This window comes from Solanum verrucosum, unplaced genomic scaffold (genome assembly GCF_900185275.1).
Source record: "Solanum verrucosum unplaced genomic scaffold, falcon-dt-bn FXZP01000187.1, whole genome shotgun sequence".
NCBI classification, from domain to species: Eukaryota; Viridiplantae; Streptophyta; class Magnoliopsida; order Solanales; family Solanaceae; genus Solanum; species Solanum verrucosum.
In genome coordinates, this window is record NW_026020413.1 from 398,775 (window position 1) to 470,863 (window position 72,089).

At 36.6% G+C, this 72,089-nt stretch overlaps 3 protein-coding genes across 3 annotated transcripts; 1 reads left to right on the plus strand and 2 right to left on the minus strand.

The window, feature by feature from the left end:
- Positions 1–1,970: 1,970 nt before the first annotated feature.
- Positions 1,971–3,028, minus strand: LOC125840771 (uncharacterized). Its single transcript, XM_049519742.1, has 2 exons — positions 2,951–3,028; positions 1,971–2,281 (listed from the first exon to the last, which is right to left on the minus strand). Exons 1-2 carry the CDS (start codon positions 3,006–3,008, stop codon positions 1,971–1,973), a joined length of 369 nt encoding a protein of 122 aa, XP_049375699.1. The 5' UTR covers positions 3,009–3,028.
- Positions 3,029–30,634: 27,606 nt separating this feature from the next.
- Positions 30,635–31,066, plus strand: LOC125840756 (zinc finger CCCH domain-containing protein 15-like). The gene has a single exon (XM_049519730.1). The coding sequence runs from the start codon at positions 30,635–30,637 to the stop codon at positions 31,064–31,066; it is 432 nt and encodes a 143-aa protein (XP_049375687.1).
- Positions 31,067–31,910: 844 nt separating this feature from the next.
- On the minus strand, positions 31,911–32,550 carry LOC125840770 (histone H2B.7-like). Its single transcript, XM_049519741.1, has one exon. It carries the CDS (start codon positions 32,521–32,523, stop codon positions 32,080–32,082), a length of 444 nt encoding a protein of 147 aa, XP_049375698.1. The 5' UTR covers positions 32,524–32,550; the 3' UTR covers positions 31,911–32,079.
- Between the last annotated feature and the right edge of the window lie 39,539 nt (positions 32,551–72,089).

Consider the following 72,089-nt stretch of genomic DNA (forward strand, 5'->3'; position numbering starts at 1 on the left):
CAGACTTTTCTGGCCGCTATTGCCCTTTAGAGACTAGAATTAGACTTTTAGAGACCACTTTTCCCTTCGTTATTGGACTATTTTCTTGTAGTGATTGCACATCTGGGGTTGGGTCTCAAGTCAGGTATCGGGATGGGGTTTCGAGTCGAGTGTCGGAGTTAGGTTTTGAATTGAGGTTGGATGTTAGGTCAGGTGTCAGGTTTGGATCCTAAATCGGTAGTCGAGTGTTAGGATTGATCTCGACTTGAAAGTAAGGTCTCATATTGAATGTAGGGGTCGAATCCCAGTTCAAAAGTAGGATCTCAGATCAAGATTCAAGTTCGTGTTTTGATTTGGGAGTCAGATCTTGGGTCAGAAGTCAGGATCGGGTGTCGGGGTCAGATGTCGAGGTCGAGGTCGAGGTCCAGTTCATAAGTAAGCTCAAACATCGGGTGTCAGTCGAGTCCTAGATTAGTCATCGGGGTCAGGTGTTGGAGTTATCATCTTGCCTAGTTCAAATATTGGGTTTCAGGTTGAGTGTTGTGGTCTAGTCCTAAATTGGGTGTAAGGATCGAAATTTGGATCGATCATCGAGGTTATGTCCAAGTTCAAGTGTTGGGGTCGGGGTTGGTTCCTAGTTCGAATGTTGGATCCTGGATCTGGAGTTGGGGTCATGTCCTGGTCGGATTTCGTGGTCGAATCCCTAAGCGATTATTGGGGTCGATATGTTCCAATTCGAATGTCGAGTTTGGAGTCGAGTCTCAGTTTGAAATTCATCAAGTCCTAGGTCATGAGTCGGGATCATATCTCAAGTTAGGTGTTAGGAAAATATTTTCTACTCTCTAATAAAAAATAAAAGATATTTTCTGCAAAATATTTTTTTATTCACCAATCAAATTCTAGAAAATATTTTCCACTCACCAACAAATATGAGAAAATAAGTTGGAAACCAACTTATTTTTCAAAAAAAATATTTCCTAAATAAATATTTCCGATGAAAAACATTTCCTTCATAACAAACACACTTGCAAAAAAAAGGTATAACATGGTTGGCTGGATCAAATAGTCATTAATTTTTCAAATTCGATCTCAAATTTACACCTACTTTTTAGTTACATGAATAACAATGTAAGAATTCTTATTAGACAAACCAATGGATCAAAAAATTACAATTCAACTGCAATGTCAAAAAAATGCATTTTGTTATCCCTTAGAATAGCACCTAAATTATTTATCTCTTCAAATTTTATATTGTTTAGAATTGTAAAATACAATGGAAAAAGAACTGATAGTAACATCCTAAACGGGGAAAGACATAAAACTGCCTAACAAACTGATAGTAGCATTAATTATTTTTTTCTATATTAATTAATCCCTTGCAATTAATTCTTTTTGAAAGTGTTTTACATTTGTTTGTAAAATTCTCAAGAAGTAAAATTATTTTCTTATCTATGATTTCTTAAATATCGTGCAAAACAAAAAGTTATCAACTAATATGGGACGAAATGAATATATTTTTATATTCAAATATATAATTTTCTAAAAGTCCTTTTATAAATGTAAATTTGAATTGAATTATACATTGTATGTATGAGTAATTGTTGGGAATAACTTGATAAATGATTCGTTCAATAAGAATTTAAAGGATCGATTATTGGTCACACAATCACTTATTTTGGGGCGTATAGTATATTTGTCCTATCATTTTAGATGTATTTTTTAAAAGGAAAAAGACATAAGTTTTCTCTTTGAATTTGCCCCGAAAACTCAATACAAACTTAAATATCATGATGATCAATTACACATATTTACTATTTAAAAGCAAATTTATTACAATCCTGCAATGTACAAAACAAGTCAATTTTATGTTAAAATGAACCATTTGAAACGTAAAATTCAACATGTTTACTCCATTTAAAACTAACAAAGACAAAACAAAAAGCAACTTTATTAAATTGTAGAAATTCTTTGTATTCCTCTTTCATATATGTTCATGAACATGCCTCCGTAAGGTCAGTTAGTGTTACATCGAGATTATTTCCAGCATAAATAAAAAATACACTTGTTTGTGGATAAATTGGAAGACCACCATTAACGTCGTAGATATCATTGTGCGACTTGGAGACGATAGTAGTGTTAATTTTAGTGACAGAATCAAAATTGGGAATGCTCAATTTCACTTGAAGTAGAGTACATGTACATGTATTTGAGAGAGTTGCATTCCATACTTGTTGTCCTTGACTCATTCCTAATTTTGCTTGGCTAATTTCAATACCAGGATTGCACATTGAACTCTCTATGCCTGAAAATGAAAGAAAACAAGATTTTATATTAGTTATTCTTGTAAATCTTGGAATTAAGGTGATTTGAAGTCGAAGTGTATATATATAGGATTGTTCAAGACATCACTTTTTACTTGAGGAACAATACAAGTTCATTTCATTCCACTTTTAGTAAAATAGTGAAGGATATTCATTAGTAATAAATAAAAAGAAGGGTGGAGGGGATCTATATATGTTGTTCAGATCGATTAGAATATGCAAAATTAACTAGAACTGAATGCGGAAAGTATAACAAAACATCTCATAATGTATTTAACCAGAAAATAGATTATGCTCCTACAAAAGTATCAACCATTATAGAATCTCATATGCCAAAAGTGTGAATTTTATATAGCACAAAAGGGGGGGGGGGGGGGGGTATGTATCAGATCCTAAATGTACGAAATATAGTAAATATCATAAAGACAAATGTAGTTGGGGTTGCAAAACAGACAATACACAACTTAGTTTTGAAAGATATGACCCCATATATATACGGATATACCCAAACATAATCTAATTAGTAAAACAAATATAGTGTAAAGAAATGAGAATTTTATTTTTTATTTTTTGCTTTGAGTATTGGGGATATAGAGAGAACAAACAAAAGGAAAAGAAGAATTAGAAAAACGAGTGAGGTTAATTAGCACCTTCATACATAAGAGCAAGACAAAGCACTAAACAAAGAACTTTGATGAATGTTGTCATTGAAAATTTTGTGTTAGCAATCCTTAAGTGAAATATTGCTTTTATCTAAATTATGTTATTATTTGCCTAACAACTTTTTAATTTATAGATAGTTCATGGGAGGATGATTTAGGTAAATTACTGAAAGGGAGGTTCTATTATAGGTAAGTTTTAATTTATTTTCCTAAAAAGATGAATAGTAATAGAATGAGTAATTACTTTCCCAATTCTGCAAATTAATGGTTTTTTTTCTAAAATAGCACAAAGAGAAAGATTTGGTCAAACTAGATTGGAAAAAATATCAAGAGATTCTTATCATTAATATAATTACTTTTTTTTTTTTTGCATCAAAATGAAAAAAACATAATAAGAAGTTGTATTCATGAGTATTTGTCTGATGTCTGTCAAATTATGCTCAATCTAGCATTCATATCGTGGAATTGTACTACTCAAATGCTATGCATACAGAGTATTGAGAAGAGGAAGAGAGAATTCATTTTATTGATCCTTACAATCTGTAATACAATGCATACAAATCGACTATATATAACTGTCAATTAGCTAACTCTTAACAGACTCAACTATGACCACTTAATGACAGCTCACCAACTCCACTAACAAACATTCTAACTAACTAACTAAAATTAGTTAGTTTTAATACTCCCTTCAAGCTGGAGGGTGAAATATATCAAGAACTCCCAGCTAGCTTGGATAATAAGAAACTACGTTGAGCAACTCCAAATCTTTTTGTCAATAAGTCTGCAAGCTGGAACTTGGTTGACACATGAACTGGGTGTATAAGGCCTTCTTTCAGCTTCTCCCTAACAAAATGAAAATCAATCTCGATGTGTTTTGTGCGTTCATGAAATATGGGATTTGCAGTAATCTACATAGGGTTTTTGCTATCACAATAGAGTTGTATAAGAGTTGACACTTCCACACATAAGTCCTATAGCAATCCAACCATCCAAATGACTTTAGCAACTGCAGCAGCCATGCTGCGATATTCTTCTTCTGCTGAGCTGCGACTTACTGTTTGTTGCTTCTTGGACTTCCAAGAAATCAATGAAGTCCCTAATTGCAAGACAAAACATGTGACTGATCTTCTTGTATTAGGACAAGCAGCCCAATCTGAATCACAATGCACCACCAAGTTATCTATAAGACCTTTTCTTAGAAATATTCCTAATCCTGGTGACCCTTTTACATATCTCACCACCCTCTATGCAGCCATGCAATGTGATTGCTTAGGATGCTGCATAAACATGCTTAGCAACTGAACAACAAAACAAATGTATGGCATAGTAATTATTACGTAAATCAACTTCCCAATAAGCTTTTGATATCTGCTCATGTCTTCAAACAATGGATCATCCTGCACTCTTGTACATTTATCATGCTCCACTGAGGTAAGCTTATTATTAGGCTCTAATGGTGTGTGCACAGGTTTGGATCCTGCTAGTCCTACATCTAATATAACCTCCAATGCATACTTTCTCTGATTCATCAAAATCCTATGTTGAGACCTCAAAACATCAATCCATAGGAAGTACTTCAACTCCCCTAGGTCCTTGACCTTGAACTGACTGTACAAGTACTGTTTTGCATAATTAATAAGTCTGTGACTGCTCCTTGTAAGTAGTATATCATCCACATAAATCAGTAGCACCACAATATCTTCACTACAATGCTTAGTGAATAGATAATAGTCGTGTGAGCTCTACTTATAGCCCGTATCAAGCAAGTCAGTGGTCAATTTAATGTTCCACTGTCTTGAGGCTTGCTTGAGTCCATATAGTGATTTCAACAATTTACACACTCTAGTTTCTCCCTTAATATGAAACCCTTGAGGCAAAGACATATATACTTCCTCATAAAGGTCTTCTTGTAAGAATGCATTACTCACATCCATCTGAAAAAGGCTCCAATCCTTAGAAGCTGCTACACTTATAACTGTTCTAACTGTCCCCATCTTTGCCACTGGGGAGAAAGGTTTCATGGTAGTCTAAGCCTTCCTTTTGAGTATACTCTTTTGCAACCAATCTAGCCTTGTATTTGTCAAGTTCTCCATTAGCCTTGAGTTTGACTTTATACACCCATTTGGACCCTATGGGCTGCTTATACCAGATGGCAAGGGCACCAACTCCCATGTCTGATTTTCCTCCAAGGCATTAATTTATTGCTGCATTGCATATACCCATTCTGGATGTTGTGATGTTTCTTCAAATCTTCTTGGTTCCTGAATAGCTGAAAAAGAGCTTAAGTAGGCCTGATACTTGTTAGATAAGTGTGAGTATCCAATATAGTTGGCAATATGATATGTACAATTTGTTGCAGACTTGGCAGGGGTAACATAATCCTTGAGCTAAATAGGAGGTTTGACATTTCCAGGGGGTCTTCCTTGAATCCCAGAAGGTGTATCTATTTGTTCCTCATGATGCCCAGCTGCATGAAAAGCTTCACTGTTCTCTATAGGTGACTCTGATTGATCTTTATTGTCATTTTTATCTGCATGTTCCTATCTCCTTGAACTTTAGCTGCAATATCTTGTGTGGCTATATTAGGGACTATATCAGGGACTTAAATATTCTCTTGAGCATAATTATTTCCAGTAACTAACTCATTAGAAGTGCAAAGTGGGATGACAGTGAACATATCTTCAGTATCACAATGTGGTCCTTCCTTAAAAGGAAATATTATCTCCTTAAATATCACATCTCTATTGACAAACAAAATTCCAGTTTTATACTCATACAACCTGTACCCCTTTTGATTCTCACAAATACCTATCATGACAGCCTTTCTAGCTCTCTCTAGAAATTTGTCACCTCTAGGAAGCACACTAGCAAAGCAAAGACATCCAAATACTCTTAGATGATCAATCTTTGGTTGCTTCCCAAACAACATTTCATATGGTGATTTGCCATTCAATACCAATGAGGGGGGTTTGTTTATGAGATATACAACAGTTCTCACACATTCCCCCAGAATCTGATGGGCATACCACTTTGAAACTTCAATGTTCTAGCCAACTCTAAAATATGTTTCTGCTTTCTTTCCACAATCCCATTTTGTTGAGGAGTGTAGGCACAACTGGTTTGATGAATGATACCTTCAGACTTAAACAAATTATTACATTGAGAGTTAACAAACTCTCTACCATTATCAGATCTAAACATTTTAACAAACACACCTAACTGGTTCTTTATTAATGAAAAAAAAGTTTTCAATACATGAAACACTTCAGTTTTGGATTGAATCAGGCAAACCCAAGTATACATTCTATGATCATCTACCAAAGTAACAAATGAATGCTTCATGTCATATGTAGACTTCTTATAGGGTCCCAGTATCACGACCCAAACCGTCGTGATTGGTACCCACGCTCGCACACGTATACCCTCACAAACCAACTCGCTCACTTCGACCCTCGCCCCGACACTAACCCTCCGATGGGAGAACCACTACTACAACCCAAACCAAGCAACTAAACCAAAATTAAAACATTTAAGTTACGGAAGCAAGTTAAATACTAAGGAAAGAAATAGGGAGTTCTCATAAACTACAGCAAAAGTCTAAAAACGAACTAAACAATGCGGAAAAAATAACCTAGAACCTGAAAGTCAATGTACCAAAACATCTAACAATGAACCAAGTCTAAACAAGAAGGGATACAACCCCAACTAATGTACTAATAACTAATAGAACTGTCTAAGTTAGAAATGTGGACATAGACGAAAGGAGAACTCATGGCAGCCCGGAAGAATTGGCTCACCCTTGAATTTGAAAGACGATCATTGATCTCCTAAGCGAGGTCTGTCAGTAGCCGCTTGAAGATGTCTTGTACTCAACAAAAATAAAAGCAAGTGCAATATCAGTACACAACCATCGTGTACTGGTAGGATCACGTGGTTATCCCACTAAGTGTAACATAAGCAAGTCAATACAACATTATAAACATGCAAAATACCGAACATATACCATATCGATTATCACATGCTCAAATAATAGACACAATTATGACAAGTCATTGGTCCTCTCATGGAACCCAAACCCAGACAGTTAGCATACCAGAACGTGGTACCCGATCCAATGTTTATGCCAGAACGTGGCAGTCGATCCAAGTTAGTTATGCCGGAACGTGACAACTGATCCATTCAACACACCACAATCACAATCACAAGTATATCCTCAAGATCATACATTTAAGTCATGATTTCATGGCAATCGTCATTCATCTATCTCATTTACAACAAGTGTGATCAACAATGCAACATTCACGTACATACAAGTATCATAATGAAGCAAAAACAAACATACATCACACAATCATAGAATCACAACTATCACCTACCTCGAAACAAACTTGAAACCCTAAGAAACTTGATCCTTCCCTTTTCGGATTCGTTCCGCTTGTTCTTGGTCTACGTACAATCAATATAATACGGGAATCAATAATCAATCACTAATTACCCGAATTACTAACAATTATATGAACCCTAGATCAAATCCATGATCCCAATTTTCCAAATTAGGGTTGTTTCCACCATATAATCTATAACAAAACCCTTCCCCATCAATATTCACCCATTTTATTACGTTCTACGAATCGAAAAACGGATTCAGGGAGTGAAAAACTTACCTTTAGCCTAAAAAATGGTAAAAAATGAGTAGGAGTCGCCTGGAGTTAGTTCCTTAGTTCTAAAGATCGAAAAGTGCCAAATAAGGTCATTTCGAGATTTATTTACGACTTTAAGTCGCGTTTGGCCAGCCATAACGGCCACCACCCCGCTACAACAGCCCTGCCAAAGCGACCAAAATCCCTGCCAAGGCGGGTTGCACGAAACAGAGAGCTATTTAAAGAATTCCAAAATCCCCATTTCACAACAGACCTCTAACCTACAACGCTCAGAAAATACCCTTTACACTAAGATCGATTCCGGGAGTTCTACTCACCCGAATTCAATTCCGTAAAGTCGTACGGGTTCTTTAATGAGTTATCTAACTACTCATGTAATCAAAATCAAAATTAACTCATCCGATTGTTACCAGATTTCCCTACACCTTAAAGACTTTGATTTTGCCCAAATCTGGACTAGGTTGGTAAAATCCAAATACTGTGAAAAAGTTGGCCCCAAATTTGCTCCCTTGGCATTTCTATAAGACGGGAACATGTCATTACAATAGATACCAATTTATCTATCATTCGTCCCCGAGTGACAAAACTTAGGAAAATAGGCTAAGGAAGGAAGGAATGAAGTAGTACCTGGATCGACGAACAATTGGGAATACTTCTCTCGCATGTCCCTCTTGGATTCCCTGAACTGGACGATGCTTCCATTGAACTTTCACGGACTTAATCTCCTTGGTCCTCAACTTACGCACATCATGATTAAGAATTGCAATCGGTTCCTCCTCATATTGGAGGTCTTTGTCTAACACAATTGAGTCTCACTTAATGATATAATCCCCGTCACCATGATACCTCTGCAACATGGACATATGAAATACCGAATGAACACCCGATAGATTAGGAGGTAACACCAATCTATACGCTACCGGCCCCACACATTCAAGAACCTCAAATGTACTAATGTATCACGGACTTAGCTTGCCATTCTTGCGAAATCTCATCACCCCTTTCATGGGTGATACCTTAAGAAGAACATTCTCATCAATTTGAAACGCCATGTCTTTTACCTTATGATCTGCATACTTCTTTTGTTTGCTCTTGGCTGCTAAAAGCTTAGCTTGAATACTCTTCATCTTATCTTGAGCATCCTTCACTAAATCAACCCCCAAAGGTTTCACATCCCCAGCCTCGAACCATCATATGGGTGATCTACATCCCCTCCCATAGAGTGCCTCAAATGGTGCCATATCTATGCTGGAGTGATAACTATTATTATAGGAGAATTTACACAAAGGTAGGAACTTGTCCCAATGCCCTCCAAAGTCAATCACATATGCCCTCAACATGTCTTCTAACACTTGAATAGTCCTCTCTGACTATCCGTCTGTCTGTGGATGGAAGGTTGTGCTAAAGGTGAGTTGTGTGCCCAATTCATCATGCAATTTCCTCCAAAACTTGGATGTGAGTTGGGTACCACGGTCTGAGATGATAGAAAGGGGCACCCCATGCAACCTCACTATCTCTTTCACATAAACTTTAGTCAATTGTTCAGCATTATAATCTATTCTTACCGAAATAAAATGGGCTGACTTAGTCAATCTATCAACCACTACCCAAATAGAATCAAACTTCCCCAAAGTCTTGGGAAGACTAACCACAAAATCCATGACTATCCTTTCCCACTTCCATTCCGGAATTGGCATTCTTTAAAGTAAACATGCAGGCCTTTGATGTTCATACTTCACTTGTTGACAATTTTGACACTTCGCCACAAACTTCGCTATGTCCTTCTTCATGCCCAACCACTAATAAATTCGCTTCAAATCACGGTACATCTTGGTCACAGCCGGATGAATAGAATATCGCGATCCATGAAACTCTGCCAATAATTTATCAATCAAGTCATCTACTCTAAGAACACATATTCTCCCTTTAAAATTGAGCACATCATCCGCATCAAGAGTGGTTTCTTGTGCCTTACCATTCGCAGTCTTCTTCCTAAGTTCCTCCAAATACTCATCTTCAAATTGTTTGGCCTTGATTTCATCAATGAATGTGGCCCTCACATCAAAACTAGCTAACACCCCACCTCTTTCTGAGATGCCCAACTGCATGAACTTAGACTCTAAGGTCTGAATTTCCTTAGCTAAAGGCCGCTTGGTTACACTCAAGCAAGCTAAACTACCCATACTCACAGCTTTCTGACTCAAAGCGTCAGCCACTATATTAGCCTTACCCGAATGGTATTGAATTATCACATCATAATCCTTAAGTAACTCCATCCACCTTCGTTGTCTCAAATTCAAATCCTTTGAGTGAACACATGCTGCAAACTACAATGATCAGGAAACACTTCACATTTAACAACATAGAAGTAATGTCGTCATATCTTAAGAGAAAACACTACCGCTTCCAACTCTAAATCATGCGTTGGATAATTCCTCTCATGCACCTTTAATTGACGCGAGGCATAAGCTATAACATTCTTATCTTGCATCAACACCACACCCAACCCAGAATGAGAAACATCACAATAAATTATAAAATCCTTACGTTCCACCGATAATGCTAGAATAGGTGCGGTGGTCAAGAGAGTATTGAGCTTTTGGAAGCTATCCTCACATTTTTCAGTCCATTCAAATGGTATCTCCCTTTTGGTCAAATTAGTCAAGTGAGTGGCAATAGAAGCAAAGTTCTTCACAAATTGACGATAATAGCTAGCAAGCCCCACAAAACTCCTAACTTTCGTCATGGAGCTAGGTCATACCCAATTCATAACCGCTTCAATCTTTTGAGGATCTACCATTACCCCTTCTTTTGAAACTACATGTCCCAAAAATGCCACAGAAGTCAACTTAAATTCACACTTAGAAAATTTTGCATATAGCTTTTGCTTCCCAAGAATACCCAAAACAATACGAAGATGGTCGGCATGCTCCTTCTCACTTTTCGAATAGACCAAAATATCATCAATAAAGACTATGACGAAAGAATCAAGAAATGGCTTGAACACCTCATTCATTAAACTCATAAAAGTTGCAGGCGCATTGGTCAAACCAAAAGACAACCAAAAACTCATAGTGCTTATAGCGAGTTCTAACGCCTTCTTAGGCACATCTTCATGCCTAATTTTTAACTGATGGTTTGCCCAAACTTAGATCAATCTTAGAGAAAATTGATACACCTTGCAATTAGTCAAAAATTTCATCTATTTGAGGTAAAGGGTACTTGTTTCGAATAGCGACCCTATTCAATGGCCGGTGATCTATACACATTCTCATACTACCATCATTTTTCTTAACAAACAAAACTGGAGCACCCCATCGGGAAGCACTAGGATGAATAAATCCTTTATCAAGAAGTTCTTGGATTTGAGCCTTAAGCTCTCTTAATTCTGTCGAAGCCATGCGATATGGAGGGATAGAAATGGGACGCGTACTAGACTCTAAATCAATGCAAAAATCTATATCTCTATCTAGAGGCATACCAAACAAATCATTAGGAAACACTTCTATAAATTTCGACATCACAGGAATAGACTCAATGAATGGAGCTTCAATCTCAACATCCCTAATATGAGCCAAATAAGTCAAACAACCTTGCCCTATCAATTTCTCAGCCCGAATGGAGGATATGATCTTAGTTTGCTTAGGCTTGTACACCCCTTCCCACTCTAATTTTTCCCTTCCCAGAATTTCTAAAGTTATAGACTTGGTATTACAATTAAGCACAACGTAATAGGGGGACAACCAAGTCATACCTAAGATTATGTCAAAGTCAGTCATATCCAAAATCACCAAATCAGCCCAAGTATGAAAAACCATAAACAAAATAGGACAAGCACGATAAACATGGGTAACTATGACTGACTCTCCAACTAGGGTAGAAACATGTATAGGGGCATCAAGTATATCACAAATCATATCAAACTTTGAGGCAAAACGCACAGATACATAAGAATATATAGAACCCGGATCAAATAACACATTAGACATCCGTTCATAAACAAGAATAGTACATGTGATCACCGCGTCAGACGCCTCTGCCTCATTCTTACTCGGAAACGCATAACACTGAGCCATATCATCTTGACGAACTACTTCCCTGCCTGGTTGCGCATTACCCCTGCCTGTATTACCATTTTATCTACCTATACGGCCTCCCTGATTACCTCCTCGCCCACCTTGTGGATGCCTTCTACCATTATTACCATTTCCCGCGGGTACCACTGCTCTAGTCTGCTGCTGCGCGAACTCAAACACACGTGGGTGGGGACAATCTCTCCTCATATGCCTAGGTTCTCCACAGTTGTAGCAAGTACGATCAAAAGATGGTCTGCCGCCCGTCGAAGGTGCGACTCTCTGGCTATCCTAAAAATTATGAGATGGAGTTTCCGAGTAACTACCTGCAGAAGCGGGCATAACAGACTGAATTGGCTTGGCTGCAAGCGTTGGCCTTCCAGACCCCTTGGAATAAAAACCTTAAAAGTTACTCGAATTCTTGGCCCTTTTTGCCCATGCCTTAGCTCGCCCGTCTCACCTCACCTCCTCCACTTTCTTAACATAGTATGTCACCTCATTAAAGCTCCTCCCTGCAAAAGTCATATGAACAGATAATACTTGTAACTCAGAATTTAATCCCCTAATAAATAATCAGATTCTCTCTTCCTCAGTAGTCACCAATTGAGTAGCATATCTAGACAAAGCATGGAAATTGGGTCCAAGTGAGTGGAGGTAAAGTATAAGATCTGCATTCCATATAAGCTCTCCACCACTACTTAGCCTCACCTTGAAGTTGAAAGGACACAAACTCAACCCCATGTTGATGGACAATTCCCAACTTATGAAGCCTCTCATAGCAATCTAAGATGAACTCATAAGAATCCTCATTCTCAAAACCAAGAAACACATGAGACTTTAGCTTCATAAACTTAGTCAACATTTCATGCTCATTACTAGTCATAACAGAACCCAATAAATGACGAAAGAAAGAATCATTACCTCCCGTTCCACTCGTCTTGGGTGCAGTGCTAGCAATAGGGGGATTAGCGGGAGCTTGAGTTGCTTGAACAGAAGAAAGCACTCCAGGACCAACCAACCCTTTCAAGAATGACATGATCTGTCGAGCTAACACTGGGTCTATGGGGGTAACATCTGTAGTCTCAGCCTGCACCTCTTCCTCTTGTCCTACATCCTCAACATTCTCAACATCAACATTCTCCTCTTCAAACTCTTCATGATGTGCAAGAGGGTTCTCATTCACAGGAGCATTCTCAACAGGAGCTCCATTTCCAGTAGGCGCTACTCTTCAACGTCCTCTACCCCTGCCTCGATCGCGACCTCTCACTGCAGATTCCTCACCTGGAGCATTGACGAGAGCTACGGGCCTAATGCCGTTGTATCTAGTATTAATCATCTGCGGACAGAAGAGTGAAGGAGGTTAAATATCAATCTGAATCGCCAGATACCAATTTGAATCAAGTTATAGCACGAAAGGAGACAAGAGAAAACAGAGAGATTTCCTAAAGTCCTATAGCTTCTCAAAGAAAAGTAAATGCGTCTCCGTACCATTCCGCGAAACTCTACTAAACTCGTTTCGATACATCGAGATCAATGAACGTATGCTCTGATACCAACTTTTTCATGACCTAGACTATCAAAATTGGTACCCACACTAACCCTCCAGTGGGAGAACCACTACTATAACCCAAACCAAACAACTAAACCAAAACTAAGGCATTTAAGTTACACGAAGCAAGTTAAATACTAAGGAAATAAATAGGGAGTTCCCATAAACTCCAACAAAAGTTTAACAATGAACTAAACAATGCGGAAGAAATAACCTAGAACCTGAAAGTCAATGTACCAAAACATCTAACAATGAACCAAGTCTAAACAAGAAGGGATACAACCCCAACTAATGTACTAATAACAAATAGAACTGTCTAAGTAAAAAATGTGGACATAGATGAAAGGAGAACTCATGGCAGCCCAGAAGAATTGGCTCACCCTTGAATTCGAAAGACGATCACTGATCTCCTAAGCGAGATCTGTCAGTAGCCGCTTAAAGATGTCTTGTACTCAACCAAAATAAAAGCAAGTGCATTATTAGTACACAACCACCGTGTACTGGTAGGATCACGTGGCTATCCCACTAAGTGTAACATAAGCAAGTCAATACAACATTATAAACATGCAAAATACCGAACATATACCATATCGATTATCACATGCTCAAATAATATACACAATTATGACAAGTCATTGGTCCTCTCATGGAACCCAAACCTAGACAGTTAGCATACCAGAACGTGGTACCCGATCCAATGTTTATGTCGAAACGTGGCAATCGATCCAAGTTAGTTATGCCGGAACGTGGCAACCGAGCCAAGTTAGTTATGCCAGAACATGACAACCGATCCATTCAACAAACCACAATCACAATCACAAGCATATCTTTAAGATCATTTATTTAAGTCATCATTTCATGGAAATCATCATTCATCTATCTCATTTACAACAAGTGTGATCAACAATGCAACATTCGCGTACATGCAAGTATCATAATGAAGCAAGAACAAACATATATCACACAATCATAGAATCACAACCATAACCTACCTCGAAACAAGCTTGAAACTTTAAGAAACTTGATCCTTTCTTTTTCGGATTCATTTCGCTTGTTCTTGGTCTACAAACAATCAATATAATACGAGAATCAATAACCAATTACTAATTACCCGAATTACTAACAATTCTATGAACCCTAAATCAAACTCATGATCCCAATTATCCAAATTAGGGTTGTTTCCACCATAAAATCTATAACAAAACCCTTCCCCATCAATATTCACCCATTCTATTATGTTCTACGGATCAAAAAATATATTCGAGGAGTGAAAAACTTACCTTTAGCCTCAAGAATAGTGAAAAATGAGTAGGAGTCACCTGGGGTTCATTCCACTGCTCTAAAAATTGAAACGTGCCAAATAAGGTCGTTTAGGAGTTTATTTACGACTTTAAGTCGCGTCTGGCCCCCACAGCGGCCACCACCCCGCTATAGCACCCTCGCCAAAGCGTCCAAAATCCCCGCCAAGGCGAGTTGCACGAAATAGAAAGCTATTTAAAAAATTCCAAAATCTCCATTTCTCAACACACCTCTAACCCACGACACTCAGAAAATACCCTCTACACTAAGATCGATTCTGGGAGTTCTACTTACTCGAATTCAATTCCCTAAAGTCGTACGGGTTTCTTAATTATTTATCTAACTACTCATGTAATCAAAATCAAAATTAACTCATCCGATTGTTACCAGATTTCCCTACACCTTAAAAACTCCTATTTCTCCCAAATCTGGACTAGGTTGGGAAAATCCAAATAATACGAAAATGTTTTTCAGCCCCAAATTTTCTCCCGTTGACATTTCTATAACGACGAAAATAGGTTGTTACACCCAGATATCTAGGTGAACTAAATCAAAGGAGGCTATAGCCTTGGTAGAATGGACATGAAATTTAAGTCTATGTTGTTTTGCTAATGGGCAAATATCAAACTAGTCATGATCATAAGGGTGTATTTTCTTAGGAAATGATTCAATATGCTGCATGGATGCACCAGAGGGATGTCCTAGCCTAGAGTGTATTTTTCACTGCTAGTGATCTTATTTGAAATGTTTGTTGATGTATTAACTGTGCTTGGTATGCAATCCTTCAGTATGTATAAACCTTTTCTTTCCCTACCAATCCCCATGACCTTGCCATTGGACAGTGCCTGAAAGATGCAAAAATCAGGGAGAAAAATAACATCAAAAAACAATTCTCTACTTATTTTGGAAACTGAGAGTAAATTGAATTTAAACTCAGGAACATGCAACACATTGTGTATAGCTTGATCTCCCATAATTAGTGTCTCTCATTCACTGCTGATTTGGGATTTATCACCTGTTGGAACTTGAACTTTGCAATCATCTTGTAAGCTTTTAGGTGATGTAAGAAGTTCCTTAAATGGAGTGATGTGGTGTGTAGCACTTGTATCAATTTATCCACTAATGTTCTAATGCAGTAGATAATAAAGCAGTAATACCTGGTAGATTTGATGAGTATTCAGGTGTGCCTTTCTTCCCTAGCATTTGCAGCATTTCATCATATTGTTGGTCATTGAAGAAATGACCCTTAGATGATTATGGCTCTGATGTGTGAGAAGTATTGGCTTGAGGCCTAATTCTTGATGAATTTCCCCTTGCAACAGGTATAGGAGGTCTATAGCCACCTGAATTGTGTTGAACTTGACCCTGGGGCCTATATCAAGTGGTATGATTCTGATTGTTTCCAAATGAGTTGGATCCATCACCTTGAATGCCTCTATTAGGTCTAAAATGTCATGTTCCATCGTTGTTATTGTCCCTCTTTTTATTCTGAAAACCAGGAGGATAACCAACCAATTGATAGTAGTTGTCTTTTTTATGGTTTCTATATCCACAATACTCACAAAACAAATCAAATCTCTGAGGACTATTTGAAGTATCCAATTCTTTCCTTGAACCTACAAGACTATGACTTCCCTGCTAGTAGTGTTAGTACCTCCTTGTAATCAACAACACCTAAAGTCCTTTGGCTCTCCTCTTGTGCTACTATTGTATAGGCTTCATTTACTAAAACAATTGGGTTCCTAGCTAGGATGCTACTTCGAATTTGACTATAACTTTCATTCAATCCCATAAGAAACTGTAGTAATCGTTGAGATCTTAAATGCTCCAGGTAAGGTCGTGATTCCCCACAATCACAGTGAGGTAATGGTGCCATGATGTCTAATTCATGCCATGCATCTTTCAATTTTGAATAGTAAGTAATTACATGATCCATACCTTGCCTTAAGGTCGCAATTTCAGTCCAAAGATGATAAATTCGTGTCAAATTCGATCGATCAAAACGCTCCTTGAACTCGATCCAAACTTGCTTAGCATGTGATGCATATATGATGGTTGGCATTAACTCAGCTACTACTGTACAACCAATCCATGAAAGCACAATTGCATTGCACTTTTCCCATAATTCAGCCAACACTCCCCTGTATTGATGTTTTACACATGTTCCATCGACGAACCCTAGCTTGCCTTTTCCTCGAAGAGCAAGCTTCATCGATCGACTCCACAGTGTGTAATTCTCTGGTCCTGTAAGTTTGATTGAAATTATGACTGCGCCTGGTGTATTCGAAGCTTGAAGAAACAACAAATGATGATGATCCACCGCAACAACAAGTGCTTCTGTAGATCCAGTTTCTTTAGAAACTGCCATGGTGATTCTCGAAACAAATAAAAAATTCTTAGTAAAACTACAATGAAAACGATGATCGACGCTCTGATACCATGTCAAATTATGCTCAATCTAACATTCATATCGCGAAAATTGTACTACTCAGATGATATGCATACAGAGTATTGAGAAGAAGAAGAGATAATTCATTTTATTGATCCTTACAATCTGTAATATAATACATACAAGTCGACTATATATAGCTGTCAATTAGCTAACCCTTAACAGACTCAACTAGTACCACTTAATGACAGCTCATCAACTCCACTAACAAACATTCTAACTAACTAACTAAAATTAGTTAGTTTTAATAATGTCATTGAAGTTTAAAATTTGTAAATAATGATTTATTCATTGATTTGTAAATACTAAACTTCATTATTTAAAATACTAGGAAATATTGAGAAACATATTTAAGAAATATTTTCAAATAATTATTCACTCACGAAATCTTACTAACATTTTTTTTCAAGTGAAATTAATTATGTCATAATAATATAAGTGCATGCAATATCCAAATACTTTTTTTACATCTTCAAATTTAAATATACTTTTTTTGTTATACCTTCAACCAAATATTGGCCAAACGCTCGATAACATATTATAAGTTAGAAAATTAATCGAATTAGAACGAACTTAAGGGGTCTTTTTTATACCATATAATGTTAATATTTTGCAGAATAAAATTTTTCTGATAAATATATAAGAGTGTATATTATATATTATATTACTATGTGTCACCCTAACTAATTAGAAAGGAAATATGTTTTTCCCTTAAAGGTAAATATTTTAGTCATTATTATTTATTGGTGTAACGCCTTGTTCATCCGTATTAATTAAGGGTTGTATCATTGGAAATGAGTAATTTAATTTAATTCAAATTTGGATGAATAATGTGTATTTATAAGAATATATGGTATTAATTGTAAGCAAATTATTTATTTCAAAAAAAATATTTTGATGTGTATTTGTGAAGCCTTTTAATGGTGTGTTTAAGAAGTCCCATTTCTTGGAGAAATGACAACTTCAAACACTTGGCAGTAACATTTCTTTTACTTGACACTTTTCAAGAAGAAGACAACACCTTTTGGCCTATAAATAGGCATTAACTTTTAATCTAAAATACACAATTCACATATGCATGTTTGCTGTTTCTCTCACACTCTCGTTCTCTTCTCCATTCTTTATCCTCTTCTAATTTAATTATTGACTTCTTATTATCCCCTAATAACTTTCTAATGATAATTAATTTGATGATTCATGTATCCTCTATTTAAGATAGGGAAGGCTTGTTTATCCTGGTGAAACATTTTATACCGTTGCAATAGTTTCTTAGAACAGTGTCCAACACGACTCAAACATTAATTTTATGCACTATTATTATATATAATCATATTTATTTTTATCTATTTTCAGGACTATTTTTTCTTAAATAATAAGTTATATTATTATTGTGAAATTTTAATTATTTCCCCAACAATCTAAGAAACTAGGGCTTATAATATGTGTCCTGAACTATTGATGATACTGATGTTGGTGCTACCCTGACTGGTACTGTTCAAGTCAATCTATCGGACTCTTACGGTAATTAAAATTACAGGTATGTAAATATACATGGTTACAAGTTCAATGCTAATAATAAAACCTTCATGGAAAATACACCTCAGTGCAAAAGAATATTGAAAAGAAATGGATCCCATTAAGCTAAAAATAAATTTGGTTGAAACGGATGATATGATTATTGCGGTCATTTCAGAAATAAATGTTGTGGCCTATGTGAGAAATTGGGTGATAGATTTTGGTGCTACAAGGCACATTTGTATAAATAAAAATGATTTTGTATCATACACCCAAGTTGAAAAAGGAGAAGAAATTATTTATTTTGGTGACTCAAGTACAACTAAAGTTCTTGATAAAGAAAAAGTTCTTCTCAAACTCACATCTGATAAAACTTTGACATTGAGTGATTATTGTATGTTCATGTATTCGAATTAATTTGATTTTTGTGGTATTATTAGGAAAATATGCAATGAAGGTTTCTTTTGAAAATAATAAGGTCATATTGACTAAAATTAATATATTTTTTGTTGGCAAATTTTTTTTTGCAACTATGGCTTATTTGTACTTATTATTTGTAATGATTACATTAAAGATGTATCTGATTTTGCTTATATGATTGAACATATTTATTTATGGCATGCTAGATTATGACATGTTAAATGTCTCATATATAATGAATATGCAGTCTCTTGGTTTAATAACTGATTTAGACTCAAATAATTTTGATAGATATGAAATATTTAAAAGTGTGGGGGTGCCTGATTAAATGTTTTTTCTGAACCTAAAAAGAGAAAATGTTTTAAAACTGTTGATTGCATGCTTATTGAATATGCTGAACATAGTGTTACATATAGATTTATTATCTTAAATAGTGACATGAAAATTAGATCAAGTCTTACTGAGAGACAATTTTTCTTCTGTTGAAGTGGATAAATGTGTTTATGCAAAAATAGTAGACAATAATTATGTGATAATATATATGTTGATGACATGCTTATATTTGGTACGTGTTTAAATATTGTGAAAAGTACCAAATTATTTTTGTCTACTAATTTTAATTTGAATGTTATATGGAGTGAAGATGGTATAGTATTGTCACAAGAAAATTATGTGAAAACACATCTTAAATTATTTTGAATGTTTTGATGTGACATTTGTAGTCACTCCTTATGATGCTAACTCTTAATTGGAAAAAAATATTATAGTGACCTAATTGCTCAGTCTAAATATGCTCAAATAATTGAAAGTCTATTGCATTTAATGAATTTTACTAGGACTGATATTACCTATGTTGTGTGTAAATTGAGTAGATATACTCAAAATCCCAATAATGAGCACTGCTTTGCATTGAATAGACCAATGAAATATTTGAGAGGAACCATGAATTATGGTATCATGTATAGTGAATTTCATACTACTTTAGAAGGGTATTGTGATGCAACCTGGATCTCTGGTTTAGATGAGACAAAATTCACTAGTGGATATGTGTTTACCTTAAGTGGTGGTGCAATATCCTGAAAATTAGCTAAACAGATGATCATTGCTAGATCGACTATGGAGTCAGAGTTTGTAGCTCTGGAGCTAGCTGGTTCTAAGGTTGAATGACTAAGAATTTTTTTAGCGAATATCCCTTTAATAAAGGATGAATTGTTGATCCCTTCGATAAAAGATGAATTGTTGATCCCTTTGATAAAGGATGAATTGTTGATCTCTTTAACAAAGGATGAATTACTAGTTGATTCCTTTAATAAAGGATGAATTGTCGATCTCTTTGATAAAGAATGGATTGTTGATCCCTTTAATAAATGATGAATTATAAGCTGATTCCTTTGATAAGGATGAATTATCGCATGTGTTTATACACTGTGATTGTGAGCCGCAAATGCTATTGCAAAGAATAAATTTTATAATTGTAAGAGCAGACACATGAAATTGAGGCATGATGTCGTTAAACAGCTGTTGAGAGATGAAATAATTGCAATTGATAATGTGAAGTCAGAATTGAATTCGGCCGATTCACTGACTAAACCCGTTGGAAGAAAATTAATTCTTCAGACCTCAATAGAAATGGGTTTAAGGTCAATTAATTGTCAATAGATATGGTAAACTAATCTATGTGATTAGAGATCCTATGAAGTAGGTTCGGGTAATAACAAGTCAATATTGACTCTGCGCATTAACTGAGAGTGCTTGAGTTGCTACTAAAAATGAGAGATGAGTCATTAACTCTTAATGAATTCATAGTCCTTAATTAAGGATGATGTATTTAAAGCAGTATACACTTGATGAATTCACCTATATGAGAAGTGGAGTGTGGCCGCTCCTATGAGACTTTGGCCTAGTCTCTAGAGCTCTCAGGAATACCAGGCACGTGCATGACCTTTTGGCGCAAAATTGCGTTGACCAACAAAATTACTGTGGTCAAAATGTGATTGGTAAAATCTCTGATTTACGATAAGAATTATTGATATATAAAAATATTATATTTCACCGGTAATTCTATAAATTAAATTTTATCAATCTAAGTTTTGTTCATAATCCGAAAGACACCAAATCTATTGCATTTTGACCTGAAAATCCAGCAAGTTGTATTTTTATAAAATCTTTTGAAATAAGTAGGGGATTGTAAGCAAATTATTTATTTCACAAGAATTATTTTGATGTGTATTTGAGAAGCCTTTTAATGGTGTGTTTAAGAAGTTCCATTTCTTGGAGAAATGGCAACTTCAGGGCATCTCCACCCCAATCCTCTATTTTACTCTCCAAATATAGAGTTATCTATTTTTTTAGACAACCAACTCCAACCCAATTCTCTATTTTACTCTCTAAAAAGGAATCTTTCTCTCTCTCCGCAATATTATATTATTATTTCTATTTCATTCTTATTTTCATATTTCATGATATAAATCCTTTATTTCTTTTTTCCCAAATAATTACTTTATATAATTTTTAATGTGATATGAAATTATATTTTATTCTAAAATTTTAAATAACATAAATTGCAAGAAAATATAATATAATACATAAATTAGGGGACAAATTCAAATAAAAGTGATATACAATTACATAAACACTCAATTTTTAAAATTATTACGTTGCTCCCATAAATGCTCTATTAATGCATTACGGAGTTCAAAATGAGCATTTTTTGTCCTTAATTTTTTTATGTCTAGCTAAAAATTGTTCAAACCGGAGATTTTCATCTACCACCATTTCTATAGTTGGAGTTGGAGCCTCTACGACATCTTGAATTAGTGCATTGAGATCACGCTCATCCTCAATTATCATGTTGTGCAATATAATACATGTAGTCATTATATCATGTAGTGTGTGTCGTGATCTTTAATGCCAACATTCTAAACACAACGGTAATTTTTTGCAAAGTAGATAATCCAAATCTACCCAGCGCATCAATGCGTTGTTCAAAGTACGTATCGTGATCTTTAATTGCATCAACGATACGAAGAAACAAATTGCGAGACATTCGATAACGATGGCGAAATATTGCATCATTAAAGCTTGGTGTGGCTGAAAAATAATCACGAAATAAATTATCATCAGCTGCCTCATAATCACGATTGATTACCACATGACCTGGAATGGAGCCACCTATGAAAACTTCATTAGTATGATTTTGTAGAACTTGTTGGAACATGTAGTTGTTCATACGTAGCTGATTTATTAAATTATCATGATGTTTTGTACTAGGAAAGAATTTCAAGTCTAACGAAGATGATGACGAACAAGAAAATCTTCATCATTATTATTAGAACAATCTGCAAGATTGAAATTCGTTTTCAAAGGACAAACCAAATTACTTGAATATGTTTTGAAATGAAATGAATGTGCAGACTTCAAGTGGTAAATGGTGTTCATTATATAATATGTAATGTTTTATCTAAAAAATATTAAATGTACTGATGAGAATCTCATCCAACCATTTATAATAAGATGAAATCCATCTAATGGTGAATATGAAGATTACATTTTTAAATTATTGTTGTGATCAATTATGTATTGTATTTTATCTTGTATTTAAATTATTATGTTATTTATTATATTGTATTGTTATCTTGTATTTAAATTATTGTGTTATGTATTTTATTGCTATCTTGTATTTAAATTATTATGTTATGTATTGTATTGTTATTGTATTTAAATTATCATATCATGTATTGTATTTTTAAATTAATTTTTTTCATCTTGCCATTTTAATTTTGCGTATTCTTTATGATTAAAATTAATAATAAAATAAAATTTTACTATTCACGAAAATTAGAAAAATAAATAAAATACTATTAATTTGAAATTAAAATAGTATATATTAAATAATATTTTTAAAAATATTATACATTTAAAAAGAATTTTGAATATTAGATATTTAATTAATGGAATTATATGTAAAATAATATGTTAATTAGAAAGTAAATAAAAATAATAATAAAATAATGAAAAAGTGAAATAGAGAGTGTGAATAGTAGTTCTCCAATTTGAAGAATAGAGGGTGATTTGGAGGTGGGTTGGAGTGCCCATTCTCTATTTTACTCTCCAAATATAGAGAATGGAGAGTAAAATAGAGGTGGGTTGGAGATGATCTCAAACACTTGGCAGTAACATTTCTTTTACTTGACACTTGTCAAGAAGAAGACAACATCTTTTGGCCTATAAATAGGCATTAACTTTTACTCTAAAATACACAATTCACATATGCATGTTTTGCTGTTTCTCTCACACTCTCGTTCTCTCCTCTATTCTTTATCCTCTTCTAATTTAATTATTGACTTCTTATTATCCCCTAATAACTTGTTGATGATAATTAATTTGTTGATTCATGTATCCTCTATTTAAGATAGGGAAGGCTTGTTTAATCCTGTAGAAACATTTCACATCGTTGAAATAGTTTCTTAGGACAGTGTCCAGAACGACTCAAGTATTAATTTTATGCGCTATTATTGTATATCATCATAGTTATTTTTATCTATTTTCAGAACTATTTTTTCTTAAATAATAAGTTATATTATTATTGTGAAATTTCAATTATTTTCCCAACATTAATTATAGATAGTTTATGGGGAGGATGATTAAGGTAAATTACTGAGTGGAAGGTTCTATTATAGGTAAGCTTAGATTTAATTTCCTAAAGAGATGAATAATAGAATTGAGTATTTTACCATATCAATTTTACAATAATGTTTTATTAAAGAATTTTTACCACTAACATAATTGTTTTTTTTTTTTTTTTGCATCACGATGAAAACGAAAAAGTAATGGGTTCTTTTTCTTCTTTTTATGTTTTATAGTTTTTAATTAGAAAAATAATTACATGACTTATATATTAACAATTTACATTTTGTGATCCATTAGAATAGCACCTATATTGTTTATTCCTTCAAATTTATATTTATTTAGAATTGTAATATATAATGAAAAAGAACAAGCAGTAACAACCAAAAGGGAAAATAAAAGAAATAGAATTGCTTCACAAATTTAAAGATGTAACATAATTATCAATTAAATAATCCAATAAAGTACATATAAATTGAAGATTATATTAGATGTTTTAGTGTGCTATAATTTGTATTCAAATATATTTAAACGTCCTAAAATATTTACAATTTATAATGATAATTTGAAAATTTTCCTTTGAGGCAGTCTGAGTTCATTTCCTTTGATACTTAAGGAGTTAAGCTCATGAATATTTGTCTGCCATTGAAGTTTACAATTTATAAATAATGATTAAGCCATTGATTGATATTTGTAAATATTAAACTTCATTATTTGAAATACTGGTGAAATTATTTTTAAAAATATTTAAGAAATAAGTTCAAATAATTATTTTTCACTCACAAAATTTTATCAACACTTTTTTCAAGAGAAATTTACTACTATGTCATTATATAAGTGCATGCAATATTGAAATACTTATTTACATCTTCAAATTTAAATATACCTTTTCCTTTTACCTTCAACCAAATATTGGTCAAGCGCTTGATAACATTTATTAGTTAAAAAATTAATTGAATTAAAAATATGTGAGCAAGTGATAGATTTACGTAAGGTGTTAAAAATGAGCTCAAATATAATTAATTTGTTCAACTCGTCCATAATTTTAAGGGTTTGGGCTTAAGATAATTTGAATTAGGTTCAATCTCAACTCATTCAAGTTTTAACCCATTTTAAGATAATTGTCCCCAATTTAATCTCCAATTTCAACTCGTTTTAAGACTCTTTATTTGCATTGGTATAATGTATGTTCCTATATTAAAGGTATGAATTACTCTTTATTTTATTTTTTTAAAAAATTTCTTGAGTTGAAATTCACATTGTGCTTATAAAAATTAAATAACTTGTTAAAATTATTAAGATTAAGTGGGTCACGACCCAATCCGAATTTTAGCCCATTTGGGCTCAAAGTAAACATGAATGAGTCACGATCCAATTCAATTTCTATTTCAACACATTTTACTATCTCCAATTTTATCTCAACCCATCCATTTAATACCTCTAGATTTACACGATTCAATAGAAGACTATGATTTTTGTACTTTTTTTTTATTAAGATTCCACCATTCTATTTTAATTAGAACTTTCTGAGGGACGTACAAGATATTGCATATTATTCATACCATCGCTAATGTGGAGATTTTCTCAACGGCGAGTGTTGATATACAGAATGACACGTTAAATCTATGATACGCAAGAGAATTTATATATATATATATTAATTTTTTCCACTAAATTTACGATTTATAAGAGAATTATTTTTTTCTAGAGAAGGAAGAGCTTATTAAGTAGAACGAAGAGAACTCCTATATTCATAGGAAAAATAGCTTGGTCCGAAAGTTAAGTTTCTAGTTTTTCTCCAAAGAAACATACAAAATAGACATTCACTATAATACAAATATATTTATAACAAACTTATTATAATTTCTATTGTTTTTTCGTTAATCTTAGCACAACAACTCAATAATTATTTGATATTTTGAATAGTGAAATAAGAATTTGAATTAGACGAATTAATCTTTCATGTATACATTACTTATACAACTGCGTGCACTTGCGTGTGCTTGGACACAACACTCGTGAAGATTGACCCTTGTGGTCTAAGATTATCAAACATTAGGCATCTTTGCAAGTTGAAATCCTATTAAAGCATGTGTGATTTCTCTCCCTCTCCAATTACACCAACAAAATGTAAATTGGTGCCATCCTTGATCCTCTTAATGGAATTCTCAAACTCTTTTACTGAAATTCTCCACTGGTTCTTCTAAAATGGATAACAGACAGAAACCAGCAACTGATGTTGAAGTTTTGAGTTCCCGTGTCAATTTCCATGGCCACTTTTCATGTGTTGCCCTCTCTGCATTGTCTAATAGTGCGGTAATCTTATCAAATGGAAGATAGCTCAGGAAACTCCTCCTGTAAAAATACTGTGTCCTGACCAAATGTATTGCCAATTCCCTACTTTGAGGCAAGTGTTGAGACTTGAAATCTTCTCATACCTTTGGTTATGTACTTCCACATGGAGAAATGAGATGTTTGCCCACCTGCATGGCTTTGTTTCCCATATTTTGCTCCAATAATCAGTCTCCAGTACATGCTTCACTTACATGATGATTACTGAATCGCCAGATTCCTTATCCCCGGGGTTCCCTTGCTATTGATCAACTTAGCCTTCGCACTTCCGAGTTCTGTCAACCTGCTTCAAGATCTTGCTAGGAAATTGGAGAGAATGACATCTGATATGTAGGAATATTGTAAATGTTAATAATGTCAACCAACCATCCATATACATATTGCTCCGCCGGGTACCTAGCCTTTCTTTTCATTCTACTATTCCTTGCCACACTTGAGTTGTTTTATATCTAGCTCCCAGTGCCAATCCCAGATAAGTTTCGGAAATGATGTCAGTTTTTCACACTAGAAGCACATCCACTTCTTCAAAGTTTTGCAGATTAGTTACTGGTACTTTCCGCATGTCTAATATGCAACCTACTGCCCTTCAAATGATGGGAGGAGTCACTTCTGTATTAGTGTCTTCCTATTTAGTGGACCAATCAATAGTCTCATTCATCATCCTCTCACAAGTCTAATGTTTTTCAGAACTAGCCACATGTAGATCAGCAGAAACTGCAGGCAAAAATGAATCCAATCCAGACTTCTTTACCATATGATTCCGCAATCTTATTCTCCCTCCTTGGGTGTGTAGAAAAATCCCGGTAAGCCATTTAAAACAATACAAACTACAGAATGAGACACAGCAGAGATAGTGCCACTCCCACTTTTGTCATCAAAAGAACCATCCATCCAAACCATGGCACGGATAAGTAAGGACCATGCCCTAGACCATCCAATATGTGAAAGGGACCATAGTTACAAACATGACTGCTCTGACTTGTGAAGCCAATGCTCTAGTTGTTGAGACTAAACCTGTAGGGAGAACTCATACTTCTCCACTGCTCAACGTTACCATGAACCTGAAAAAACATAAATATGAGCAAGATAAAAACACAAAGAAGTGATCCTCCATTTTGTCTGCACTATGCTGTTAGGTGAGTTAGATCATGATGAACAATGCCAGAGAAACTGGTGGACACAACTCAAATGAAACATCTCCAGGGTAGTCATAAATTTGGCAGATACCTTCACATATTACCCTGTTGGTAAAAGGCATTAGACACTTATTCACAGAGTAGCATTCAAAATCTTTCCTTAGCAACAAAACTTCATGGATCATACTAAATCAGCTAACCAATTGAAATTACTAACACCTTGAACTAACAATAGCACCATAATTAAAAAGTTTATCTCAAAAAGATTAAAAAGTAAAAAATTAAGTCAGATAAAAAGATCAAGCTACTCTGAAGACTTATCATAAAGAGCATAAATAAACACAAATGAAGCTACTGTCCATTAGTCTTTCACCCTTGAGCAGCACTTAACCTTCACTACTCTTCTGCCGTTCCATAGAAATCATTTACTTTTGACAAGAAATCTGCTACAAGAGCCAGTTATTTCAAATACGAAAGAACACACATCTACTCTTCCTTGCCAAAAAGCCAGAGCAGAAAAAATTGACAGGAAAAAAACATCAGCTACAGCCTACAGGTCATCCCTACCAAGGAGGCTTACCGGTACTTAAACAGAGCTTCTATATTTACCTGTTCCTAACTTCTCTCTCTCTTATTAGTCCTGTCACAAGTTCTTTCCTCTTCCACAAGAGGGAGACGAAAGAAAGAAAAATTGCAGCTATTTCTTACTAACTTATAATTATTCAATATCCCTAATCAAATCTGACACTAATACCTTTTAAAACTTCTTTCCTACAAGCCCAGTTAGATATTTCTATTGCTCAAAAATCAGGGAACTCCAGCTTTCATACATGCTTGCATTTGCAGCAAAACACACCGCACAATATCTTCCTCTCCTTTCTATGGTTGGAAGGTCAAAATAAGATTCGGAAAACTCTGCAATATGATAATGGGAGAGGTCATTCAGAACTTTTTTGATTAGCTTCAGTAATAAAAGCTCCTACGCACATCAGCATAAGTTTGTTGCAGGGACAAAAAAATTGCAGAATTCAAAACAAAAAGAGAAGCCGTATTCCAAAATAAGTTATCCAATGAATTGGATTTGATCAGTATTGTCATAAATGTTGGAGGATGTAACAAACACAGTTACTGGGATTATAAGGAAGATGAAACTTGGGCTGACTTGTTGCAATGATCAAGCTGAAGAAGGATGAATCTTGTACTGAAAGATCAATACTGTATCTCAATTTGGAAGTCAAAGGTAGAAAATTCACAAAGAGATGAGAATGAATGACTCTCGAAAGAAACCTAAAGGAATACCAAGAGGTAGAAAATAAGCAGAATATGCAGCTGAGACAGAGTGCACACTAACAGCAGTTTATTTTAGTCTATAAATCATTGTCAACAGAACTGGATTTGTGTAGTAATCGGCCTTGGCAGCAATCAATTCATTTTCTGGAATTCATCTTTATCCGGTCATTTTTTTGAAAAACAACTTCAATACTTAAAAAGAAGAGAGCATATTTAGATAAGAAAACAGAATTTATCATTGTGTATATATATGATTGAACAAATTATTGTGAGAATGGAAAGGATGAGAATATAATACGTAGAATAACCAACATAACAAAGTGACATATAGGAAATACTTCTGCAGAGTTCCCTAACTAAGAATGTACTTGCACCATGACTGGAGTTGAAAAGGCACTGATAAGAAGTCGGAAAATTTGGAATATACAAGTTAATACCATGAATACAATTACAATACAAGGGGAACATGACAAGTTCCCACTAACAAACGGAGTCTTTCACCACATCAGTTGATTAAGAAAACTAAAACTGGAAGCGAGACAAAAGTCCTATCAGCAAATGCACGAGTCTCATGATAAATTGAGATGAATCAGAAAGAGAAATCTTGCACTCTTAAGAAAATATCCACCCAAGACTAGAGACACAAATCAGCAATACCAATGCTCAAAACACAAATTGAAAAAAAAAAACTCCGACAATAATAGAACACCAAAGAATACTGGAAATTCGTTCAGTCTGGCAATAATAACCATTAGCCAATATGCAACAGTCCTGCCAAAAAACAAAAGCTAGACTCGATTCACATTCAGAGGTCAATTGTCTACACGATTGTTCACCTTATAGCTTCAAAAGGTTATAGTTGGAACACATAAAATAGTTAGAAGTGCAGAACACCCAGAATTAGCATATTAGGAGCAGTGGGAATCACGTGAACATATATGAGAGTCATGATTTTTTAAGTACCTTAAAACAGTTTCCTCAAGGCACCTTTACCAATCAGAAGAGGAAACAGAAGACAAGTGGAGCGAAGCTTGGATTGTAGCAGAAGATAATTCCAGATAAAATTCCTAATGTAGATGCAGCTTCAAGAAAAAGTTAGCTCCTCTTCTTACAAAAAGGACCACTGGCTCTAAGTAAGCACTCTGGATACAAATCTGATGACAACCATATGCAGTAGTTTTCACAGGATGATATAATTTTGTTAGTAATACACAATCACAAAGCTCAAGAAATAATAATTATGCTCCATATTGCAGATGGCAAGTCTAACAGACACGGACACAAAACATTTACATATACGAACAAACTAACATACAATTCCAATCTAGATTCCTCAGCCAGACCTCCTGAGTACTCAAAATTCACCAACTTTTTTCTTTTGATAGCCTTGGGTCCAGACCAGCTTGCCCACACCTAGACTAATTCCACGGGATACTTGCCTCCTCCCACCAGCAACAAGTACCAAATAACTTTGTCCACCAATGCTAGAACAAATGCAAAGAAAGCATAAGGTGTTATTGTCTCAAAAAATCACCAACATATAGCAACATGTATCCACAAGCTAGAACAGATACAAAGAAACCACCTAGTGTTTTTGTCTCAAAAATTCACCAACATATAATATAGGCGTCAACAATTATTAGAGACATTACTCCACAAAACAACACAGAACAAATAATTCATCACTCTTAAAGATGAATTAGTTAAGTTCTCACTTCAATGATTTTGTGGTGCATATTGTAGGCTTAGTTCCGCAAGTTACTATGTTTTAATGCTCGACAAAAATTTATACAATTCAAGTTTAACCAGGCTTGGTTCAACATAAAGCGAGAATTTCAGTTAATCAAATTGTCTTTTGATAGATATAATTCCGCACCACTACAAATATTAAACCCTCACGTTATTAATTCCACATCTACTACGTAATGTTAATCCATACACAACATGCATTGATTAACAATAAGTAACTTATTAGATAGCATTTGCAATCAAGGAAATATCCATCCTTGACAATTATTAGAGAGAGAAGATCATAAACTACCACGTAACAGCATGACAAACCCGATTTTATTTTTATTTCATAGAACAAGACCAAATGGACATGTATAAATAACAATCTACTAAAGCACCATCATGAAATATGTAAATAGAGGATTTAACTTACAAAAGCCAGTCTTCACTTTATCCTTTCTATCTCAGGCTTGTTATAAAGTGAATTCAAAACAAGAGCCTACCTTGAAATGTGTTGTTTTTCCTTTTTCTTCAATTATATTACGACAGCTACACACACTAGAAATAAATGTGCAGAAAGCAGAGCACCCACCAAATAAAAGGGCCTAACACATATTTTGGTGTTGATGCATCAAGGGTGTATGTGAAAGGAGGTACCAGGAAGGAAGAGCAACCACTTGAAGTAGAGGTGTACAATCAGGGCATGTTCAAGGTGGAGCTATGCAACAAATGCAAAGAAACAGGGGCACATCCATATGGAGAAGCCTGCCACCAATTTTCTCATGGCATTGAGGATCTTCTTCCTGTCATTCGCCACCCGCTCTACAAGACAGAGGTATGCCGCATAGTCCTCAATGGTGATCCCTGTTCTTCCGGCTATCATTGCCACTTCTGCCACACATCCACTGACCAGGAGAAAGTCATGAGATCACTCAACAGTACTACCAGGTCTCTGTCTCTCCAGCGGTCAATCCTTCATTTGACAAACACTTCAAAATGATCAAACTAATAGGAAAGACTGTTTAGAACCCAGTAAAATAATTGGAACAATTGTGGAAAAAAAAAGTACACAAATTGAGAAATGTCTTTGTAACAACAACATACCCAATGAAACCCCACTAGGTGGGGTCTATGGAGACCTTACCACTACCTCATGGAGGTGATGAGGCTGTTTCCGAATCATTGCAAGTGCATCAAACGCAAGTAAAAGAAGAAGAAAACACTCACAATTGCATCACAAGTCAAGAGGATGGTGTTGTGATAAAGAGACTGGCTTGATTGCATAGTAGGTGAATAGTGTGTTATGAACACTGTGCCATCCTTTAGCGAGCTGGATTTGAATACTCATCATTGTTCTTCTCTTCTTTCTTTTTTTGAGACAGTTCCTCAGTGTTCTTTTATTTCTGTTTATGTTAACGGCACATTTGTTGATACATAATGACACTTCTATATAGAAGTGTTCGTTTGTTTTGTCTCTTCCAAAGCTAGAGAAAGCCACTCCTTTGGTGATGATTAATTCCAACCATATTTCTTTCTTTTATATACAAGTTAAAATCATGCTCAAGTTGAAGCATAGTAACATCATGCACAGATAACTTCACCGAATCAAGAAATCCACTACACTTCAATACCAAACTAATTGAGGCAGACTATTCAAAAGAATTTATCAAAAACAAATGCAGCAAAATGGTTCTATATTAACATAATCAGTTAAACACAGGTAACAGTGAATAATTGCAGGACAAATGCCCAACCAGTGGGAACTATTTGTTTTAACACCCACAAATGGCCAATACTATAATGTGTAATGCCAGCAATCCACAAGGAGGGACCAAATTACAATATAATAAAGGTAGATTTCATTGATTAGGAACAGCATTGTATTTTACATCATCCCATCAAAACTAGAATATAAGAAATAAAAAATTTTAAACAAACAAATCTTTTTATCGACTCTAATCAATTGAATGACAACCAAACCCTAATAACCAAATTCTCAAAAATAACAAATTTTTAAGAGCTTGTAAACTTGGTAACAGCTTTAGTCCCTTCAGAAACAGCATGCTTAGCCAATTCACCAGGCAATACCAATCTAACAGCAGTTTGAATTTCCCTAGACGTAATGGTAGGTTTCTTATTGTACCTCGCAAGTTTAGATGATTCCTGAGCCAATTTCTCAAATATATCATTAATAAAACTGTTCATTATCCCCATCGCTTTGCTTGAAATTCCAATATCAGGATGCACTTGTTTCAGCACTTTGAATATATAGATCTTATACGTCTCGGAACTCTTCTTAACCTTCTTCTTCTTCTTTTCTCCGATACCAACACCAACATCCTTCGTCGGAAGCTTCTTCCCGGCTTTTGGCTTCTTCTCCGCCGGAGCTTTGTCGTCGGAAGGCTTTTCCGAAGCCGGATTCTTCTCGGCGGGCTTCTTTTCTGCCTTAGGAGCCATGGAATAGTTTAGAAATTTAGCGAAGGATGAAATTTTTGTATGACGGGGAAGAAAGGGCGTGGGTTTGTTATTTATAGGTAATGGAAGTTGGTTCTGATTGGATAAGGGAGAGTGATGAGGATCGATGACGTGGATTGATCATGACCGTTGGATTTGGTTTGAAGATCAACGGCTAGTGGAGCTGTGCACGTGTAGATCATTTGCTACGGAAATAATGGCGTCTAAAGAGGAGGAGGAATGAGTAAAAACAACTAGCTTTTTGGGTTGTTATAGTACAAAGAATTTGGTTTAAAGTTTTTTCTTCCAATTTAGAAAAAATAAAAAAATTACATAATTATTTTTCTAATTTAACTTTATCGAATGTTGGACAAATATAGAGTCTATTTGGGGTAGATGAATTTAGATAACTTTTGTTTTTTAAGTAATAAGGAATTGTGTTGGTAGTTGATTGGAGTTATGCAACATTTAGTTAGGCGTATTGAGAGATTACAATATATTAGTGAGCTAATTTTTATTTCTTAATTTCAAAAATGTTTAGTGACCTAATAAATATTATACCCATTAAAACAAATAATTATATAAATACTACAACAAAATTAAAATAAATACTAATAAATTAAATAACAAATAATTAAAAATACATTAATACATGTATTGATAGTGTGTTGCATGGAAACTAAGCAAAGAAATTAATTTAATTAACAATAAAATAATTAACCATGGTCTTGCCGCCAGAGAAAATAGTTAACAAGAAATTAAGAAAATAAATTAAGCAATTAACAAGACAAAAAGTTTGAAGAAAAAAATTGATAATGCTTTTTTTGCATGTATTAAATATTTGATTTGTTGTAAATTTATATAGATTTAAAAGTAAATTGATAAGGGTAAATGTGTAATATATTATTTTACTACATGTATAACTAATACCCACGTAACTTATTGTAACACCTCAGAATTTGAAATAGCTAAATATAGAAAGAACTACATTGGAAATGGTAAAATCTGAAATTTTGCAAGTTAAGCTTAAGATAGGAGTTTTGGGTCAACTTCATGGTCATAGGATGAGTTAGGCTTGGAATCCTCTTTCCAACGCCACCGAGTTTGCTAATTTTTGAGCTCGTATGAGGGAGATATAACTGTTTGAAGTTGGGCTGTCCATTTAAGGAAAGTCACCCGGATTTAAGAGGAGTATTTTGGTCTTTTCCTTACCCTATCAGATTTATTTCATTTTTAGTAAATAATTAGGGGTCTAAACTGATTTGGTTCAGTTTACACAATCATAAATTACGCTAGGGTTTTAGAAAAGATCTCAAGAGGAGAAATGAGGAGAAAAGGGTCAAGATCATGTCAAGTTCTTGAAGGTTTCGTTGCGGATTTCGCCAAGGGTTTGATCCCTAAGAGGTATGTGAGTTCACATAGCGTTGAGTTCGTTCACCCACGCGTCAATCATGTTAATTTTAGCGTAAAGTTCGTTCTAGAAAATTGAAGGTTTGATGTTCTTGATTGGTGTTCTTGAATTTGCTTTCATTCTTAAATTAGAATGGGATTGATAAGTTTTTGAGATAATCATATCGATTTTAAGAGTTGTTTTTGAGTAGATTCTTGTGTACATGTATTGTGTAACTGAATCTAAAGAGAAATTGAGAAAAAGAATCGAATCTAATCGAATTAAGAACAGAAAACGAGTTGAAAATTTCGTCGGAACCACCTGAGAAGGACTGGCGCGGCACGCCCCAAACACGCCAGATGGGTTTGGGGTGGCGCGCCAGCAGTGCGCCAGAATCCAGTCTCCCCCACCCATTTTTCATCGTTTATCCCGTCTGAGTCCTTCTAAAGTGTACTATCACTCCCTATTGATTCTAACTACTCTAAACAACTTCTAAACATCTACAAATCATTCATAAACATGAATCATAACCCTTGAATCCATAATTCAAATTCAAGGTAGATTTGAGAGTCAAGTCTTGAGAGTTCTTCGAGTCATTTTAAGAGGTCGTTTGCAATTGTTTTACAACTTGTTTTAAATGACTTGAACACAGAGTTGAAAAGAGTAGAGTGAGTTCATTTTCTTTAAAATGATATATGGAAACTAAGTATTGCCAAGAGCAAATGTTTTTACATTAAAGATTAGAGAAAACACCGTTTTTCAAAAGAGTTTTCATGAGTAGTTTTAGTACCATCTCTTTTAAGAGAAAGATTTTGAGTAATAATCTCAAACTAGAGAAAATTTATGTTTTTAACCATATGAGCTAGTTACATTTTGGGAGTAGTATTGAGCACCGATATGGGGACGAATTCAGATAGCTTAAGTCTCCATAAACCATGTAGCCAACGTGGGTAGAAAGGGTCATACTTTTTAGATGATTCCTTAATGCTTTTAGCATAGACTAGCGGATCCACTTAATAGTAGGTTCTATACCCCGACAAAGTATAGGACGATCCAGGCAGCGTGAGGCAAGACGTTGTATCATCACATAACTCATAGTGATGATTGTCGATTAGAGAATCTCTATCAGAGTTACTTGTATTTTCATATACAAAAACTAAGTTACTATTGTGTTTTTCAATACACTGAGTTGTTATCTACATGTTTTAAAGCTTTTCTTTATACTGCATATTTATTACTGCTTTATATTGAAAATAATTGAGTTGAGTTGAGACGAGGTAAGTTCCTTCAGTTCCATTTCAAGCTTATATCTTGTTTAAGAATTCCCCTCACATGCTCGTACATTCCATGTACTGACGCCATTTGGCCTGCATCTTTTATAATGTAGATACAGGTAACTAGGATCAACATCCAGGGCTTCGTTGATCCAGTTCAGCTTCAAAGTTGTTGGTGAACCTCATTGCTTTCGGAGGATTCCTTTTATTTTCTTTAACATTCTAGTTTTGTTAGGATGTCGTGGGTCTTGTCCCGATGTCCATCTCAGTTATTAGAGGCTTCATAGATAGATAGAAAGACACTAGTTCATGAGTCTTTTCATTTTCATTCGGTTGAGTTGCCGCTTTGGCTAGTCGAATGCTTATTTATAAAAAAATATAAGTTATCACTTGAGTTACAGTTTACTTTTTACAGTGATTTTATTATGAGTAAGTCTTTCACTAAGAGTTTAGCCAGGCCAAGGGTTCCCTTGGGGCCAACGATGGTTCTCGAATGCCAGTCCCGCCTAGTGTGTAGGCTTGGAGCATGACAAACTTGGTATCAGAGCACTGAGTTCAAGAGTCCTAGGGTGTCTATGAAGCCGTGTCTTTAGAGTCCTAGTTATCGGTGTGAAGCGCACCACATCTATAATTAGGAGGCTGCAACATTTAGGAACTATCTCACTTCTTTCATACTCATTTTGTGCGATAGAGTTTATCTCTATAAAAGTTTCCTTCTAATTCGTGCTTGCGCATATCTTTCAGATCATGTCTCCACGAAGAGCTGTCCGAGGTCATCCGAGAAGCTATCCGGATATTGAGTCAAGCTGTGACCAACCAAGTTGGGCAACATAGAGGGGTTCGATAGGAAGGGGCTGATACGTCTAGGATCCGCGAGTTCTTAAGGATGAATCCTCCAGACTTCATTGGTTCAAGTTTCACTAAGGATCCGAAAAACTTTGTGGATGAGCTTCAGAAGGTTTTTGAGATTATGCACATTGGTGATGCTGAGAGGGTGGAACTAGCTACATACCAAAGTTGCATACCAATTGAAGGGTGTCACTAGAATCTGGTTTGATCAATGGAGAAAGAATAGAGCTGAAGGTGCACCACTTGTGAGTTGGGCTTTGTTTGAGGAGGACTTCTTAGGGCGTTTCTTTCCCCGTGAACTGAGAGAAGAAAAGGTACGAGAATTCCTCACTCTTAAGCAGGAATCTAGGAATGTTCATGAGTATCGTATCAAGTTCACCCAATGTTCCCGCTATGCTCCGGAGATGGTTGTTGACATGAAAAACATGATGAGTTTGTTCGTTGTTGGGTTGTCTCATCTGTCAAGTAAGAAAGGCAAGACATCTATGCTCATAGGAGATATGGACATAGCAAGGCTGATGATCCATGTGCAACAGGTTAGGGAGGACAAGCTGATGGATAGAGAAGAGTTTAGAAACAAGAAGGCTAAGACATCACATAATGAGTTCGGGCAGCAAAAAAGTAATGTGAATCGGTCTTCTTTCCAACATAAGCAAAACAGACCTGCTCCATCATCTGCTAGTGCACCTGCACCAAGAAATAGAGGTGAGTTCAACAATCAGAATTTGCAAAATTTCAGAGCTAGACCTACGCAGTCTCAAGGTAGTGTGGCACAAGGAGGTAATGGGACTGCTGGATGTGTTAAGTGTGGTAGGAGCCACTCAGGAGTTTGTCGTGATGGCTCTACTGGTTGCTTCAAGTGTGATCAAAATAGTCACTTTAGGCAGAGGAGCAAAAGAACTATCTATATGCTATCACTAGTCGCCAAGTGCAAAAGAACTCCCCAGATGTTGTCACTAGTATGATCAAAGTCTTTAATTATGATGTTTATGCTTTGCTAGATCTAAGAGCGAGTCTATCTTTTGTGACTCCTTACATTACCATGAATTTTGATGTTCTTCCTGAGAAAATTTTTGAGCCCTTCAGTGTTTCTATACCTGTTGGTGAGTCTATTCTAGCTGAGAGAGTCTATCGTGATTGTACAGTTTCTATCAATCACAAGAATACCATGGATGACTAAGTAGTTAGATATGGTAGATTTTGATGTCATTCTAGGTGTGGATAGGCTTCATGCTTGTTATGCCTCAGTCGATTGTAGAACTCGAGTTGTCATGTTCCAGTTTCCTAATGAGCCAGTTATAGAGTGGAAGAGTAGTTCAGGAATGCCTAAGGGTCATTTTATTTCGTACCTTAAGGTGAGAAAGTTATTTTTCAAGGGGTGTGTCTATCACTTAGTCTCAGTTAATGACTCTAGTGTTGAGACACCTTCTATTCAGTCAGTTCCAGTAGTAAAAGAGTTTCCAGAAGTTTTTCTAAATGATCTTCTCGGAGTCCCTCCTGAGAGAGAAATATACTTCGGTATAGATATTCTTCATGATACTCGTCTTATCTCTATTCCACCATATAGAATGGCACCAACAGAGTTGAAAGAGTTAAAAGAGCAGTTGAAAGATCTTCTTGAAAATGGTTTTATTCGACCAAGTGTCTCACCTTGGGGCACTCCGGTCTTATTTGTGAGGAAGAAAGATGGTTCTCTCAGAATGTGCATAGATTACAGTCAGTTGAACATGGTTACTATCAAGAATAAGTATCCTCTTCCGAGAATTGATGATATTTTTGATCAACTTGAGGGTGCCACTTTTTTTTTCTAAGATAGACCTCAGATCAGGCTATCATCAATTGAGGGTAAGAGAAATTGATATCCCTAAGACAACATTCAGGACCCGTTATGGTCATTATGAGTTTCTGGTCATGTCATTTGGTTTGACTAATGCTGCTGCATCATTCATGGACCTTATGAATAGAGTATTCAAGACTTATTTAAATATGTTTGTTATCGTATTCATTGATGACATTTTAATCTATTCAAGGAATGAGGAAGATCATGCTAATCATCTCAGAATAGTTCTCCAAACTATAAAGGATAAAGAGTTGTCTGCTAAATTCTCTAAGTGTGAGTTTTAGCTCGAGTCTGTGGCATTCTTGGGCCACATTATTTCCGGTGATGGAATTAGAGTTGACACTCAGAAAATAGAGATAGTGCAGTATTGGCCTAGACCTATATCTCCAATTGATATTAGGAGTTTCTTGGGGTTGGCAATATATTATAGAAGGTTCGTCGAAGGGTTCTCATCTATTTCATCCCCTTTGACTAAGTTGACTAAGAAAACAATGAAGTTTCAATGGTCTGAAGCTTGTGAGTAAAGCTTTCAAGAATTGAAAACTAGGTTGACTACTTCCCATTATTGACCTTACCAGAAGGTACACAAGGTTTTGTGGTATAGTATGATGAGTCCAGAGTTGAACTAGGTTGTGTATTGATGCAGAATGGCAAGGTTATAACTTATGCTTCCAAACAACTTAAGGTTCACGAAAAGAACTACCCAACCCATGATCTAGAGTTGGCTGCTGTAGTGTTTGCTTTGAAGATCTGGCGTCACTATCTTTATGGTGTTCATATCACAAGAGTCTTCAGTATGTGTTCAGTCAAAATGAGCTTAATCTTAGATAGATGAGGTGGTTATAGTTACTCAAAGATTATGACATGAGTATTCTATATCACCCAGGTAAGGCTAATGTTGTTGCTGATGCCTTGAGCAGGTTGTCTATGGGTAGTATCGCCCAGGGGAAGAAAAAGATTGAACTACCCCTCTTTAAAAGCTATCAAAAACTTTCCACAGGACTATCTACAGTTTGTGGTCCAACCTATGGACCATAGATCCCATACATGGAATTGATATTGAATTTTTAAGGCTCAAAAGTCCATTTACTGGTCCAAACGACGACCCGTAAGTGGACTTACGTCTTGTCGATTGGATCCGTTGGATTTGGGTCCCAAAAGTTTACTCCAGTATTCTACCAATGACTTGACAGGATGGGTCACCGTTCATCCTACGGCCCATTGGTTGGGGTCATCATTCACAGACTCAATAAACTCTAGTATAGCAGTCTTTGGTAAAACGGTCATAACTTTTTACTCCGTAGATGAAATGAGGCAAACTTGGTGGGGTTGGAAAGAGGACTCAAAGACCTTTAATTTTCTTCCAATTCATGCAATTTAGGGTTCATAGTGAAAATCATAGATCATGCATGGGTTCAAATGGGATTAGTTTAAAAGCATGTAATTGAGTCCAAATCATCAAAATAAGATCTTAATCAATCAATTGAATCCGTACAAATAGAACTCAAGAGGAATTAGATGAAAACGTAACCAATTTTGGGAAATTGAATTGAAGAATTGAAGAAACTTTGAGAACTCAACGGGTGAATGGAACCTATTGATGAACTCCCTAAATACCTTGATCTTAAAACCATAAGCAATTGATGAACAAAAGAGACTTGAACTTGAAGAAACTGGCTTCTTCTTCATTGATCTAGAGAGAAGATTTTGGAGAGGATTTGGGGATTTGAGGGAATGAAAGAGTTGGAGGAATTTATAAGGGTGAATGGTAGATATAGGGCTTAGAATTAGGGTCAAAACGAGATAGTATAGGAATAAGAAGTATAGGAAGACTCAAATACCCTTAAAATAAGTGTCGGGTGGTTCTTACAATTATGATCTACGGTTCGTAGGAATTTCTACGAACCATACTGGTCAACCGTAGATTAAATACTGGTGCATAAAATCTCATCCAAATTTGATGAGTCCTTTCTACGCTCTTTCAAACTTCTTACGGCTCATAGACTCAAATCGTACAACTCAACTTACACTCCAAAATTTCACTAAGTCCAAAACCTTTCTACGGAACCATCATACGGTCTGTAGAAACAATGTTGACCTGTCAAACCCTTCCATAGACTTGAGGTCCTACATCAAATCTCTAAATCAATCCTACGACCCGTCAAACTCTCTACCGTTCGTTCTATCAAGTCATAGGTCCAATATTCAGAAACTTAATTTCCAAGACTCATCTTTGGTCTATGACTTCCTTCCTACTGCCCGTAGGAATTCCTACGATTCATTGGTTGGACTCGTAGAAACTTGATTTAGTCCATTTTTCTTTTCTTTTGGACTTTCCAACTTCCAGGGTTTTAAAGAAAAAGACCCAAATACCCTTTAAAATAACTGTCTAGCAGACCTACGATTGCAACCTATGGCTTGTAAGAATTCTTATGGACCATACTGGTCAACTGTAGTTTGATTGACTAGTGCCTAAAATTCATCTAACTTCAACAAGACCTTCTGACGGTACGTATACCCAAACCGCAAAATTCCACTTTTACCTCAAAATTTCACCAAGTATGGATTGCTTCTACGGAACCCATCTATGGTCCGTAGAACATCCCACGACATGTTCTAGTCAAAGGTTGATCAAGTTATTAGGACTTGAATTTCCTAAAACATGACCCACTTCATACGGATGAACTTTACGGTTTGTAGAAGCATTTATGACCCGTAGAATGGATTCATAGAACACATCTAGTAGCTAACAAGTGAAATCTTTCATTTTCCAAATTCCGAGGTGTTACATTTATTTATTTATAATATTGATTGAAAAATGAATATGTAAATTTTAATCAAAATATTTGTAATATTTAAAATAGTGTCTCTCTATAAAATAATCTTAGTATTAAAAGTACATTGATACTTACCATTTTTCATAATTTGACAAAAGATTAGTCAAACACAATTTTCTTATCAACAACATTTTTCAAATGAATTAGCCAAACACAAATTACTTTTTTTTCAAAAGCATTTTTTTTAAAAGTCTTTTTTAAAAAGTATTTCTAGAAATAAGCAGTTCTTAGCAACAACGCCAAATAGGCTCTAACAACATAATATCATTTATATTCTATTATCAATTAATTACATGGATTTATTAGCTTTATTTCAACATATCATAAGCTTATTTGTATTTTATGACAAGTAATATTTTATGAGCAGTAATTTAAAGATATAGATTTACTAGCCTTATTTGAATGAGTACCATAAATTCATTTATATCTTTTATAAAGTAATTTAAAAATTAAAGATTTATTAAGATTATACGAATTAATATCACAATTTCATATCTTCCTTCAGCCCCTATATAAGGTTCCTAAATGGCATCGACAATTCATACTTTCATGGCATACAAAAGTTCAATGGTGAAAAAAACCATGAAGAGTTTCACTATGCTTTTTTTTTTCTCTATGACAATATTTTTCACTTTATTTGACAATTCACTAGGTATGATATTTTATTCAATGCATATGAAATTATTTTATCTATAAGTATGTGTTTAGATATATGTTTTAATTATTCATTTTTTTTAATCATGTTGATTTATTTGTAATCTTCTCATTATTTTGTATCAAGTGATGATACTAAATTTTGCCCAGGAACTTTTACGACTAATGATGTATGTACTAATATTAGTTGTGGAAATCTAGCTCTATTTCACTAGCCAGCAAGTTCGATGCCTCATGATTGTGTTTGTGCTGCAGTAGGAAGTAATCAAAGTCTTTGTACCTGTCAAATTCGTTGTTAAGCAAAATTATGCAATAAAACTGGTTATTATTGATGTAAATTGAGTAATCATACATGTCCATTGAATGATTGGGAATAATAAAAACAAATAGAAATCACAAGTTGAACAATATTTTTTATAAGTGAAAAAGCTTAAACTTTAAAAGGTTAGAGATCAAAATAGCAATTAAAAGTTGAACAATATTTTTTTTCCTTCAAACAAGCGTCATTAATAGAGTAATTTTGTAATTTTATCAAACCAATGTAACATATAAAATGACACATGTCAAAACAATGTAACAGTAAATTATATAAATCATTATTGTCACATATATTTACTTGCCTTTTGCATCTTCAAAATTAAAATGGATAGATGAAGTTGATTGTTCAAGAAAGTCATTAGGTACCTACTTAAATGACCAATAAATTATATCATTTTGGAGAGTAAATTATCAACTTAGAATTTTAGATCAATATACTATCTATAGGTATAATCATTGCGAAATTTATTTAACAACTTTGAGAGATAAATTTTGTTATTTAATTGCATAATCTTTTTTTATTGCTAACACAATTAAAGTTACAATTTTAAAAGGTAAGTTCATTTTCTTGTTTTTATCTACTAAAAATAGAAATTAGTGGCGAATAAATTATGTAGTTCAACAACAAAATTCATATCTCATATTTATCGAATAAATAATAAGTTATTATTAGTCACAAGATATTTAGTGATAGATTAGCGTTGAAGTTTGTAACTAATTTCATTCTATTTTTCTATTAGTATTAATATCTAATATAGTGGTAGGTGGAAAGTAATTCTCACCCTTGAATAAAAGTTTGGGGTTCGGGCTTTGAGGATTAAATAACATCTGGTAGGGGAGTTTACCCCCAAAATGATACTTTCCAACTTAAATCTACATTAGTTGGCTGGAAAACTGGGTATCAAACACCGTGTGAAAAAAAAAAAAAAAAACTTCCTATGATTATCCACAAAATTATATTTATTTATTTATTAAATGTTCGATTAAATGACATCTATTAATAATAATTCAACCCGATTATGAATTTTAGATTTAAGATTCTTTTTTGTTATCCATGAATATGTAGAAGTTATTGTAACACCCCAGAAATTTTTTGAGCTAAGACTCGAACCGTTCTTTGTAGTGAGTAAGATTTTTGCAAGTAATTTAAATTTTTTTGACTATTAAGGTTACTAGACGTAGCACCCTGAGTTCCAAAAAGAATCGAATTGGAAATAGCAAAATCTGAAATTTTGCAAGTTAAGCTAAGTATGAATTTTGGATCGACTTCAAACGACCATAATTGCTATATCAGGATGATTTAGGTGTGCTACCAGATACCTTAGGAAAGGTCTTCGAATTATCTTTCCAACGCCACCGAGTTTTCTCAATTCCGAGCTCTGAGTAAAAAGTTATGACGGATTTACTAACATCGCGCAAACTTGGCAGCAGCTCCACGACGCGGAGCCAACACGGACCTCATTGCCAGGTGAAAACTTATTCCGACTCCCAACTCGTTTTAATTATTTCTTTAGGGGTATTTTATTCCTAAAAACCCTTAGGAGGCCATCTAAATTGCCCTAAATGAGTAGAAAATCAGTTTTTCATCAATCTAACCCTCTCATTCACTCCAAAGATTCTACGCTCAAGAAATTCAAGAAACGCTAAGGCTAGAGTTTATCTTTCAAGGGTTTTCCTTCAAGTTGCTTCAAGAGGATAATTCTTTCAGGTATGTAAGCTTCCATAGTGTTGGGTTTGTTCACCCACACGCCAATCATGTAAATTTCAGCGTTAAGTTCGTTCTAGAAAGTTGAAAATATGATGTTATTGATATGTGTTCTTGAATTTACTTTCATTCTTGAATTGGGCTGAGCTTTAGGAGTTCTTGAGATTATTGTTTCGATTTATAGAGTAGTTTGAGTTAGATTCTTGTGTACATGTCATGGTTATATGAATCTAAAGAAAAGTTAAGCAAAAGAAATTAATTTAGGCGATTTGGGGTTAGAAAACGAAGAAGAGAAAAGTTGGGCGAATCTGGCACTTGGCTCCACGTCATTGACCTGCCTCCCCATTTCATAAAGTTGTCTTCGCGTCGCGGAGAGGTTACGGACCTCTCTGCCTCAAAAGTTATTTCGCGACCAATTATTTTAATGCGTCTCCGTGTCACGGACTAGTTTCCAAGCAGTGAATTTTGATCTTTTCTCATGTTTAGCTATCTAAAATCAATCCTAAACATCATGAGATCTTTCCTATCACAAACCACAACCTTGAATCCATAATTCAAGTTCAAGGTACAATTAAGAGTTAAGTTTTTGAGAATTCTTTCGAACATTCTAAGAAAGTCCTTTTGATGAGTCTTCTACAATTTCTAATAACTTGTTTCAAGACTCGAGCAAGTGAGTACGAGTGAGGAGAATGTATTCATGAGTCTACTTTATCATTACAAGATCCTTCATACCATGAAGCATAACTCTTGAATTCATAATTCACATTCAAGAGAGAGTTAAGAGTAAAGTTCAAGAAAGCCTTTGAGTTCAATTGTGAATCCTTTGAGGTCAACTATCGATTTGAACTAAGTTTTGAGGAAGTAAGTCAGAGAATAAGAAGAGTCGTATACATGAGTTCCCTATAGTTATGTAGACCATCGAGTCGAGTTGTTTCATGTCCATAATTTCTCATGAACTTCGTAAGTTGAGCATTTTTCAGAAAAGTGGTATCTTCAAGTTCTAAGCCTTTAAGTGTTGAGTTCCTAATCCTTTTTGAGAAGTATCTTTGAGTCCTTGATTTGAATATTTCGTGCTCATAATTCCGCATGAATATTATAAGTCGAACAATCTTGAGATGAGAAGTATCTTTGAGTCATTGAGTTGAGTAGTCCATGCTCATAATTCCTCATGAACTCTGAGTTGAGCATTCTTGAAATTAGTAGTATCATTGAAGTTCTTGAGTTCCAAGTATTGAGTTCTATCTATGGTTATTGAAAACCTTGCATTGAGTCATTCATGTCCATCATTTGACATGAACCATATTTTAAGAAGTCTTTTACAAATGTTTAAACTTTGTTTTAAGACTTAAGCTTTGAAGTTGAGTAAAGAGTAAGAGTAAAGTTGAAGTTCATTTCTTCAAAAGTATATGGGGACTATGTATTTCCAAAAGAGTTTAAAATGTTTTCACATTTAAATAAGAACGAAAAACTGAGATTTTCAAAAGAGTCTTTGAGCTAGTTTTTCAGTAAAGAGCCTTTGGGCTAGTTTTCAGTTAAAGAGTAAATGCTTTCACAATAAAGCAAGATAGGAAACCTTGATTTCCAAGATAGACTTTGAGCACTAATCTCAAATCACAGAAAGAAGTATGTTTTTTAAACGTAAAGAGCTAGTATATTTTGGGAGTAGTATTGAGCACCGATATGGGAGAGAGTTCAGATAACTCATAGCCCCCATAAACCATGTAGCCATCATGGGTAGAAAAGGGTCATACTTTTTAGATGAATCCTTTTCGCATAGACTAGTGGATCCACTTAGTAGTTCAGGTCTTATACCTGTGGCAAGGTATAGGATGCGCTGGCAGCGTGAGGGAGATCGTTGTATCATCACAATAACTCTTATGTGACGGTTGTCGGTTAGAGAAACTCCCACAACAATACTTGTATTTTTATATACATCAGTTTATTTGTATTTTTACATACATCCTAGAGTTATTTGTATCTTACATACACAAAGAGTTGACATCATGTTTTAAATAACTTTTCTTTATATTGCTCTTATTTTAAAATGACTTTATATTGAAATGAGTTCAGTTATGTAGAGTTGAGTATCCAGAGTTTGAGTATCAAGAGTCGACTATCTTATTATTGAGTTGAATATTTTATCTCTGAGTTGAGTATCTTATCCTTGAATACTTCAGAGTTGAGTAAGTTGAGTAGTTTTGAGTATCCTTGAGTTGAGTAAGTTTGAGAAGAGGTAATATGTTTCCTTTGTATCAAGTTTCAAGCTTATGTTCTGCTTTATAATTCTTCTTACATGCTCGTACATTCCATGTACTGAGCCATTTGGCCTGCATCTTTTCATGATGCAGACACAGGTATTCAGGATCATCAACAAGAGATTCGTTGATACATCCGAGAGTTCGAGTTAGCTATGGTGAGCCTTCTTGTTTCCGGAGGATTTCATTTACTTTTTAGTTTAGTCAGGATGTCGTGGGTCTTGTCCCGACTTCCATCTTTATCAGTTAGAGGCTTCATAGATAGTCAGTAGTTGAGAAGTCTGTATTATTTATTTATTTTATTAAATATTTTAAAGACTTAAGTTCCCTATTTTATGGCGAGTTGAATAATTTATTTTATTCAGAGTTTTCTTTTGAGTTAAACATTTGTATTTAAGTTTCCTGAATTTTATTCATTTTAAGCTTTGTATGCTTGAGTTAGTCTTCCGCTTGTAGTCAGCCAGGCTGAGGGTTCGCTTGGGGACCAACAATGGTTCTTAAGTGCCGGCCACGTCCAGGGTGTAGACTCGGATCGTGACAGTTATATTTACAATTTAGGACTTATTTGAGAGGTTTAAGTTGGGACCCAAAGGGAAGAGTGTGTTTTGAACCAAACAAAAAACATTCTGGATAACATCAGATTTTGTTTTTCTTCATGTTGGTACAACCTTTGTCTTTATAATAGAATAAGTCGTAATCACATATGAGGAAAAAATATGACATCGTGGTCTAATAAGGATCCTCGCGATCTGTAACACCACAGAATTTTTTTGAGCTAAGGCTCGAACCATCCTTTGTTTAAAGTAGGATTTTACCGAGGAATTTAAAATTTTCTTAAGTGTTAAGGTCACTAGACGTAGAACCTTGAGTTCCAAAAAAAGAAAAGAACTAAAGAGAGTTCATTTAAGTCATTCCTAAGTTCCTTTAAGTTTTGGGTCAACTTCAAACGACCATAACTTTTAGCACATAATGAGTTAGGTGGCCCATAAGATATCAAATGAAAGGTTTTTGAATTATCTTTCCAACGCCACTAAGTTTGCTAATTTTTAAGCTCGTATGAGGGTGATATGCCCTTTTGAAGTCAGACTATCCAATTAAGGAAAGTTACCCAAAAATAGTGAGGGGTATTTTGTTCTTTTCCTTACCCAATCATATTTAATTCATTTTTAGTAAGGTTTTTGGGGTCTAATCTGATTTGGTTCAGTTTTATAATCCTAATATACGCCTAGAGTATTAGTTGAGAGTTCAAGAAGAGAAAAGAGTAGAAAAAAGGAGATGGATCAAGGTGTTCGTCAAGGTTCTTGAGTTTTGTTGCGGATTTTCGCCATGAGTTTGATCTCTAAGAGGTATGTAAATTTCCATAGTGTTGGGTTCGTTCACCCACACGCCAATCATGTTATTTTCAGCGTAATTTCATTCAAAAGTTGAAGGAATTGAGTTCTTGATCAGTCTTCTTGAAGTACATTCTAAATTTTGTTTTCTTGGGGTTTTGATGAACTCTTGAGATGAAAGTTAGTGATTTGAGTGTTTTTGTTAGTAGACTAGTGTGTACTTAGGTTGGGTAATTTAATCTAAGGAAAACTTGAGAAAAGGAATCGATTAGAAGTGATTTAGGATCAGAAAACGAGAGACAAAATTTGTCAAAATTTGCCTGGGAAGGGGTTGGGGCGGTGATATACCGTGAGTTTACCGTATTTTTGATGTGTTTCACTTGAATTTTGTGTGCGTCTTGAGCTATTTTGTAATTAGATATAATGTTTTTATGTAATCTTTTGCAGGAAATTGGTTCGGAAGCGGATTGACAGAAAAATGGATTGAAGTAACAGCAACTATAACCAACAAAGCCATTGACGGACCGTAGGTCCAATGACGGTGTAACATCCCGCTATCCGAAAGAACTAGAATTAGAAAGAACCATTTTTGGAAATAATGAAAATCCGAAATTTGGCAAGTTATGTTAAGTATAAGTTTTGGGTCAACTTCAAACGACCATAACTCTCAGCAGAGGATTAGTTAGGTGGGCTACAAGATATCAAATAAAAGGTTTTGGAATTATCCTTCCAACGCCACCAAGTTTGCTAATTTTCGAGCTCATATGAGGGAGATATGCCCATTCGAAGTTGGGCTGTCTAGATAAGGAAAGTTTATCGGATTTTAAAGGGGTATTTTGGACTTTTCCATACCCAATTAATTTATTTCATTTTTAATAATTAAGTAGGGGTGTAAGCATAATAGGCTCAGTTTACACACTCAAAATTACGCTAGGGTTTTAGTGAAAAGAACTCAAGAGGAGAAAAGAAGAGAAAGGTCAAGATTCGTCGACTTCTTGAGGAATTGATTGTGGATTTCACCAAGGATTCGATCCTACGAGGTAAGTGATTTTACACAGTATTAGGTTCATTCACCCATGCATCAACACATGTTTATTTCAGTGTGAATTCATCCTAAAAAGTTGAAAGTTTGAATGTTCTTGATGTGTGTTCTTGAATTACTTTCGTTCTTGAATCGGGATGAGATTGAGGAGTTTCTTGAGATTATAGTTTTGATTATTAGAGTTGTTTAAGTTAGATTCTTGTGTACATGTTTTGGGTATTTGAATCTAAAGAAAAATTGAGGAAAAGGACCAAATTTAATCGAATTAAGATCAGAAAATGAGTTGAAAAGTTCATCGAATTTGCATGGGAGAAGCTGCCGCGGCTCCCCCATAATGCGCCATGGAGGCTGGGGTGGCGCGCCAGCAGTGTGCCCGGGTCGTCCACCCCACCCATTTTTCTCCGTTTAACCCGTTTGAGTCCTTCTAAAGTGTACTAACACTTCCTATCGATTTTAACTACTCTAAATGACTTCTGAACATCTAGAAACCATCCAGAAACATGAATCATAACCTTGAATCCATAAATTCAAATTCAAGAAAAGTTAAGAGCCAAGTCTAGAGAGTTCTTAGAGTCTTTTCAAAAAGTCTTTTACAAATGCTTTAAACTTGTTTTAAGATTTGAGCTTTGAGTTGAGTAAGAGCATAAAGTGAAGTTCATTTTCTTCAAAAGAGTATATGGGAACTAAGTATTCCCAAAGAGTAAATATTTTCACATTTAAGCAAGAAAGGAAACACCGATTTCCAAGAGAGCCTTTGAGCTAGTTTTTGAGTAATTATCTCAAACCACATAAAGAGTTATGTTTTTAAACATATGAGCTAGTTATATTTTGGGAGTATAATTGAGCACCGATTTGGGTATAAGTTGAGTTCAGATAATTCATGGTCTCCATAAACTGTGTAGCCAACATGGGTAGAAAAGGGTCATACTTTTTAGATGATTTGTTAGTGTTTTTAGCATAGACTAGTGGATCCACTTGTTAGTTAGGTTCTATACCCCCCGGCAAGGTATAAGATGGCCCTGACAGCGTGAGGCAAAACGTTGTACCATTACATAGCTCATAGTGATGGTTGTCTGTTAGAGAAACTCCCACAAAGATATTTTATATTCTTATATACACAGAGTTAATTGTATTTTCATATACAAACAGAGTTTATATTGTATCCTTGCATACAAACTGAGTTACTATTGTATTTTTTAATATAGAGAGTTGTTAGCCACATGTTTTTAAAGCTTTTCTTTATATTGCATTCATATTATTGCCTTATATTGAAATGAGTTGAGTTGTGTTGAGTTAAGACCAGGTATCTTGTTTTAGAATTCCCCTCGCATGCTCGTACATTCAATGTACTGATGCCATTTAGCCTGCATCTTTTATGATGCAGATTCAGGTAACCATGATCATCATCCAGCGCATCGTTGATCTAGTTGAGCTTCAAAGTTGTTGGTGAGCCTCCTTGCTTCCGGAGGATCCCCTTTTTATTGTTTTTCATTATTCTAGTTCATTAGGATGTCGTGGGTATTGTATCGACGTCCCTCTCAGTTGTTAGAGGCTTCATAGACAGTTAGTAATTGTTAGTTCACGAGTCTTTCCATTTCCATTCAGTTATGTTGAGACTTGAGTTGCCACTTTGACTAGTGAATGTTTATTTATAAAACATTCTAAGTTATTTATTGAGCTTTCAGTTTAATTTTTAAAGTACTTTTATCATGAGTAAGTCTTTCGCTGAGTAGTAAGCCAGGCCAAGGGTTCACTTGGGGCCAACAATGGTTCTCAAGTGCCAATCCCACCCAGGGTGTAGGCTCGGGGCGTGATAGATGGCTCATAGGTGATGCAATAGAAGTGGAGCTCAGGGAATTCTGACTAAGTGTTAAACCACGCAAGCCACCTACGATTCGTAGGTCGAGTGACAGATCGTCCTGCACATCCATCGATGGGATCAGTAAGTATCAAGTTCCAGTACCTGAACCACAGAGGCGACCCACAAATCGTAGTTCGATCCACGGTCAGTAGGTCTTGCCTTTAGTCAAGTTCGAATCCGGCCCAGTTTTCTCTTATTTTGTTTACTACTTGGTTTAGGATTTATGTACTATAAATATTAGTTGTTATTTCCGTTTTTAAGGGTTAGACATTATTGTAAGGTCTTAGTTTTGGTCTTTTGGTATTAATTTGCAAACATTTAGCAATTTAATTTCCGGAAGTTGGTTTATACAATTTTTACTTTGAATTTCAATTCAAGATTTCGGGTTTCATCTACTCTAACGGTAAGTTCATGAATTCTTTTAACCTAATTATGAAATGTGAACTCTCAAGCATGATTAGCTAAATTCACAACTAGGGTTGTGGGAACCATGAGCAATTAACAATGTATGAATGATAATTAAGTAATTCTTGAAAAGTGTTTATGCATGTATTGTTAATCCTTTCGTTTAGAAGTCTTTCTAGAGGTGTGCAACGTTAGAAATCACCTCGTTCCTACTTGCTGGACCAATGAGGTAATGAATGAGAAAAGGATTAAACAATAGAGATTTAGTTGATGCTATATAATAGTCCAATTTCAATTGAAGTGAGGGTGAAAACTAAACTAAATCGATATGATGACTAATTAGGGTTAAACGTAAGGGTTAGTAAATCATACACCCATAGATGGACAAAGTTGCATGGTGAAATTCCCTACTTGGAGGACCAATCACTTAAGGATACTTAGCTTACCAACCTTGCATGCCAAACACTAGGATAAAATTACTATTATTAGAATTATTGCGTTAAGTGCTTGTGAGGAACACATATACCCTAGTTTCCATCTTATACTGATAACTCAATTCGTGAATTTTGTTTATTTGTTATTTAAATAACAATATGTTACTTATTTACAACAACCCCCCCCCCCCCCTCCCCCATTTGCTTTTCTCAGAAATAGTTTGACTAAAAAGATATAATTGTGAGTTAAGTCTAAGTCTGAACCATATTCTTCGTGGGATCAACCCCAACCTACAAGTTGGGTTCTTTATTTAACAACAATTGCTTATACTTCTTTAAGGAGGTGTAATTTGAGAATATCAGGAAGTGCACCCCAACAATGTGCCACAATCATGTTTATGAAGTTTGGAGATGGCGCCCCGCGCCAAGAATGCGCTAGGGTCGCCTGGCCTACTCTTTTTTCATCGATTGACCCGTTTGAGTACCTTTTTAGTGTACCTTCACTCCTTTTGATTCTAATCACTCTAAACTACTTCTAAACACCTAGGAATAATTCATAACATGAATCATACCCTTGAATTCATAATTCAAATTCAAGTTAGAGTTAAGAGTTATGTTTTGAGGGTTCTTCCGAACATTTTGAGAAAGTCCCTTTGAGTCTTTTTGAGGAGTCTTCTACAAATTTTAAAAACTTGTTTCAAGACTCAAGCAAGTGAGTATGAGAATGAGGAGAATGTATTCATGAGTCTACTTTATCATCACAAGATCTTTCATATCATGAACCATAACTCTTGAATTCATAATTCATATTCAAGAGTGAGTTAAAAGTAGAGTTTAAGAAAGCTTTTGAGTTCAATTGTGAATCCTTTGAGATCAACTATCGATTTGAACTAAGTTTTGAGGAAGTAAGTATGAGAATGAGAAGAGTCGTATACATGAGTTCCATATTGTTATTTAGACCCTTGAGTCGAGTCGTTCATGCCCATAAATTCCGCATGAACTCCATCATTTGAGTATTTTTGAGAAGAGTAGTATCTTCAAGTTCTAAGTCTTGAGTATTAAGTTCCTAATAATTTTGGGATTATATTCCTAATCATGGGACTACTACATGTTACCCGTGAAGGTCCTTGAGTTGAGTAGTTCATTTCCATAATTTCGCATGAACCCTATGAGTTGAGCAGTCTTGAGATGAGAGGTATCATTGAGTCCTTGAGTTGAGTAGTTTATGCCCATAATTTCGCATGAACCCTCCGAGTCGAGCATTCTTGAGATGAGTATTATCATTAGCTCCTTGAGTTTTGGAGTTGTTGAGTTCCAAGTATTGAGTTCTATGCATGGTTATTGAACACCTTGAATTGAGTCGTTCACGTCCATAATTCAACATGAACACTATTTTAAGAAGTCATTTTACAAATTGTAAAACTTGTTTTAAAGGCTTGAGTACTGAGTTGAGGAAGAGTAGAGTTGAGTTCACTTTCTTTAAAATGATATATGAGAACTAAGTATTCCCAAGAGTAAATGTTTTTATATTTAAGATGAGAGGAAACTGAGATTTCCAAAAGAATTTTGAGCAGTTTGAGTGCCATCTCTTTTAAGAGAAAGATTTTTGAGTAATAATCTCAAAACACAGAAAGAGTTATGTTTTTAAACATATGAGCTATTATATTTTTGGACTAGTATTAAGCACTGATATGGGGGAGAGTTCATACAACTCACATGCCCCATAAACTATGTAGCCAACGTGGGTAGAAAGGGTCATACTTTTTAGATGATTCCTTAATGTTTTTTAGCATAGACTAGTGGATCCACTTAGTAGTAGGTTCTATACCCCGACAAAGTATAGGACGGCCTTGGCAGCGTGAGGCAAGACGTTGTATCATCACATAACTCATAGTGTTGGTTGTCGGTTAGAGAAACTCCCTCTGAGATATTTTGTATTCTTATATACACATAGTTTACTTTGTATTTTTATATACAAATAGAGTTTATCTGGTATCCTTGCATACAAACTGAGTTTCTTTCTATTATTTTAAAAGCTTTCCATAAATTGCATATGTATTGTTGCTTTATATTGAGTTGAGTGTCCAGAGTTGAGTATCTAGAGTTGAGTACTTAGAGTCGAGTACCTTATTATTGAGTTGAGCCTTATTTCACTGAGTTTAATATCTTATCATTAAGTTGAGCCTTATTTCACTGAGCTGAATATCTTATCATTGAGTTGAATTATGTTTGTTTGAGTTGAGAAGAGGTAAGTAAGTTTCTTTTCCACCAGTTCAAGCTTATTTTATGCTTTAGATTTCCCCTTACATGCTCGTACATTCCATGTACTGAGTCATTTGGCCTGCATCGTTTCATGATACATATATATGTATTCAAGGTCATCAACATGAGCTTCGTTGATACCACATGGAGTTCGAGTTAGCTATGGTGAGTTTCTTTGCTTCTGGAGGATTTTATTTACTTTTCAGTTTTGTCAGGATGTCGTGGGTCTTGTCCTGACTTCCATCTTTGTCATTTAGAGGCTTCATAGATAGATAGTAGAGTTTGAGAAGTTTGTTTCATTTATCTTGTTAAATGTTTAAAAGACTTGAGTTGCCTAGTTTTGGCTAGTTGAATATACGATCATATTCTGAGTTAATTATTTGAGTTTTAATGAATTTTATTATGTTTTAAGCTTTGTATGCTTGAGTTAGTCTTTCGCTTGTAGTCAGCCAAGATGAGGGTTCACTTGGGGACCAACAATGGTTCTCGAGTGCCAGCCACGTTGATATACCGTGAGTTTACGGTATTTCTAATACATTTCACTTACAAGTTGTGTGTGTCTAGGGCCTTTTTGTATTGGTTTTTATGTATTTTTATCATATTTTGCAGGAAAGATGTTCAGGCGCGGAAGGGTAGAGACAGCTGAAGGAAATGCAGAAAAAGGGCATTCACGGAGATGATCTATGGATCGTAGGTCCATTGACGGTTCGTAGGTGATGACCGTAAATCATCAGGCAAGGTATGAAAGACAAATCAGGGAAATCTGACCAATGGTGGAACCACGGTGGCCATTGACGATCCTTAGATTGATTATGAACCGTACTGCTGATCCGTAGATTGATACTGCGAGGGTTCCAGTACCTGATTTTTGAAGATTCTAAGTGTGGAGCTACGGAGGGGATTGACGGACCGTAGATCGATCTACGGTCTGTACTGCAAGTCCGTTGTTTGATTCAGAGAAACTGAATTTTGGAAGCCAAAATATTTTCTAAGTCCTGGCTGACGGAAGGGACTTACGGACCGTAGATCCATTGACGGTACGTAAGTCAGTCTCGTGGAATGAAGACGCATGCCTGAACAAACTTTCCTTAATTTGTTTCCCTTTTAATTTAAGATTTGTTTTCTATAAATAGGGCATGTAAACCTCATTTTTGGGGGTTAGACATTATTATTCTAGTTTTACTTTGTGACTTGGGAGATTAATTCGAAAACCTAGCAATTATTGATTTCCTAAGTTCATTTTGAAGATTTTGGGTTTTGCAATTCAAGTTGAATTTCTGGGTTTATTATTCTCTTTACGTAAGTTCATGATTTCTTCATCTAAAACTATGAATTGTGTTCTTGCAAATATGAGTAACTAAATCCACAACTAGGGTTGTGGGAACCATGAACAATTTACAAAGTATGAATAGTAAATAAGAAAATCTTGAATAGTGTTTTGCATGCATTGATAATTCTTTCATTTAGAAGTCTTTTTAATGGTGGCCATCGTTAGAACTCACCTTGTTACTACTTGCCGGACCAAGGAGGTAATTAACGAGAAAAGAATTATCAACATAGATTTAGTGTGATACTATCTAATAGGCTAGTGTCGATTGGTGCGAAGTAATAACTAAGCAAAACATCGATTATGATGTCTACTATGAGGTAGAGATAAGGGTTACTAAATTTTACACACGTAGCCAGACCAAGATGCCGAACCAAGGATTGAGAGATACCTAACTTATAACTTTGCATGTATTACACTAGGAAATGATTGCTATTACTAGGATTACTGCGTTATGAGCTTGTGGGGAACACGTATACCCTAGTTATTTCTCTCATCTTGATAACAACCAAAAATTGAGTTTTGATCAGTGAGTACTTATTAAATTCTTACCATTTGTTTCACACAAACAAAACCCCCCTTTTAATTACCTGTTTCTGGAAGTAATTTGACTAATTGAATATAATTGTTGGTTAAAGTAAAGTCTAAACCATTTTCCTTTGGGATCGATCCCAACCTACAAGTTGGGTTCTTTACTTGATAATGATCGCTTATACTTCTGTAGGGAGGTGTAATTTGAGCGTATCAAATTTTGGTGCCGCTGCCGGGGAATTTGGCTTTTAGATTTATTTTAACTACATTATTGAATGTTAGTCAAATATTTCCTAATTTTACCTTTTTTCTTTGTTTTTATCTCTCTCAGGTTCTGACTCTAGTGTATGCCAAGTACACGGAGCCAGGGTGAACCACTTACTCCTTACGATCCAGAGTTGAATCGCACTTTGCGAAGAATGAACAATCCAAGAGATCTAATTGATCCTATCGGAGGAAATCTAGGTGATGCAGTTGAGTTACAATAGCAGAGGGTAGTTGGTGAGGACAACCGGGTTCCAGCTGAAAATCGACTGGGAGATTCGTTGAGGGTGCAAGATCCACTAGGCCCACGATAACACGACAACTATCACGGCAACATATATATAACAGACTCTGATGGACCTATTGTCCTACCCTTTCTACCTCTAGGGCACACATTTGTGGTGACTAGTAGTTTGATGCAGATGCTTACAGCAAGAGGCCTATTCTCAGGATCGCCATCGGAGGATCCACATGCTCACTTAGCCAAGCTAAGGGTGGTTTGCAAAAGTTGTGTAGGTAGATTTGACTTGGATATGAATGTCATTGGATTACGAGTGTTTCCTCTGTCACTGACAGGCGATGCTGCAGTATGGTTCACTGAGCTTCTTTATAACTCAATATTTACATGGGACCAAGTGGCAGAGGTGTTCCGAGTGAAGTACTATCCAGTGTCCAAGAAGCTCAATCACAAAGATGGGTCAACAATTTTGTAGTATTACCTGAAGAGTCTGTGAGTAACTCTTGGGACAGATCACTTCATTCCTAAGAGGTGTTCCAAATCACCGTATTGATGATGAGTCGCTGAAGAAATATTTCTATCGAGGAGAGGATGATAACAATAAAGCAGTACTTGACACTATTGCTGGAGGGTCGTATGGTGATTGTACATATGCATAGATTGCCGAGACACTGGAGAGGATCTCTCGCAACAATAAAGCATGGAGCACTAGGAGGTCAGATACTGGGAGAAACACATTTGCTGTTCATGATACAAATATCAATTATGCAGATGATATTCGTGAAGAGATGGACCAGATGAGGACCGAGTTGGGGTTGGTGTTGAAGCATGTGAGCGGAGGAGCAGAAAAGGTAAATGCTGTGAACTACTTAACAAGAACTCCACCACCAGTTGAAGAGTGTTACTTTGAAGAAGATGCTTATGCTGTGAATGATCAGACGGGGAGTTTTCGACCAAATGCCCAAGGATCCAACACGGAAAATTGGTGCCAAGGTAAAGGGAACCAAGGTCGGAACTATGGAAATTACAATCGAGAGGGTCACTATGTCCGGGATGGGAACTTCAATCGCGACAACAACTACAACAGGAACAACTATGGCAACAGAAACGATTGGGTTAGACCTTATGTTCCCCCTCAAAGTCGAGAATCTGGTGCTAGGAAAGCTGGAGGCAACATGGCATGGATTAAATATATGATGCAGAAGATGATAAGAAGGTTTGATGTAACTGATGAGAATGTGAAGGAGATGAGAAACGACTTGTCTGGTATTGGTCAAAAGGTTGATGCCCATGCAGTGTCAATAAAGCACCTAGAGCAGCAGATGACTCAGTTGTCTACTACAGTGAACCCACGTCAACCTGGTACTCTTCCTAGCAACACCGTTCAAAATCCAAAGAATGACGGTCATTGTATGGCAATTACTACTCGAGGGGGTAAGTAAACCATAGATCCACCTAGGCCGTCTGTGGTGGAAGTTGAGATTAGAAAAGAAGATAATGGGATAGAGGTTAGAGAAGAGTCTGAGAATGCGACAGAGAAAGAAGTGGAGATATCTCAGAAAGTGGTCCCCATACCTGGACCTCCACCACCTTTTCCACAGAGGTTAGTGAAGAAGACTAAAGATGGTAAATATCACAGGTTGTTTACTATGTTGAAGCAGCTTTCTATCAATGTTCCTTTGATAGAAGCCTTGGAGCAAATGCCTGGATATGCAAAGTTTATGAAAGATATGGTGACAATGAAAAGGTCTGTGAGTTTTGAAGATGATGATAGATTGCAGCATTGTAGCGCTATTGCTACAAGATCTCTTGTGTAGAAGAAGGAAGACCCTGGTGCTTTCACGATCCCATGTACTATAGGGTTGTTAAACTTTGCTAATGAACTATGTGATCTTGGTGCTAGCATCAACCTCATGCCCTTGTCTATTTACAAGAAGTTGGGTCTAGGGGACCCTAAGCCCACTGCAATGCGGTTACTAATGGCCGATCACTGTGAAGAGGCCCATTGGTGTACTCCATGATGTGCTAGTGAAAGTGGAGTCGTTCATTTTTCTGGAAGATTTTGTGATTCTTGACTGTGAAGTTGATTTTGAGGTTCCCATCATCCTTGGGAGACCGTTTCTTGCCACAGGGCTTGCGTTGGTTGATATGGAAAACAGACAGATGAAGTTCAAATTGAATACTGAAGAAGTAACTTTCAATATTTGTAGGTCCATGAAGCAGAGTGGTGAGCTCCAAACAGTATCTGCTATAACTTACAGAGTGGAGAGTGAGACAAAAGAGCAAATTGAAAACGACTAGGTGTTGAGGCACTAGCAGCACTTATGATGAATTTCGATAGTGATGGTATTGAAGAGTATGATGAGTTGGTAGCCGCACTCGATAAGTGTGAATATCGGTTCAAACCAAAGAAGTATGAGTTAGACATGAAGAATCGCGAGTCCCTACCCACAAGACCATCTATTGTGGAGGCACCAAAATTGGAGCTTAAGGCTCTACCACCGCACTTGAGGTATGTATACTTGGGCGAAGAGAATACTTTGCCAGTCATCATTGCGGTAGATTTGAATGCGAGGCAAGTAGAGTGCTTGGTGACTGTGTTAAAGAGGTTCAAGCGAACTATTGGGTGGACTATTGTGGATATTATTGGGATTCCTCCTGGTATTTGCTCTCACAAAATCCAACTCATGCCAGATCATAAGCCTAGTATTGAGCACCAGAGAAGATTAAATCCACCTATGCAAGAGGTAGTTAAAAAAGAGATCATCAAGTGGCTGGATGCAGAAGTTATTTATCCCATTGCAGATAGTAGTTGGGTATGTCCTATGTAGTGTGTGCCTAAAAAGGGTGGTATGACTATGGTTCCAAATGAAAGAAATTAACTTGTTCCCATGAGGCCCGTTACTGGATGGAGAGTTTGTATGGATTACCGGAAGTTGAATGCATGGACAGAAAAATACCACTTTCTTATGCCATTCATGGACCAGATGTTGGATAGACTTGCAGGAAAGGGTTGGTATTGTTTTCTATAGCTCCAGAAGACCAAGAGAAGACCACCTTCACTTGCCCATATGGGACTTTTGCTTTCAAACGGATGCCATTCGGGTTGTGCAATGCTCCAGCAACCTTCCAGCGCTGTATGATGTCGATATTTTCCGATATGGTGAAGGACACTATTGAAGTGTTCATGGATGATTTTTCAGTGGTAGGTGATTCTTTTGATCGTTGTCTAGATCATCCGGCCGAGGTGCTTAAAAGGTATAAAGACTGCAACCTGGTGCTGAATTGGGAGAATTGTCATTTCATAGTTAAAGAAGGTATAGTGTTGGGTCATCGAATTTCCGAGAAAGGGGTTGAGGTTGATAGAGCTAAAGTTGAGGTAATAGAAAAGTTTCCACCACCCGTTTCTGTAAAAGGTGTTAGAAGTTTTCTTGGGCATGCAGGTTTTTATAGGAAATTCATCAAAGATTTCTCCAAAATTGCACATCCGTTGTGCAAACTGCTCGAGAAGGAGTGTAAGTTCTATTTTGATGATACTTGTCTTAGAGCATTTGGAGAGTTGAAAGAGAAGTTGGTTACTGCACCAATCATTATTTCACCGGATTGGGGACAACCGTTTGAGGTAATGTGCGATGCGAGTGGAGTAGCGCTTGGTGTAGTATTGGGACAAAGGCGAGAGAAAATTTTTCACCCTATTTACTATGCTAGCAAAGCTCTAAATGTGGCCCAGAAGAATTATACTGTGACCGAACAAGAACTTCTTGCGGTGGTTTTTGCATTCGAGAAATTTCGATCTTACTTGCTTGGTACTAAGGTCTTAGTGCGTACTGACCATTCTGCATTGAGGTATTTGATGGCGAAAAAGGATGCAAAACCAAGATTGATTAGATGGGTATTGTTGCTGCAAGAGTTTGATTTTGTAGTAAAAGATAAAAATGGGACCGAAAATCAAGTTGTCGATCACTTGTCCAGATTAGAGGAAGAGGCTATGCTAAAGCTTGGAGATAGGGCTAAAATTAATGATGCTTTTCCAGATGAATAGGTATTGGCTGCTTCTTATGATTTGATTCCTTGGTTAGCAGACTTTGCTGATTATTTGGCAAGCGATATTGTGCCCCCCGATTTGTCTTTTCACCAAAGGAAAAAGTTTATGCATGATGTGAAGAGATTATTTTGGGATGAACCTTACTTGTATCGTAGTTGTGCTGATGGGATTATTCGTCGTTGTGTGCCCGAGGTGGAGATGTTAAGTGTTCTTGCAGCATGCCATTCATCACCCGTTGGTGGGCATCATAGTGGTATTCGGACTGCACATAAGATTTTGCAATGTGGGTACTACTGGCCTACCATCCACCAAGATACTCATGATTTCGCTAAGTCCTGTGATCGTTGCCAAAGAGAAGGAGGGATTTCAAAGAGGCAAGAGCTCCCTATGAATCCTATATTAGTGATATAGTTGTTTGATGTATGGGGCATTGATTTTATGGGTCCATTTGTGAGTTCATATGGGATGAAGTATATTCTTGTTGCGGTTGATTATGTATCGAAGTGGGTGGAAGCAGTTGCGCTCTCCAACAATGAAGGTAAAAGTGTCACCGCATTCTTGAAAAATAATATATTCTCCAGATTTGGTACGCCGAGGGCTATTATTAGAGATGGAGGTTCTCACTTTTGTAACAAGTTGTTCAAGGCACTACTTGAGAAATATGGTGTCCGTCACAATGTAGCCACTCCTTACCATCCACAGACTAGCGGTCAAGTTGAAGTATCCAACAGTGAGATCAAACAGATATTGACAAAGACTGTGAATGCTAATAGAACGGATTGGTCAAGGAAGCTTGATGATGCTCTATGGGCATATCACACTGCATACAAGACCCCATAGGTATGTCTCCTTACCAACTTGTATATGGGAAGTCTTGTCATTTACCAGTAGAGCTAGAGCATAAGGCAATGTGGGCAATGAAGAAGTTGAATTTGGATTGGGGCGCCGCATTTAATCAAAGAATGAATGACTTGAATATGCTTGATGAGTGTCGCCTAAAATCTTATGAAAGTTCAGCCTTGTACAAAGAGAAGATGAAGAGGTATCATGATCAAAGAATTGAAAAGCGAGAATTTGTGGTTGGTGATCTTGTGCTTCTATTCAACTCTAGGTTGCGTTTGTTTCCAGGCAAACTCAAGTCCAAATGGACCGGGCTATTTTTGCTCACAAAAGTGCTCCCCCATGGAGCGGTTGAGCTTGAAAATAGGGATGGAACAAGGATCAAGATCTATCTGGGAAATGCTGAAACTGTGCAAGAAGTGATTGAGGCCTACAATCTTGATGAAGTCTGAGTAATCAAGACACTTGCGTCGTGCCGCGACGTTAAATCAAGCGCTGCTTGGGAGGCAACCCAAGATGTACAATCTAGCCAACGACAGGGTTCTGTTTTCCATTTAGTAGTTTTCTTTGTTTAATTGCGTTTTTTTTTATCAATTTAGTGTTTTATTTCTTAGTGTTGGCTAGAATTAGTATAGGGTCCGTGTCTAAAAAGTGTCCAGAAAATGTAAAAAGAATAGCCTATTGGTTGCTACATGGGCAGGTACACCACAAAAAATCTGTAGAAAATGGTCTGGTACAGAGGTCTACGGACCCCATCGACGGTCTGTCATTTAATCCACGGACAGTGGATGGTGTCAGTAGATCCCAGGTAAGCCTCTAAATTTTTCTAAGTGTAAGAGTGATCTACGGACCGTAGATCGACTCACGAATCGTAGACGGGGTCTCGTGAGTCCAAACCCTAAGGCTGTCTGACCCGACCCGAACCCCCTATTTAAAAACCCCCATGTTTTAAACCATTCCACTTCCCTCCATTACTCCCAAAACCGTTTCAACCATCCCATAACCTCCCTAAATCACTCCATAACTCCCCTATAATATCATCCCTTCCATAATTCCCCAATTCCCTTCCATTTCAAATACAACTCATTCCATATTCCACAAAAAAGGCCCGGTGTTTGGTTAGTAACGAAGAGTTGATTCCTTGGTCTTGCTAAGCTTAGTGTCGTCACGAAATCACCCCACACCTCGTTGCTTGTAAGGTAATAGACTTTCCCCTCCCTTTGAATTTTGATTCATAGATTGAATATAGAAAGTCGGGAGTTGGGTCTTGACCTTGGGCAATTGTTAGATGAAATTACATGATAAAGTTGAAAATTACAATGCCCTTGGAACGATAGATAGTGATTGTGTAGCTTTATTGTATGTGCTTATAAGTCTAAATGTAAGTTTTGACTTAGGGTTCCACTAGTTGTCTTAACAATTTGGTAAAATGATCATTCAGAATCCTAAGAATGAAGAACTAGCATAATTGAATGTTGAAATACACGATTAGACTTCGTTAATGTTGAAAATAAGGCCAAAAATGTATGATCAGAAGTAAAGACTGGCTGAAACCTGGCACAGATGGCATCCACGATACCTCACCTACGGAACGTAGATCCATCTACGGACTGTAGATGAGATTCGTGACTGGATGCACATGAAAAATTTCACCAAGTGTGAAACCACGGATGCGGACTACGGTCCGTAGATTCATCTACGGACCGTTCTGCACATCTGTGGTTTCCATCTGCGACCTATATTGTTGGCCTCCTTATCCACGGAAGAGTTCCAAGGATCGTAGATCAGTCTACGAACTGTAGGTATCCTCTAATTTTTTTTGGGACTTTGTTACTGTTCGTTTATAGTTCTCAACTTTTTCTTAGTATATTTATGGTTAGTCTTGGGAACTAATATCGCTTCCGCAGGTATGATGGCACCCAAGAAGCTAGTCACCTACTCAAAACAGGGCAAGTCAAAATTTGTTTCCCCTAGCTTCAGGTTAATCGATGAGGACACGGACACAGACACAAATCCAGCATATGTTCCTCTCAACACTAGGACTTCTCCCACTGTACCTCGAGTCACCAGAGGCACCCCCCGGAAGGTGCTTCCCGACGTAGTCACTGTCTCCCAGTCTGATGATGAACACACACTGATCGGATCACCAACTGGGGCTGCTTCCAATTCAGAGGGGTCTATGTCCGGATCTGAGTCTGCCCATGCTTCGGGCTCCGAGTCCACCCATTTTGTAGGGTCCAGCGCTAAATCAGCCACAAGGTCCGGTGAGAATGACCAAGCAACCTCGTCTGATGAGGCCACTAGTTCGGAGTCCATACCTGCACCACGGAATGATAACCCCACTCCAGTAGTCGGCGAGCTAAATAGGTGGTGTGTAGAAGGCCAATGACAAATTTATCGGGATGCCAAGATGATAAACGACAAACAGAAGATGGCCCGATTAAATACAAAGGAGCGCAGAGTCCTCACGATGAGCTTGCACACTGTTCCGGACATTCACCGGCTGTTCAACCTTCACAAGTGTGACTGGATGGCTCGAGACCCAGGGACGTATAGTGAGGAGATTGTGCGGGAATTCTACGCCTCCTATGCTGCCACTCTCATAGGTTCAATTTCAAGCGGTCAAAGCCCCTAGCTCAAGATCCTCTCACTTCCACGTTGGTTCAAGGTTGTCCGGTGGACATATCACCTGTCACAATCAGCCGTTTTCACTATGGTCCTACCACGGGTCACTCTTGGTCTCTCAACACATCAGAGTTTGATTACAGATGAGACATCGTGCGGACTGGCGCTTTCCAGAGGAACGCTGAGCAGCGAGAGGTTGTTCTACTATGGTTGGCCAGGTACATTGCGGTAGATGGCGAGCATGCAGAATGGGTCGCTGCTCCACGGTTGGGCATCCGAAAGGCCACATTAAATTTTGTGGCCAAGTTCTTCTGGCTGCTAGTACGTAACAGAGTGTCGCCTACAAAAGCTGACAACCAAGTCACATGGGACAGAGCGGTCATGGTTGCGACATTAGTAGCAGGAGTGGAGATTGACTTTGCCCGCATGCTGCTGGGAGAGATTCACGATAGGGCATTCAAGACCTCCAATACTTACCCCTTCTCATGTCTAATTTTTCAATTGTGCAGGGACTCTGGAGTGCCGATCTGGCATTGTGACAGGTTAGTCTACCCTACAAGGGCATTGGACATAGGCCTTATTCGAGATGAGGCAAATGTGGCGGCACCTCGCAGAGAGCCCCAGGTTGAGGTACCTCCCTTGGGTGCTGATCTTGCAGACACAGTGGGGCAGGCATAGAGCGGGGACCCAGTATACCAGATCATACCGATACTTTCCCTGCCTCCTCTTCTCAGGCAGCTAGTATGGCTCCTAGTTCTTCCCGGTCCACACCACATTTAGGAGCTACTGTTGTCCCATTGGCTAGAGTACAAAATTAGTGGCTCAGATGGCCACACTGCTGCTTGACATCCAGCCGTGGATGCAAAAGTCGATAGCCGAGTCTGAGGCTAGAATGGAGCACAGGATGGAGTGGATGATGGACCGGACCGGAAGGTCCAGGTTGTTAATAAGTGTCTTGATGCCTTTGAATTGCGAGTCCTCGAGCGATCAACCTCGGCCATAGATCTATCTTCTTTGCAGGCTGACTTAGCTAGCCTCTGGACTGACGTTGATGCCATTCTTGCCACCCCTTCAGTTGAGCCTCAGGTTGCACATATTGCACTGGCTGATGATACAGTGCTGGATGCTCTATTCAGTGGGATTGCCGAGGAGGGGCTTGCGCCTACACATGCCAAAGGCAAGCGGTACTGTTCTCATCGCACTGATGAGGAGAAAGCTCAAAAGAGGCAGCGTAGGCAGGAGAAGGAGGCAAGGAGGGCTTCACTTTTAGACGAAAAGTTGTGCCAGCAGAGGGTGCGTGAGAGAGTTGCAGAGGCATCGAGCTCTGCCCCAGTTGTAGAGGTCCAACCTGTTTTGGGGAACGTTGTCAGCACCACTGATGGAACGGTGAGAGTGATAGAGAGCAATGCTGAGGGTGCTATGATTTCTGATGTGGGCACTACTGAGGGTGCCCCCACTATTGTTCCAGCGGGCTCTGGGAAACCGGACCCCCTGTTTGTTGATGATTCGCAGGCGCTTTGCGCCACAGGTTTGCTTCACCCAATCCATTTTCTTTTACTGTTTCTATATGCATTGGGGACAATTGCGTCTATTTTTTGTTGGGGGTAGGGTAAATGGATTGTGAGTTATAGGGTGAAGTCTGAATAACCCAACTCATGAATCCTCTCTTGGGGTTTTCTTGCCTGTGTTCTTTTCCCCTTAGAGACTGTTTAATTTTTGTTGAACCGATATGTCTTAGGATCGTATGTGTAGATGCATGATAAAGAAAGAAGCATGATGACTTATGAAAAATGACACCCGTCAGATTATGGGATGTATGCTAGTATGACATAATAACGAATCAACTCGATGACATGACTTAAGCTGAAACTTGAACTAGGTAATCTGATAATAGAACTATGTGCCAAGAGTGTGTGAGAATCGTTGAGTATTCAAACAGTTTTTGTGCGAAACTAGAACTGGCCCGGTTAGTCCTGCTACGACAATTCAATCTTGAGGTTAGGAAGTGATCATAGGCCATTGTTCTGAAAAGTCCACAAATTGCCTAAAAGAAGGATCCAACAAAATGAAATAAATGCTCCCTTTGATCCAACTTTGAGCCTAAAATTAAACCATTTCTTTCTAAACCCCGAACTCACCTTCCCATAATCTACTATGTTGGCCCCGGTCCCTCCTTGGACATGTGCACTTTGACTTAGGCCAAAAGCCTAAGTTGAGGGTGGCTAATATAAAAAGTAACTTCAATCTTGGCCCTGACCCGACATCGGGTGTTGTGCACCTCAACTAATGGAAAATCCATAAGTTTAGGGTGTCTATGAAAGAGGAAACTGAAAGAAAAATGGGTATGAAAAGAATGATGTGAAAAAAAGAGAAAAAAAGAGAGGAAATGATGTGACTTGTTGAAAGCTAAAAGAAAAATAAAATAAAAGTAAAAAGAGCTACAAAGTCTAAAGTCACATCCGTGGTTGAAGAAAATTAAGGGAAAGAAGGTAAAGCGATAGTATGACAAAAATAGGGCAAAAAGAGGTTAAAAGCCTAGTGTAATGTCAAGGAGGGCAGAAAGTCACTAAGCAGTACCCAAATGTACCACACCTGACCCTGAACCTACGTTACAAGCCAATAAAGTCCTATAGTGATCCTAGAGTTTAGTTTGGAGAGTCTAAGCAGTGAAAATAAGGGCAAGCTTATGGCTTAAGCACTAACTGTATTTGAAATTACTTTTGAGCGTGAGTGTTGAATAAATCCTTGTACCATGAATGACATTCATTTTTTGTGAAAAAGGGATTTCGTTTGAGGTAAGGGCACTGGTTACATTGTCGGAAAGTTGGTACCTTGGTGACAGTGAGAAGGTGTATGTTGTGTGTCAGTTGGTCGATCTGTGTCACAGTTTGATCTGCATGGATTAGCTTGTCGAGCCTAAGAGAACGAAGTTGCACCTGAAAAGTGAGGGGGGTAGAGAGCCATGTGATTGCTTGGGCCTGAAATGCTTGCTTCTATACAGGTGTTGTTTAGAGTCGTAGTGCATCGCTTGAGGACAAACAACGAATTTAAGTTGAGGGTGTTGATATACCGTGAGTTTACGGTATTTTTAATACATTTCACTTGCAAGTTGTGTGTGTCTAGGGCCTTTTTGTATGGGTTTTTATCATATTTTGCAGGAAAAATGTTCAGGCGCAGAAGTGTAGAGACAGTAGAACTGAATAAAGAAATGCAGAAAAAGGGCATTCACGGAAAGATCTACGGACCGTAGGTCCATTGATGGTCCGTAGGTGATGATGTAGATCATCAGGCAAGGTATGAAAGACAAATTAGGGAAATCTGACCAAGGGTGGAACCACGGTGGCCATTGACGGTCCTTAGATTGATCTACAGACCGTACTGTTGATCCGTAGATTGATACTGCGAGGGTTCCAGTACCTAATTTTTGAAGATTCCAAGTGTGGAGCTACAGAGGGGATTGACGGACCGTAGATCGATCTACAGTCCGTACTGCAAGTCCGTCGTTTGCTTCAGAGAAGCTGAATTTTGGAAGCCAAATATTTTCTAAGTCCTGGCTGACGGAAGGGACTTAAGGACCGTAGATCCATTGACGGTCCGTAAGTCAGTCTCGTGGAATGAAGACGCGTGCCTGAACAAAATTTCTTAATTTGTTTCCCTTTTAATTTAGGATTTTTTTTCTATAAATAGGGCATGTAAACCTCGTTTTTGGGGGTTAGACATTATTATTCTAGTTTTACTTTGTGACTTGGGAGATTAATTTGAAAACCTAGCAATTATTGATTTCCTAAGTTCATTTTGAAGATTTTGGCTTTGCAATTCAAGTTGAATTTCTGGGTTTATTATTCTCTTTACGTAAGTTCATGATTTCTTCATCTAAAACTATGAATTGTGTTCTTGCTAATATGGGTAACTAAATCCACAACTAGGGTTGTGGGAACCATGAGCGATTAACAAAGTATGAATAGTAAATAAGCAAATCTTGAATAGTGTTTTGCATGCATTGATAATTCTTTGTTTAGAAGTCTTTTTAACGGTGGCCAACGTTAGAACTGCCTTGTTACTACTTGCGGACCAAGGAGGTAATTAACGAGAAAAGAATTATCAACATAGATTTAGTGTGATACTATCTAATAGGCTAGTGTCGATTGGTGCGAAGTAATAACTAAGCCAAACATCGATTATGATGTCTAATATGAGGTAGAGGTAAGGGTTAGTAAATTATACACACGTAGCCGACCAAGGTGCGGGGTGAAATTCTCTAGATGCCGGACCAAGGATTTAGAGATACCTAACTTATCACTTTGCATGTAGTACACTAGGAAAGGATTGCTATTACTAGGATTACTGCGTTATGAGCTTTGGGGAACACATATACCCTAGTTATTTCTCTCATCTTGATAACAACCAAAATTGAGTTTTGATTACTGATTACTTATTAAATTCTTACCATTTGTTTCACACAAACAAAACCCCTTTTAATTACCTGTTTCTGGAAGTAATTTGACTAATTGAATATAATTGTTGGTTAAAGTAAAGTCTAAACCATTTTCCTCGTGGGATCGACCCCAACCTACAAGTTGGGTTCTTTACTTGATAACGATCGCTTATACTTCTGTAGGGAGGTGTAATTTGAGCGTATCAAATTTTGGCGCCGCTGCCGGGGAATTTGGCTTTTAGATTTATTTTAACTACATTATTGAATGTTAGTCAATATTTCCTAATTTTACCTTTTCTCTTTGTTTTTGTCTCTCTCAGGTTCTGACTCTAGTGTATGCCAAGGACATGGAGCCAGGGTGAACCACTTACTCCTTACGATCCAGAGTTGAACCGCACTTTGCCAAGAATGAACAATCCAAGAGATCCAATTGATCCTATCGAGGAAATCTAGGTATGCAGTTGAGTTTCAACAACAGAGGGTAGTTGGTGAGGACAACCAGGTTCCAGCTGAAAATCGATTGGGAGATGCATTGAGGGTGCAAGATCCACTAGGCCCACGACAACACGACAACTATCGGGCAACATCAATATAGCAGACTCTGATGGACCTATTGTCCTACCCCCTCTACCTCAGGGCACACATTTGTGGTGACTAGTAGTTGATGCAGATGCTTACAGCAAGAGGCTATTCTCAGGATCGCCATCGGAGGATCCACATGTCACTTAGCCAAGCTAAGGGTGGTTTGCAAAAGTTGTGTAGGTAGACCAGACTTGGAAATGGATGTCATTGGATTATGAGTGTTTCCTCTGTCATGACAGGCGATGCTGCAGTATGGTTCACTGGCTTCCTTATAACTCAATATTTACATGGGACCAACTGGCAGAGGTGTTTCGACGAAGTACTATCCAGTGTCCAAGAAGCTCAATCACAAAGATGGGTCAACAATTTTGTAGCATTACCTGGAGAGTCTGTAAGTAACTCTTGGGACAGATTCACTGCATTCGTAAGAGGTGTTCCAAATCACCGTATTGATGATGAGTCGCTAAAGGAATATTTCTATCAGGACAGGATGATAACAATAAAGCAGTACTTGCACTATTGCTGGATGTTCGTATGGTGATTGTACATATGCACAGACTGTTGAGAAACTGGAGAGGATCTCTACAACAATAAAACATGGAGCACTAGGAGGTCAGATACTGGGAGAAACACATTTGCCGTTCGTAATACAAATATCAATTCTGCAGATGATATTCGTGAAGAGATGGCCCAGATTAGGACCGAGTTGGGGTTGGTGTTGAAACATGTGAGCGGAGGAGCAGAAAAGGTAAATGTTGTGAACTACTTAACTAGAACTCACCACCAGTTGAAGAGTGTTACTTTGAAGAGGATGCTTATGTTGTGAATGATCAGACGGGGGGTTTCCGACCAAATGCCCAAGGATCCAACACGGAAAATTGGTGCCAAGGTCAAGGGAACCAAGGTCGGAACTATGGAAATTACAACCGAGAGGGTCACTATGTCTGGGATGGGAACTTCAATCGCGACAACAACTACAACAGGAACAACTATGGAAACAGAAACGATCGGGTTGGACCTTATGTTCCCCCTCAAAATCAGAATCTGATGCTAGGGAAGCTAGAGGCAACATGGCGTGGATTGAAGATATGATGCAGAAGATGATGAGAAGGTTTGATACAACTGATGAGAATGTGAAGGAGATGAGAAACGACTTGTTGGTATTGGTCAAAAGGTTGATGCCCATGCAGTGTCAATAAAGCACCTAGAGCAGCAGATGACTCAGTTGTCTACTACAGTGAACCCACATCAACCTGGTACTCTTCCTAGCAACACCATTCAGAATCCAAAGAATGACGGTCATTGTATGGCAGTTATTACTCGAGGGGGTAAGAAAACCATAGATCCACCTAGGCAGTCTGTGGTAGAAGTTGAGATTAGAAAAGAAGATGATGTGATAGAGGTTAGAGAAGAGTCTGAGAATGCAATAGAGAAAGAATCAGAGATATCTCAGAAAGTGGTCCTCATACCTAGACCTCCACCACCTTTTCCACAGAGGTTAGTGAAGAAGACTGAAGATGGTAAATATCGCAGGTTTTTTACTATGTTGAAGCAACTTTCTATCAATGTTCCTTTGATAGAAGCCTTGGAGCAAATGCCTGGATATGCGAAGTTTATGAAAGATATGGTGACAAAGAAAAGGTCTGTGAGTTTTGAAGATGATGATAGATTGTAGCATTGTAGCGCTATTGCTACAAGATCTCTTGTGCAGAAGAAGGGAGACTCTGGTGCTTTCACGATCCCATGTACTATAGGGTTGTTACACTTTGCTAAGGCACTATGTGATCTTGGTGCTAGCATCAACCTCATGCCCTTGTCTATTTACAAGAAGTTGGGTCTAGGGGACCCAAAGCCCACTACAATGCGGTTACTAATGGCCGATCAAACTGTGAAGAGGCCCGATTAAAAGTTTTTGTGTAGGGGAGAAACATTTAAAAACTTGTGAACCTTTTTTTATTCTGAGTGAATTGTGTGAAGTCATTTTTCCTATATTATGTACTCTCTTTTATATAGTAGATTGTTCATCTCCTCTTCTGGACGTAGGTCGGTTGACCGAACCATGTTAATTTTTTATATCTTTTGGTATATTTCTTGTTTGTTTTCTTACACATGGTCTATTGAGGTTTTCTAGCTTTTGCGTGACATTGGATTATTTTGATCATTACATGCCAGATTTACGAACCAGAAGGACTTATGATTAATCTATATCTAATTGGACTAAATCCACAATTTAATGCAAGAGTATCTCAAAGAGTTGGTTTTCACATTTATACTACAGTTGCAAGTATTTAAGAATCAAAATCAAGTAACAATGAACAACTTCAATTTCGGTGTTTATACTATGATTGGGGAAATTCCATGGCCACAACATACTAAGAATTCAAGTGTCACATCTCTTTCATTTATTTCATAAGGTTATCAAATAATTGATTTACTGGGTTGATATTATGATCATGATCTCTCGACATCTAATCACCTACCTAGTTGAACGTTTAACTATATCCTTGAGCGAGGATAGACATAATGAATTGTTGAGCACTTAGTTTTCATCCTGTTTTGTACCCAGCACGGTGTTTATGGTTGTCTCATCCGAAACACAAATCAATTCAAGTAATATGTAAGAAAAGATCATGCTCCTTGTATTCCCCGCTCTATCTCTCTATTCCCCGTTTTGATATTCTAATTAATAAAAACGGAATATAAATTTTGTTGAGATCTTATAAATAGTAATAATAATAGGATTATTATTATATATTTGTCACGTTCGAGCCTACACCCCTAATGTAGCACTCGAGAACTATTTATGATCCCCAAGAGAATCCTTGGCCTGATTGAATGTTTAGAGAAATACTTACAAAAACATAAATAAGCTTTAAAAATAAAATTTAGAACACTCAAACTCAAGAAAATACTTAACTCAAAATGAAAAATACTTAATTTCAATAATAATAATAATAATATTTTGTAAAACATTTCAAACAAAAAGAGAATTACTGAGAGACTCCTCAATTCTAACTATCTATGAAGCCTCTAATACTAGAATAGAAGTCGGGACAAGACCCACGACAACTCAACAATAACATGAAAGTAAATGTGAACTCCTCCGGAAAGCAAGGAGGCTCACCAAAACTGTCTGAAATGCAAAGTGATCTCAACGAAACGCTTGTAGATGATCCTGAACACCTGTATCTGCATCATAAAAGATGCAGGTTGAATGACATCAGTAGATTGAATATATGAGTATTTAATATAGCTGAATAACAACTAACTAAATGAAAGGACTGTAATATATGTAGATATATACTTAAATGAAAATAAAGAAATGAGTTAAATCATTAAAACTTTAGAAAAGCACTTTCTCATTCTTTGAACTTTAACATGATAAGCGATATATAAAAATACACTGTAACTCTATTGGGAGATTCTATAATCGACAACCATCACTATGAGCTAAGTGATGATAAAGCGTCTTGTCCATGCTGCCAGAATTGTCCTATATCGTGTCGGGATATATAACACCTCAACTAAGTAGATCCACTAAGCTCTGCCCCAAGGCACTAAGGATGTATCTAAAAAGTATGATCATGTACCCATCTTGACAAGACTTGGTTTGTGGGGGTTGTGAGTTGTCTGATCTCTCCCCATATCGATGCTCAATACTACTCCCAAATAATAATTACTTTTGCTCAATGTATAAAATCATTACTCTTTATCTAATTTGAGATAATTGATCAAACTATCCTCTTAAAAGAGGTAACTGCTTTGAATTAACTCTCAACCCATTACTCGTTTAGAAAACAAAGATTCTCTTTTCTCAATGTAAAAATGATAAGTTTGGGAATCAATAGTTCCCTTAAGCTTTACTCCAAATGTCTCTTTAAACTTTCCTCAAAAAATCCTCTTTAATTTCTTAGAAAATCAATTTAAGATAATTGTTCAGTTAAAAATTACACACCCCGAGCCTACACCCTAGACGTTACTTGCACTCAAGAACAATTTCTGATCCCCAAGCGAGCTATATGACTTACATGACACTAAGCAATACGCGGAAGCTTAAAATAGGTGAACACTTAGTCATTCAAAAAAAGTCTTAAAGTACTGTCTTGCAAATACTTAACATGAGTCATAAGTTAAACAAAACATCGTGAGAAAACAATGGAAGCATCTAATTATATCTTTCTATGAACCCTCTAAAAATTCAAGATAGATGTCGGGACAAGACCAC

Excerpts from the sequence above, each read along its gene's own strand:
- LOC125840771 (XM_049519742.1), bottom strand. The coding sequence starts at position 3,008 with ATGACAACATTCATCAAAGTTCTTTGTTTAGTGCTTTGTCTTGCTCTT. Across the intron at positions 2,282-2,950 it reads TCTTGCTCTTATGTATGAAG|GCATAGAGAGTTCAATGTGC; the intron begins GTGCTAATTAAC and ends TTTCATTTTCAG.
- LOC125840756 (XM_049519730.1), top strand. The coding sequence starts at position 30,635 with ATGTGCAGAAAGCAGAGCACCCACCAAATAAAAGGGCCTAACACATAT.
- LOC125840770 (XM_049519741.1), bottom strand. The coding sequence starts at position 32,523 with ATGGCTCCTAAGGCAGAAAAGAAGCCCGCCGAGAAGAATCCGGCTTCG.